Genomic DNA, 72,089 nt, shown 5'->3' with positions numbered 1-72,089 from the left:
GTTAATGCTCCTTCCACCTAAAGAGCAAGAGTCCAGCAGCACCAATAACACTAACAAAATTGTGATAGAGTATGAGCTTTAGTGAGCCACAGCTTACGAAAGCTTATTCCCCACCACAAATTTTGTTAGTTTTATAGGTGTTACTGGACTCTTGCTCTTTTCTACTGCTACAGACAGACTAACACAGCTACCCATCTTGATCTCCTTCCAGCAAGTTTCACTCCACCTTCTAAATCGAATCTAGCTTTCTTTATGATATGCTGTGCATAGAGATTGAACAGGTAGGGAGATAACGCATACTTGTCTGATACCTTTGCCAATTGGAAACTATTCTGTTTCCCCATATTCTGTCCTAATGGTAGCCTCTTCTCCCGAGTACAGGTTATGCATCAAAACAACCAGATGTTGCACCTCCGTTTCTTTTAACAGCTTCCATAACTTTTCATGATCCTCACAGTCAAAAACTTTGCTGTAATCTAGAAAACACAGGCTGATTGTCTTCTGAAATTCCCTGGTATGTTCCATTAGCCATTGTAAATTTGCAATGACCCACAGATGGGAAAAACTCAGTCTACATTCCAATTCCAAAAAAGAGAATGCCAAAGAGTGCAGCAATTATTGGACTATCGTATTAATTTCCTATGCAAGCAAAGTGATGTTCAAAATTCTACAGCAAAGATTCTTACCATACATGGAATGAGAAATGCCAGACGTTCAAGCTGCATTGAGAAAAGGAAGAGGCAGACTTTGCAAATTTACAGTGGTTGACAGGAAGAAATTTGATTCATTTGAAATGTGGTGCTGGAGGAGAGTTTTGCGGATACCATGGACAGCCAAAAAGACAAATAACTGGGTACTGGATCAAATCAAACCTGAATTCTCCCTAGAAGCTACAATGACAAGATTAAGGCTATCGTACTTTGGTCCTATTCTATGTGTCACATAGCTTTGGACATTCCTTTTGCATCTATTCACATTAGCAACTGTGCATCCTTTTGGCTTTAATCCAGTCTCATCATTAATCTTGGGGTCCTGTCTTCCAGCACTGTATCTTCTTTAATTTTGGATTGTTTCATCATAGGGTTTTCAAGGTAAGAGATTATCAGAAGTGATTGCCTTCCTCTGTGCAGTACTAACCTGGGTTAGCTGAAGTGACACTGCCATTGTCTGTGAAAGATCCTCTGCCAGTGTCACCTTCCACTACTGCTGCTGCCCAGTAGCTAGCCTTCAAGAATTCCCCCACTCCCATCTCCATTGGAACAGTCAGTTCTCTTCTGCTGATATGACCGTTGATTCCTGCATCTTACCCTGATGTCTCAGCTTTGACCATTCTGCCTTGAGTGACTCTTCCAGGAGTTTAAACTCTTGACCAAGCCTAAGTTCCTGATGGTGTTACTCTCAGTTTCACAGATACACTCAAAGCACCTCACCACGTTAAGGTGCGTATCCAAGAGGATATTGTGGGAAGGGGAAAGAGCTAGGAATTGTTCGATCAAGAATTGCTTGGTGATTCAAGTTAAAACTGAAAGAGGATGACTTGTCTTAAGCCACTGAGTAAGTCTCATGGATACATAAAGATTTAAATGAGCATATCTAGTAGCAAAACTGATGCTGTTATCTACTATACCACATACAAAAAATCAATATAAAGCAGATGGATAATATACTAGGTCACATAGGCTAATGTCTGAAACCTCCCCCCCCCCATGCAAATAGAAAAAATCATGTAAAGGGGCCACCTATAACTATCACAAAGAGTTGGCTAGACCTGAAGAATCTCTTCACAGAAAAATGTTACTTTGCAGGGGTGAAATCTAATTTGGGAGGTAATCCTGGTAATCCTTCCAAAATTACTAGTGATGTCTACACTGAAGGGGGGGAAAAAGCGTGACAGAATTTGGACACACTTTTGGGTTGATATAGCAACCTAAAATGGCAGACAAAACCTTTTAGGAGGCAGCAGCGATGACAGCAAGCAGGTGGAGGAAGCATGAGCGGGACTGAGCAAGGAGAAGCCAGTCACTGAGCAAGGAGAAGCCAGTTTGGGTGACAGTCATAAACATATTTATAGAATATAAGGTGACTAGACATGGGCATGAATGCGAAAACAACCCTGAACACGCTGTTCGTGATTCGTTGCCATCCATGAACAACAAACAATGAACTTTGACGAACATGATGCTATCATGAACATGTTTGTTGTTCATTGTTCGTGAGGGCCTGCAGCCCCACCCGCAGCCTCAACCCCCCACTTAGCCCCCCTCCCCTGTAATCCACTTACCCGGCCCTTTAAAGATCCCTTTAAACTATCAGCTGGCAGGCAGCAGGGGTTTTTCCCCCCTGCTGCCTGCCAGCTGATAGTTTAAAGGGACCTGTTCTGCCACTTGCAAGCAGCAGGGCCCTTTAAACACCCCCAGACTACAGACTCCTGCCCCACCCCAGCACTGCTGGGCTTCTTCTGCCCGGTGCGAGCGGGGCAGGGAGATTCTCACTGTCCCTCTTGCATCGGGCAGATCCGGCGCCACAGGGCTGCCCGGTGCTTCTTGCACCAGGCAGAGCTGGTGCTGCGGGGCTGCTTCTGCCCGGTGCCAGAGGGGCGGGGAGATTCTCCCCGTCCCAGTCGCACCTGGCAGAGCTGGCGCCGTGGGACTGTTTCTACCCTGTGCAAGCGAGGCAGAAGCAGCCCGGCAGTGCTGGCTCTCCCAGTACTGAGAGGGATGAAGAGATTCTCACCCCTCCCACCGGGGAGAGCGAGTGCGCTGGGCTGCTTCTGCCTGTTGTCAGAGGGTTGAGGAGAATCTCGTAGTTCCTCTGACACCAGGCAGAAGAAGCCCAGCAGCGGTGGCTCTCCCAGTGGGAGGGGGGAGAATCTTCCTGTCCCTCTCAGCACCGGGAGAGCCGGCACCGCTGGGCCACGGCAACCTGGTGCGAGAGGGGCGGGGAGATTCTCCCAATCCCTCTTGCACCAGGAGAGGGGGCAGCCAGCACTCAGCCACTCATTGGGGAAGCCCCCAATGAGCAGCTGATTCAGGGGTTTAAATGCCCATTTCCATGCAGCTGAGCAGCAGCATGGAAACAGGCATTTAAACTCCGAAGCTTCCCAAAGCTATACAAATAGCTTCATGAATCTTTGATTCTGGGTTTCCAGGGCAACAGCAGGAGTTCAGACAATCCCTGCCTGAGTTGCCGTGGGAATTGATTGCAGGTGCCAGACTATCTGGCTTGACGAACAGCAATGAATGAGGCTTGCAATGACCACCTGTTTGTTTGGAATGGGACTTCATGAACAGCCTGTTTGCGAACAGCCAAACAGGCTGTTCGTAGGCTTTTTTGCGTTCGTATTGCTGTTCATGCCCATGTCTAAAGGTGAGAAGGGCATACAGTGAAGAGATATTCCACATGTATAGACCTAAATAAATACAGTACATACACATACACAAATGCAATCTCATAAGTAAATATGAGACATAACATAACATTATGCAATATAACAAATTGCCAAATTTTCTTATTTTCTATTTTCTGTTCCCAGGTCAGATAATGCAAATGGGGTGCAGAGACCCACCTGCCTGACGAGAAGCCAGTCACGTAGTTTGTTTCATGTCCAGAACTTTTTCAACAGTGTAAAAAGTATTATTCAACTAAACCCCAACCAAGGGAATCTTCACAAGACACACCAGCATGTTCTTCAAAGACAAAAGCTCAAATGACGGCCATATTGGAGATTTGTTTTGTTGCGCTTACCGGTTTGTCTTCCACCATTGGCAGCTGTCACTTTAAGACTCTCATTCCAACATTTCTGCAAGAGAAAGAAGAACTTATCTATGGACTATTAACTTTCTATGGACTGTTGACTTTTTATAATGGCCATATATATTTGCTTATGAGATTCCATTTGCATGTATTACATTTGATGTATTCATTGTATTTATTGGACTCATTGGAATGATATGTATAGGTACTATATTTATGGAGTTCTATACATGTGGAATATCTATTCACTATATGCACTTGTCACTTTATATTGTATAAATATGTTACAACTGGTTCATCTATATTTTGAGACCCTACATACACTATATCTCTGGTTGGTGGGGTCCTTCCGCTTTTTTGTGCTAGGCTTCTCCCCAGAGGAGCCTCTCCTTTTGCTTGTAAGTCAGTGATTGGGAGCAGGAACGGGATGTCCCCTGCTAGTACTTGCATAATATAAGTGTAGTGTGGTGGATAAAATATGGGATGAGGAGCAGAGAGATTGTGATTCATCTTCATTCCAAGAATAAAGTGCTCATAACATATCTATAAATATATATATTCAACAAAATATATATTCAATAAAAAATAAATATATATAATAAATATGCAAGCAGATATGTTAGATTGAGTCCAGTTTTAAATCAATAAGCAGGGGCACCCCCGCTCCCTGCTTGACGAGCTGCCAGCGAACTTGGCTCATTCTGCAATTTTACTTTCTCAAGTAAAATCTTACTTTCTCTTATATGACCCAAAGCATGACCCCAACTACAGGAGATCTGAACATCAATCCAGCATATAGCTGCAAGCCAAATGTTAAATGATGGAATATGGCTGTAATGATCCGACCTGTGAAAGAGAAAAGCACTACAGGATTATTGATTTAAAACTGGACTCCATCTGACTTACCTGCTTGTTTTCCACTGATGACATCTACTTCTCTAAGATTCGCATCCTGGCTTACCTACAAGAGAGATGAAATATCATTTAAGACATTTCTAATAGAGGTTCGTTGATTTGCAGCCATGTATTGTGATTAGTTGACTATATATATTGTATCAAAAGTAATTGAATATACCTTAGATGTATTTATTGTATTTATTGATGTATTTATTGATGATGTATTTATAGATATGTTGTGACTTGTGAGCACTTTATTCTTGGAATATAGGATTGGATATTCCATGTTTGCACTTGACACTTTATTATTTGGATGATCATCTAAAATTGTTATATATTGGATATTGAGAATTGATACAATTTGTTTATGAGATATTGAAGGGTTATATATTGCTATACTGTTGATGATACCTTTGGTTGGGGGATTTCCCTCATCTATCTAGTTCAGCTTTACCTGGAGGTGCCTCTACTTTTCTAGCTTCCAAGTTCTGACAAGATTGGGCTAGTCTGGACCATCCAGGTCAGGTCCAAGTGCACTTAACACAACTGAAATAGCTGTCTTTGGGGATCTGCTAGATGATGTGCTGAATTACTCTAAAGACAGAGCCTACCTTGCTGTGCTTCTTATGCATACCAGAATGTTTTGAGCTATAACATGCTGAATCATCAGGGCAAAGAAGTTCAGACTGAAGGCAAGTTTTCCTTTGTTGTTGTTCCTCTGATGAATGGAATGACCATATCAGTGTGTGGAGGGGATGATGATGATGATGATGATGATGATGATGATGTGTGAACAATGAAATACAGTGGTTTTTTCTTTCTAATTTGCAGCAACTAGAAAACTATTCTTAAGAAATTACCTACCTACCAACATGTCTTCTGAAAACAGAAGAATTGACAAAAGTGTAGAAGGTAAAACTACACAGTAATCTTTGAGTCTGCAATGAAGAATCCCGCCTGTGCCTTTAGTATCTGCATGGATAATAAAGGAGAGAAGATTCGAGGGCTTTGTTTCTGGGAAAAGAGGTAGTGGAACTCAGTGGGGTAGTTTGGTTGCCAGCACCTGGGGCAACTCCCAGCAGGAGGTAGTGTCCCTGGCACCGCATGTGTGCTCCCGAGACCACAGGATGATGTCACTTTCAGGACCATGATCTGAGTCCACTGGATAGCATGACAATGATATTAGGCTCAGCATGTTGTGAAACAGTTGGGTGCCTTGGGCTGCATGTGACAAGGAAATGGGAGGAAACGAGGGGGTGGGGCTGCCAGAAACATGATTACTTTTGAGAGGTGCCGGAACTGCATTCCACCACATTCCCATTGAAAAAAAGTCCTGGAAGATTCTATACTGCCTGAACCTTTTCTTTCCATGCAGATATTAAAGATATACAAACATATTTCCACCCCAAACCTAATCAAATCTTCTAGTATAGATAATGTCAGTGGGGCATTTGCCTTCCAAGTTCAGGGACTGGCAATTCTTTTCATCATGCATGTGTTTTCTAACTAATGTCTACCATATGACCCAAAACCAAAGCTCTTTTCAGAATTAGAATTTGTACACAGGGTAAACACATGGGTGTTTGTTCTCCAGATCATATTGGTAAGTCAACTGGCCTCAGTATGGTTGGGCAAGAAAACATGAAGGGCCTTATTCAAGTGTAGTATAAGTTGTCACTGTTAATTTTCAACCACAGCTTTTTTGTGCATGATTTTGTTTTCCAAAGATTTAAAGCCATGATTGTTTTGATATTTGTAGCTTGAAACAGCAAAGAATGTACTTGTTTTGTGGCCCAAAAGCTTCATAAGGTCACACACACACACACACACACACACACACACACACACACACACACACACACTCATCAGCTTACTATTTGTAAGCAGATATCTAGTATAGGACAGAAATGTGAACAATGGGCACAAATGGGCACAAACAGCAATACGAATGAAAAAACCTCACGAACAGCCCATTTGTCTGTTCGCAAACGGGCCGTTCGTGAGTCCCCATTCCAAACGAACAGGTGGTCGTCGCAAGCCTCGTTCATTGCGTTCGGCCGCTGTTCGGGAAGCCAGAAACTCAGGCGCCTTAAATCAATTCCCCTGGCAACGGCAAGGACTGAACTCTGTCTGAACTCCTTCTGGCTTTCCTTTTGGCTTTAACCCTTCAGCGTCCAGCAGGTGGGGTGTTTAAAGGGCCCTGCCCCTTGCACGTGGCAGGAAAGGGCCCTTTAAACTATCAACTGGCAGGTGGCAAGGGGGAATCCCCCCCTGCCAGCTGATAGTTTAAAGGGATCTTTAAAGGGCCATGAACACGAACACCAAACATGTTCGTTAAGGGGACATGTTCTGTTCTGTTCGTTGTTTGTTGTTCGTGGATGGCAACGAACATGGTTTTCGGAATTTTTTCCCATTTGTGCCCATGTCTAATATGAATATGTGCATTGACTTGGACCCATTCATGGCTCTCTCCGGGCAATCAGAAACCCTGCATGCACTTAGGATCTCTGCACATGTTCAAATTATGGGGCAAAACTTACTGCCATAGTTGCACTCCCCAGCCACATTCATTTTACCCCCTTAAACATCTGAAGAGATCAAGGTGGGTAGCCATGTTAATCTGTCTGTTGCTGTGGGAAAGAACAAGAGTCCAGTAGCACCTATAAGACTAACAAAATTAGTGGTAGGGTATGAGCTTTCATAAGCCACAGCTCACTTCTTCAGATTCTGAAGATAATTTATGCTAAATACATGGGAGCTTCAGAGGATCAGCCAACCCCCCATCCAGATAGATCTACAATGGCACATTTGAGCCATTGCACCTACTCCTATAACAACAGCCTAACTGACAGAAATTAAGCAGATGAAGCTTTCCAGGTCATTTAATTTTCATCCAGAGCTAAAGAGGGAAACCTCCTAATAAGCAGTAGTATTCAGGGAGCCAAAAGTTCAAGGAGGTAAATAATGGTATTATAATAAAACACCCTATAACACGTATCGACTTCCAATTTTAGTCATGCATTACAATCAATACGCATAGAGTACAATTGTTGCATACATATAATTACAAAGTCCAGTCCCAAAATATGTTTCTGTGTATTTGTTCTTTCTGTTTTATAGGTTGCCTTACATAGAGCATACAGAGTCATATGGCAAGAAATTTGAAAACACCGCTTGTCTTCCTCCGATGAGATGAGACAGAGGCTGCACTTCAAAGAAGTTGGCTATGAGCTTTGCCGGCCCTGGTTATTTCGGCTCGTTTCGAGTCTAGTCTTCCTCTGGCCAATATTTCTACAATTCACAACAATATGTTTACTCAAAGGCATTCCCATACTTTACAATAAAAAGGGAAAGTTAAGAACTTACAATTCCTTCCAGTAAACCTTTTTCCAAATTCCATCTCCAGTGCAATCATTGTAGGTTGGGTGCGACGCTCAGATTGCTATGCAGTATTTAACAGTATGTTCATTAACCTGCTCATATTCTTAAAGTGCACTCACATTCAAAGAGTTGCACTCCATGTTTAAAGAGATGTTACCTTACAATAAATGGTAAGTTACCACAATAACACAATGCATACTTAATTACCAGATTCTTACACAATATCTACTAATTAATACCCAATCAAAATAATTTTCAATAGTTACTTTTTAATACGTCATTATCAAAGGAGTGTTACAATCCTTCATACAAGATAATAAATAATGCAATTAATACATACATTAAAATTCATTATAAAATAAATAATCACTTCAATAAATACCAAATGAATACACTTACCCACTATGGACTGAACAATGAAATTGACTTTTCAACCTTTTTATGAACACCAGTCTAACAGATTATATGTATTGATACCAGTAGAAATATTTTTCTATAAGATGATATATTTTTCTATTGCAATATTTAATAAAAGATGATTTGGTATTTATTGAAGTGATTATTTATTGACTCCTCCATACACTCTCCAAGGTTATAAAGAATACCAAGATAAGTTATTTCATATATTGATGTTTTCTTCTTTTGAACTACTGTATATGAAATGATGATTTAAAATTATGGATTAGGTCAGTTACATGTTAACATTTTTTGTCTATGTGCTACCAAAGAGTGGAAGATAGTAACCATAATTTACAAACCAAGAGAGTGGTCCTTTATTACTAAAAAAAATGAAGTTATTAGCCTATGCAATAAGATTGATATTTGGTGTAGGAGGTACTCTTACGCAACCTGATTAACTATGAAAATGGCACATTTTACTGCTGTCCCAAAAGCTTGGAACTTAACAATATTATATGGGATGTTCCTAGCATTCAAAGAATTTCAAATATATTATTTCAAAAACCCAACAGCCTTGTAAGACAGGTCAGTTCTGTTATCCCCACACTAGAGATAGGCTGATGCTGAGAGAAATCTAAAAAGCCTAGAATACAATCCATGTAATACTATTTATTATGTCCAGCCTAATGATACATATGATGCACAACAGTATGGAAGCTTTCAAGGTCACCAGAACTCTTCATCAAGCTGAGAAACTGATTTGCCAAAGGTCACCTAACAAATGCATCGTTACACTACTAGGCTACAATCTAATGTTATGAGGGAGATTTCATGGACAGCAGCTAGTTTAGGATTAGGAATTCTCCAAGTACAATACTTACATTCTCCTCCCTCCCCAAACTGAGAGTAGTTTAAGTATGAAAATGAGTACAGGTCCCATACATGTGGGACTCTCCTGATAATATGTTTTAACAAGTCTTGGACTGGGAGGGAGAGATGGCCAGTGTCAGGCAAAAAGGTCAGTGCTTAAAGATATATAAATAGATTGACATAATTAAAGGCATTTCTCGCTTTTCTGTATGCTGCAGCATAATGTGTTGCAAATGAATTGTGCAAGACGAATTGGGCCTCATTTTGTGCAGTGCATTTCTCAAGGACCTCTCCCCAGGATTTATTTTTAGCAGGAGGGAAGCACGCGGTAATTAGCTGTTCCATCTCCATTTTCTCAGTCTTTGGTTGATGTAAAAATGTCTTGTTGAAAGAAAGGTGTAATTTTAATGTTTAAATAGAAAAGGACTTGAAAACTATAAGCAGTGTGTGCAGCTGCACTCAGTGATCACTTGAAAAATTGTGATCTCGCAGATTTTTTCCACTTAAAGACTGAACCATTTACAAAATATGAACAGAGTAAACACCCTAATTACTTTAAATGATTACAGCCCAGAATTCAAAGAATAAAAGATCTATTTTGCATGTGAAATGAAACTTAGTTCTTTCGATGGTTGATTCAAACATTAACAGTAGCCCTTCCAGATGTTCCAAGGGTCTTGAATGACTGTATGTGAGGGACAGATCATGACAGAAAACTTTGCCCCCAACCTATGTGCATTCCTTGGAATATTTGTACAGAGTATATGAGAGTAGTAGTGCAGCTAGGATATTTCAGATACTGGACTTAATGATATTATTCCCCATCCCCTACCTTTAGATGGCATCTTCAAACACAAACCATAGAATGAACAATACACAGGCTTCTCTTATCCCATCCCACTATCTCCACAGATAAGCAAACATGATATAACCTGATTAGCTGCCTATTTACTGACAAGTAAGTCTCACATTCTTAAAAGGAATTGCTAACTTCAGCCTGAATTTGGGGCCCCCTGTTAAGCTCATGAGCAAAGGCCCTGGACTTCTGCTCCAAAGTCCATAGTGCCACTATATGTGTATAGGGCTCTTCACAGTTAGAAGCCCTGAAAAAGTAGGATTCCCAGTCTATCTGGTATATTTTTGTCTGCTGTTCCTCCTAAAGTGTATATAATTCTCCTCACTTCCCATTTATCCTCTCAACAGCCCTGTGAGGTAAATTAGGCTAAAAGTCACTGCTCTCACGTCACATGGTGGGCTTTATGACTGAGCAGGGATTCCAACCTAGATTTATTATTCTTCACATGAACAAACATATGAAACATTACCTCAGACAGTAAGCAGTGAATAATACTCTTTCCCCTAAAATAATATGAGGGAAATTATTTAGAATTAGCAATGTTTCCTCTTAACCTGGAGGAACAGAAAACACTCACTTATTTTTTATCTGAAACAGGAATAAGATGATATCTAGATCAGGAATGACCAACCTTTTATCATTAGGCCCTATTCCTGTGTTTTTAAGACCAGCCTGACCCACAGACAATGAGTGGGGGAAGCTATTCCAGTCAGAGATGAGTGGTGGGAAATGCATCTTCTAAATGTCAAAGCAGGAACAAAAAGTGAAAAAAGTGCCAATCCTCTTAAGATGTGTAGAACTGATGAGCGTAACTGACCGAAGCTATGCAATTTTCATAAGCCATCATGAGTAAGAGTTGAAGGCAGATTATAAACATCTCTGAGGAAAACCGCCAGAATTGGTGATGTCTATCTGTGATGACCTGAAATGTTGACAAGAAAAGAAAGCTGTTGGTAGGAAGAGATTCAGATGGACTGCAGTGAGCAATCAAGGGCAGCAAATACTACTTCACTTACACTGGCTATATGAGGATGAATCTTGAAAAGTGTAATGCGATATTAAGGAAGCAGCAGCTGGTGGCAGCCTACAGAGTATTTCTGGGAGCTTATGTACTGCAGGAATGTTTAACAGCCCACAGACACACACCTCAAGTGTATTACATAGCTAACAGCTTTCACCCACTCACAGAGCTCAATAAAAGGACAGAAGGACCACGCCCTAAAGCTTCTTAATACTGGTAGTGTAATTAGGAATGGAAAAACTGGTTCAGATTTAGACATCATATTTAGAGCTTATTTTATTATACAACATTTCTCAAATTTTTGTCCTCCATAATGTTATGTAAGGATTTGAAGAAAGCAGGAAATCGGAATATATGAATCATATAATTAGAGTGTCAGTTTGAGGAAACCTATGTTCAAATCCCCAACAGTTCTTTGGGAAGGCCAGTCTCACACTTCAAGAATTATGTAAAAGACTACCTATTAATTTCTTATAGAAATTATGAATTTTTCAGCCTTGATGAGCCTGTGAGTATTTTAAGAAAGTAGCTGCTGTTGGTGTAGGGGCCATATGGCAGGCAACCACCTGCACCCCACCTCCCGGTCCCCAGGCTCCCTCTGCTGCTCAGTGGAGCAACAGGAACAAAAATGGGGTGGGACTGTCATCTTGTGATGCTGTGCTGTCACTTCAGATACATCCTCAGAAGTATTGCACAACACAGATTTTTGCAGTTGTCTCCTCTCCAGTGCTCCTGAGAAATGCTCCAGCAGAAAGCTGATCCTGCCATTGGTGGCAAGATAAGCTTTCTACTTAGCTGTTTGGTTTCAGATTCCAAAGAAATTAAAGGATTTGTTCCCTAAACAATCAAGGGAGAGGTTGCTAAGCACAGAGACATAAGAAAGTCTATGAATATGGCTAAGCCAATAGCACATGGCTGGGATGCACTTTGCTATTCAATCATGGTAGGGAGTGATATGAAGCTCTCTTGGCTTGTTTTTCTGTTACATTCAAGACATCTTCAATTTGCCTCCAAGGCTCCATGAGTAAGGGGGTTCTGGGAAACACACTGGTGAGCACTATGGCATCTATGGGTATCGCACGAGGGTTTATAGTAAAAAGTCCAGTAGCACCTTTAAGACTAACCAATTTTATTGCAGCATAAGCTTTCAAGAACCACAGCTCTCTTCATCAGATGCATGCATCTGATGAAGAGAGCTGTGGTCCTCGAAAGCTTACAATAAAGTCGGTTAGTCTTAAAGGTGCTACTGGACTCTAGTCTTAACTATTTTGCTACTACAGACTAAGACAGCTTACACCTCTGGATCTTTAAGGGTTTTAGACGGTGAAAGTTTACAGTGAGCTCATACCATTCAGTAAAATTACCTTTGTTAAGTATTGTTGTATAAACTAGGTATTTATCAAGATATTATCACATACTTTTTAGAAGGGTTGCACATACTGACCCCAATCACTCTTCTGTATATCTGGGAAAATGTAAGTCATGAATCACCCTTTCAGAAGGTTCCACAGAAAAACCACTACGATAAATCAAGCATTCCCAGCTGCAGATGTTCTGCAAGACTTTTGGAGTTTATGAAGAATGATTGCTGGAAAGAGATTGCTGAATTCTGAAAGGACTACACTAGATAGGGTTGCCATGGGCAACACTCCCCTGGCCAGGAGAGTGGGCATGGCAGGGGGTGGGTGGCAGGTGGGGGTGGGGTTCCCCTGCCCCTGGCAGGAGGGTGGCAAGCCTAACATTTGATGAGGAGCTGTGGGACCTGTGAATGGATTTCCAAAGCATTCTTAGAAGGAAAATAGCAGCCAACTCTGATTCAGAGGGGGCCATGCTGCAGGACAGACACTTTTAACTGGCCTCCAGTGGTTTCACCAATCAAAAGCACACACAGCTCAAGGGAAAAAATGCAAGCATCCTCTCTTTGGGCACCTCTAGATGATACTTTTGCACAAGTGTGCTCTCACAAGTGTGCTGTCATTTTAATGTACTCCCTGCAGTCACACAGCAGCTGCAAGGAACTGCTTTTTTTTAAAAAAAGGAGAATCCAAATCCCCCAACCCCACCTGCTGCCCCCATTACCACTCACTTGACCAGTAAGAGGGAAAGGTGTGGGGAGGCATGTGGGAGCATGCCACAAAATGGCACATGTGTGCTCCCTGGAGCTTTGGATGATGACATCACTTCCAGTTCAAACTGGAAGTGACGGGGTCTCAGAGGAAACAAAGCAAAAATGCTGTGTTTGGGGCTATTGAGGCCCCATCGCTTTCAGTTTGAACCAGAATGGGCACACAAGGACAACCAGCACACCTGCCTACCTGGCACCCCCTCCCCAGTTTAAAGATAGCGGGTCAGCCAACCTCTTCTCCCAGTCAGTTTTGAGAGGGCTTCTGACCAACAAGCAGCTGCAAACTTGTGTGATAGCTGCTTGAGACACTTGATGCAAGCTGAACATATCTCTGATCAGTTCACAGTCTAACTGTGAATGTTGAACTGAGTATGTTTGACTGGCAAACAGGTTTGCTGTGAAATGCATAATCGCTATCCATAACACTGCACAGGAAGAAAGAGTAAACCCCCTCTATCTGCCCACTGTTGGCCTAAATCTAAACTGAGGCCTCATTCATTGATGTTCTTCTTTTAAAATGTTGGTGAAATGGGTGTCAAGGATCTCATCTGGAATAGTTCCACTCAAAGATTTAAGTTTGTTGCACCAATGAATCATCTGTTTCCACATACAGGTACAGCAGAACTGAAACAAGGGTTCCACTCTTTATTTAATATAGCACCGGATTCCTTTTAAAAATCTGGCAATATCTCTCTCACAGGTACAAACCTACTGTACTGTCTATTCAGAAGTAAATCCCCTTCAACAAAGGCCTCCTTCAATAAAGGTCTGCCTCTCCGGCATCCCCCCTTTTGCTTTTAGCCCAATTCAGCACTTCTTGCTCTCCTGGCTGCCTGTTTCACTAATGAAACTTTTTAATAACTTCGTAGTAAGCCCATATTTAGAGGTGGGCACGATCCAAAAAAAATTACTGATCAAGCTGATCGTGGATCCACGCCAGTGACGACCCCAAATCACCGATCCACACCGATCATCTCCTGTTTCCAATCTGTGGATCGGATCGGGGAGTGGGAAGGTGGGTGGTGGCGGTGACCGCCTGGCCCGGCGGGCACGGGGAGGGGATGTTCACATACAAACACACACACACACACACTTAGAGCAGAGGGGGGGAGTTTTTAACCCAGCGACAAGCCGCCTCCCCTCAGGGAGGGGACGTTCACACACACACACACACACTTAGAGCAGGGGGGGAGTTTTTAACCCGGCGACGAGCCACCTCCCCTCAGGGAGGGGACGTTCACACACACACACACACACACACACACACACACACTTAGAGCAGGGGGGAGAGTTTTTAACCCATCCCTGCCTCTCCAAATAGAGAGAGAGAGAGACACCCTGTCAACATGTTTCAGCCAGCTTTTAAAAAAAAGCAGGGACAGAATCCTCCATTCCTCCCCACCCAATTTTAAAAGCAAGCAGCCAGTCTTCCAAAAGCATATTTTAAAAATACTCACAGAGCCGTGAATGAGGTTTTCCCACAAAATACAGTGTTTTAAAAGCAGGTTAAAAACAGAGAGTGACAGACAGAAAAACAGCCGTTCCTCCTACAAAGCCCTGTTTTTTTAAAAAGCAAAAAACGTTTGGAACACCCCCTTCCCCCTCCCTCCCCTGGGTCTCTTCTCCCAACTGGTGGTGAGTGTGTTGCTGCTCCGTGGTTGGAAGGAAGCCCTGATGATCAAGGAAAGCTGGGCTTCCATTCGGGTTTCCAGGGCGACAGAAGGAGGGCAAACACAGCTCAGGCATTCCCCTGGCTCCGTTGCCCCGGGAATAGATTACTGGCACCTGATTGTCTGCATCCCTGATCAGATCCCGATGGCCTGAATCAAGCCCCGATGAAGCCCCCCCCTGAACGCTGAATCGGTCACCATGGACGGCACCAATCCGCTGGGTCCCGATCGCGCAAACGCCATTATCACGGGTATTTTTCTATTGTAATGCTGATCGTGCCCATCTCTACCCATATTAGTACTCCTGTTTTCATTGCTTATATGTAATAATGCTGTTACAAAATAACAAACAAAAAATGGGGGATTAGTGACCTGGCTTTTTATGAAGTAAAATAAATGCAGCTCTTAACTACTACCACCTGCCCTAATCCATCCCACCAAACTGATAATCATGAAAACCATACAAGAGAAATGGGCAGCAGGAAGGAAACAGGAAGTAACTGATTAGGATAGCATGAGAAGGATTTTAAAAGGAAGCAGCCATGGGAAAGTCAAGAGTACTTTGACATAAGAACCAGATGTAGAATTTTAATTTTTTTTAAAAAAATTGCCACCAATTAGGTCTGAATGACCAAAGAAAATACTGAAATACAGGCCTGAACATGATGTGTCTGGATGGAGCATAAAAAATGAACAAGTGAATCGTAGCAATTCCAAACTAAATGTCTCATGAAGAACCAGCCCTAGTTTGGCCCAATCTTGGATCTCCAGTGTGACCCCCTAACTAAAGTGAAGCTGTCCCATGCTTAACTTGCTAACATTCTGCCAGGGTAAGCCACACCACATATTGTTCTAATCTTTTAAACCAACCAATCAGTTTTCTATAACTTTTTTTCCCCTGACAGGACAAGAAGGAACATGTATGTTTTGTTTTTGCCAGCTGCAGCTGTCAAAACAGCTTTTGATTTTTAAGTTTAATTAGTCCTTCTGTGTGTTCCATTCAAAGGCCTAGTTCCCACAAGCAACAGATGCAGCAGCAAAACTATTCCTGAACTGCACCATTTTGAGCACTGATGCGGGATTCATTGAGGTGTCTGCTTTCCCACAAGATAAAAATTCCTTGCACATATAGAATGAGCATATCAGAGGGAAGAGCGGGGTAAGTCTTCTTCTCTCCAACACCTCATCTTGTATGTATGTTCAATCATGTAATTTCCCCCACTGCTGTCTTCAAAGATACAGTCCAAAAATAGTTTTGTTATGTCATTGGTAACTTGTGTGAATGAGGCCAAATGTGGAAGCATTGATTAAGGGAAATGTTTTAGCTTCTCGCAAGCTATGCTTGCCAAGCTCAACCAACAGTCACATGAACAAGATAGTAGGAAATTAAGGTCACCAGGATCAATATTAAAACAGTGGGGGCATCTGTTGCTATTTCAGCCATATTTGCAACTCACCGCACTTTCAGTTGTCAGATCAATCTACTTTCTACATATCCTTCAATAGCCCAAGACAGAGGCAGTGGCTGCTGCTGCTGCTACCGTAGGGATCTGGTAATTGACTCTACAGAAAATAGAATGAGGCACCTAATTCACTTTGTGCAGACTACTAGAAGTCCAAGACAGAATAGTGACTTACAGCAGAACTGTGAAGCAGCCAGATGTATACTAAAATTCATTCACTTGTTGGCAGATAAGAACTCCCAATTCCTTATTAATAACTCCATGTGGATCTGTCAGTACCTTTAGCTTTAACTAAGTTAAACATTCTTGGCTACAAAAGAATATAAGGTTTTTATTTTCTATAGCCATACTTTTACACCCTTTAAACCAGGGGTGGTTTCTGAAGCCATGTGGTTGTGCTTTTCCACAAGCAGTAATTTGTTAAAGTAAAGCTTTAGTCATCACAGTGAAACCATGGTGGCTTAACACTACGAGGGGCCTTTCATCTTGTTTCGGAGTTTTTCTAAACAGAATGCTATATCATCATCCTACTTGGAAGATGTTCAAAATGGTAGCCTTTACACGAGTAATGGAATGAGATTTTTTAAAATAAAGAACTCTTGCACATTCCCTTATACCAAATTAAACCAGTATTGTCTGATTTGGCTAGAGGGAGCTCTCAGGCAGGGAAGGATTTTAAAAAAAATTTAAACATTTCTGCCTCATTTTTCTTCCAAACCAGGACTCAAACTAAACACAAAAATACAATTTAAACAAAGAAGTAGAAAAAATGCAATACTGCAAAATGTTGAGCTGGTTCAGAACTGCAATCCAAGACTTAGGACTGTTACACAATAGCCAAGAGCACTTTGGCTCACACCGTTAGCCACACTCAGAGCCAAGCTACAAGTGACGAATGACACTTGCCTGGCAAATGAACAGACTCATGTGTATTCCTCCCTGTTCACTTGCCATTCACTTGTGCTCCACAGTGGAAAGCAAGTGAATGGCAAGTGAACAGGGAGAAGTACACATGAGTCTGTTCACTTGCCAAGCAAGTGTCATTCGTCACTTGTAGCTTGGCTCTCAGGCTAAAAAAGCCTGTAACAAAGTGAGAGAACAGAGGTTCAGCTGGCAGAGCTGATCCACCCCTTTCCCAGTGCCTCTTGATTGGAGATGCTCCACGTGCTTGAGCCACAACCCCTCTTTCTAGTACCACTGACATCAACCATGTCACTAAATGATGTCACTGAAGAAAAAATAAAGCTAATTTGTGCCCCAACAACTGGTTCTCAACAGCAAATTGAAGTCTCTGAACATGAAGGTTCCATTTAGCTACCATGGCTAATAACCATTGCTACCCTCCTATGAATTTGTCTACTCTTCATTTACAGCAAACTAAGCCAGCAGCCCTATAACCATATGCCGGACCATCAAACTCCTTAAATTAATTATGCATAGTGTAAAGCAGGGTGTGTTTTTGTTTTGTAAATCCATACGTTACTGACAATCTATTTCATTGGCTTTTCCTGAGTTCTGGTATAAGTGAGGGAGAACAATGTCTACCTACTTTCCATAGTATGCATAATTTCGTAAACCTCCATCATGTCTCCTTTAGAGGGAATGTTGAATCAGTTAGCGTAGTTCCTTCTTTTGTGGTGGTTGGTATGTCAGTAAAAATGCATGTCCTGCAAATTATTGTGGAAAAGAGAATAATGTTGCCAAAGTATGAAGGCTGGAAGAAAGGACAAAAGAATCCCAACAAGAAAATCACATAAGCAGGGAAGATTAGGTTTGGGGCTAAAAACAAAATATACTCAAAAAAGGGGCAGATAGCAACCTTAAAGAAGAAACACAATTACTTGAAGATTCAGGAACAATTATTAACATTCTTCATGAACTGAATTACGGAAGACTGTGAAGCACTTGAACACATATCCACTGTAATGCTAGAAGAAGATACATATTAAAGAAGAAGTCACTATTACATTTGGTGTAGTGGTTAGCATGTCAGACTAGGATCTGGGAGACCCGGGTTTGAACTCCCAATGTTATGGAGGTAGGGTTGCCAGGTCCCCTTACCCTCCTGGCGGGAGAGGTGGGGGACCTGGCACTCAACCTTCTGGAGTTCCTCCAAGTGCTCCAAGATAAAATGGAAGAGATGAGAATGACATATGTAGTTTCAGGTCCCCACAGGGGAGAAAGGCAGAGCACAAGCGAAAATAAAACAATAAAACACGTACGTACGTACGTACGTACGTACGTACGTACATACATACATACATACATACATACATACATACATACATACATACATACATAAAGGAGCGTTGTAAACTTCTATGCAGCTGAATGGAATTCAGACCCACATTTAGGGGGTCTGAACACACTTGGTTTGTTTTCATGTTGTTGGTTTTGTTATATTGTTTTGATTTATCAGCTGCCTCAAGTGGATCTCTGGACCTACATTTTCTAAATAAATAAATAAACATTGCAGAAGAATTTTGCAAAGAATACGAACAGAGATTTCCAGTGAGTAACATCCAAGATGTAAAAATTAAAACCCACATTGCTGCAAAGTTAAGATAGTCTTATAGTCACATAGATCATTATTGTTCCAGATTAAGAAAAAGGTGGTTACTGAACTTCATAAAGTTGCCTAAATGTTAAAGTCTCTCTACAGACATGCATGGATTGTCCCTGAGAGGGACATATCACACCAACAAAAGAGATAACTTGATGCTGGTCCACAGAGGTGCACAGGTGTTTTCCAAACAGTCCCAATGCAGAATAGCATCAGCTGGACCTTGAATCTACTTACAGGTTTATTATGATGTTTTATTGTATTTATTTATGTTACTTATAGACCACCTTTCTCACTAAGACTCAAGGCAGATTACATAGTGTGTATTAGTACAGTCAATTTCAAGAACATTTCAACAAAGTAATAGGGTCTATGAATGCAAATTTGCAAAGATTTATACCAGCAGAAATCTGAGTTGAAGAAATGCTGAAACAGAGCGCTAGCAATTCTAAGACCGACGTATAAAACAACATAGAAATTAGCCAGCAGGATCATTCTTCAAGCAACATGTAAGTACATGGTAGTAATGTCTATGGTGCCTATCTCTTTACTGATGCCTAGAAAGGAAGTTCTCACTGACAGGAAGTAAGGAGAAGAGGAAGAGGCAATGGTAAGCAAGGAGAGATGAGTGCACAGTTTGTTTAATAACAGTGTTAAGGACTGAAGTAATAAAATGGTTTTCACATACAGTGCAATCCTACACATTGTCACGCTCTTCTAAGTCCATCAGTGTCAATGAACTTAGAAAAGTATAACCAGGAGTGGATTGGGAGGTTCGCATGGCCCTGGAACAAGCCAAGCGGCTCCTGTAACCCGTTAAAGCAGCACTGCAGGACTACTTAGCATAGCAACAACAACAATTGACGTTGGAAAACCTGTTGCTACCTCTGGCAAACTGACAGCAGAGCAGCAGGAGACAATTGGTGAGCTGACACCAGTTAGCATTGCTGATGAAGGATCTGAAATGGAAATACTACTACTATGTACTTCCACAGAATTTTTGTGAGGATATACAACTAGGACCAGCAAGTTTAAAACTAAAACTTTGAATACCCATTTGCCTCATATTGCTACTAATCTGTGCTTTTAGAAAGAAGACATTCCAATGATTGTTATCAACACCAGCTCCTTCTGGAGAAAACCTCCTTGTTGATGTTGGATGGAAAATAATTGGACATTTACAAGAGCTCAGCAAATTCCCTCCACCTGATACAAAGGTGAAACTATGTAGCAATTATGTGAAAAGCTGTATTAAGCTTCTTATATACTCATTTAATTAAGATTAATGAAAGGCTGTTAATTAAGTGGCCCCAGAGAAATAGAAAACTTGACTGGGGATTAAACACATACACAGTAATTATTTCAGTGTTGTTTTTCCAGAGAGTTTAAGAAGAAAAAAAGTCTGCTGTTTACTTACCTTATTATACTGGTAGCTATAGAGATACGGACCAGTCATATGATTCAGCATGCTTCTGATATCATCAGTGTTTCCTTATTACTTTTTTCTGTTCCCATAGCCTTATTATATGACACACCCTAAACAGATCTAGTAACTGCTGCAGTTTCCTGATTCCAGGCAAGATTTTTTGTTATTCCATTTGGATGTACAGCAAGTCTAATGACTTGACAAACCCAAGGGAAAGAATGTGGGTTGGTTGCTTTTCAATAAGACAGTAGCAAGAGTGATGAAAGTAAGTTCCTTTGGATGAGTTATACCACTATAATTCAGCACCAACGAATAGCAGAGCTACCAGGACAGCAGTTCCAAAAATACTGTCTGTCTGTAGGGCTGCCAGTTGTGCCTATAACAAGAGCTACATAGCCGATTTTAGTAGACATTGTGAGCATTCCTCAGTAGATCTACTTAGAAGTAAGTCCCGATTTATTCAGTGGGGTCTACTCCCAGAGCTGTTTTTAGGATTGCAGTCTTTGTCTGTTAATCATACTATTTGCAATTGCTAAGTTCTGCAGACTAAATAGGTCTTAATGTCACAAGAGCTCAGCAGATGCCCATTTTTCACTAAGTATTTATCAACACTACCTGCCAGATTATCATCCATTAAAAAAGCAAATATTAATAAGGTTTCAGATCATTATGTGATTTCATTTACAAGCCTATTATCTATTACATTCTTTGCTGCCCCTCCTCCAAGGAACTCAGATTATGTTTATCCCTGCACATTTTATCTTCATAATAACCCTGTGAAATAGGTTAAACTGGAAGAATGTGACTGGCCTAAGGTCACCCAGTGAACTTTCTGGCCAAGTGGGGGTGTAACCCTTGCAATGGAACCAGCATTTATGTGCAGGCATGCCTCCTGTAGTTCTGTGGGTGCTAGACTAGCTGATCTTCAAATTGGTGAACTTCCTTGCTGGCAAGGTTTCTGCTGGCAAAATCTCCATTCTAAAACACCTCTGAGCCATATATTTGTTAACATACTTCAAGACTAGGATTGTCTTCCAGTATCTGTTTTTCTTCAGCATGATAAAGAAAATGGAGTATATTCCACAGAGTATATCTCAAGGAGGGAACTTCTTCTGTTACTTTTATCTGTAGTAAGCAATTTATTGCTGATTGAAGGTACTTTTATAGGTATTTCAGTTTGGGGGAGACTATGAACATTTCTGGAGGAATCCTTCTGAGTCCCAAGGAGTAGCCCCTGGAAACAATCTCCAGTACCCACTAATCTAAGGTAGAATGTGTCTACTTGTGGCTCAAGTGGCAGAGTATTCCCCCCAACTAGAAGACAGTGGACATTATTCAGCATTGTGTTGGAAGTTGTTACCCCCTAGGCCTCTGTTTGGAGCAGGCAGGCTGGGGCTGGCCCATAGATTTTTGTTTGAAGAAGTCTTTCTTTGGACCAGGTTGGTCAATTGGGACCTGAGGGAACAGAAAAACCTAAGAAAGACTTGGTGTGGAGCAAGGGAATCAGTATCATGGCCCACTCACAGAATGCTAGCGGCTTTTCTTCTTCATTCCACGTCTCCAATTTCAAGGTGATAGCAGGCTGTTAGGCTTCCATTTTTTCAGCGTCTTTTATGAGAACACAATTTCTTGCACTTTTCTGCGTCCCCGAAAAGGTGCCAGAAAAACAGAAGCCCGACAGCCTGCTACTGCTTTGAAATCAGAGGTGTGTGGAGTGAAGAAGAAAAGCTGCTAGCATTCCATGAGTGGGCTATCCTTTTAAGGACATGTGGAAATGGCCCCTGCCTTGGCTGAAAGCTCTTCATCCTCCTTTTCTGAATGAATTAGGGAAATCCATAAGTCTGCCTCCCATCTCTTCTGAGGGATATTACTGTCCCAGTGGGGCATTTCATAAGGCTTCCCTTGGGGAGGGGTGCCAAATGCAGGCAAGGGTTGATTCTCCTCTTCAAAGGCTGGCTGAGGCTGAGAAGTGGAAGTGTAGGCTTAAGTGGCAACTCACTCTTACTCAGAGTTCCTAGGGGACGACTGACCTGCTGAAATAGTGAAGGTATGTCACTTTGGGCTGCTTGGTTGCTGGCATGGTCTCTTAGCAATCACAATGCTGCTCAATCAACTAGAACTGCAGAAAGAGGAACATCATGTGCTAAGCCCCTCTCCCATTTTCTGGATCCTGGTCTTTGGTAAAAACCTTCCTCAGCCATTGTAGGAGGCTGAGAACTTCTGCCTTCTCCAGAGATTGAATATTGGTTGAATATTTGTATAGCTCTTTTGAGCATTTAAATCCCTTCCGGTACATCAGCAGTTCTTAATACGACCCTGGTAAAACAGGCACATCTCTGTATTGCAGATGGGATGAAGCAGAGAGACAACAGCTTTCTTTAGGCCAATGAGCTGAGTCCATGACCAAGGTGGAGGCATCTGAATGGAGGATTTTCTATCCCACATTTTCTGTCTCATGCAACACCAGCTCTTCAGAGCAGTCTAGAGACCAGGGAAAGTCCCAGTGGACTGAGTGGGAGGGAGCCCTGTGAATCTCCACCTCTGACCTTTTTATTTATTCGATATTGGTATGTTTCAAATGTCACACAGTGAGTCTAAGAAGTTCTGTGGTAATTAAATGAGGCAGGGCCTTTTACAGGGCTTGACTTCCTATACCATGGAACAGCAGGAGTGACAAAATGATTCACTTAGTAGGACGGTAAGGGAAACTGCTGCAGAAAGCAGATTTGTCTGTTCGGTTTTGGCCTGTGTGTGTACATACCACCACCACCACCACCCCACACACACACCCCTGCATTTGTTACACTTAAGTTACACTTAAAAATGCAGAGAACTAATCATGTGATACTCCTGTTTGTATCAGAATTTTCAAAGAATCAAGGACAGAATGGAAGAGGAAGGATGAAGAGGATACATAATGTTGAACAATTGTTTAAGAGGAAAAAACAACAAAATGGTACAGGTGCAGAGGAGGAGAGTGGTGATAGGAAGAATTACATTCAACTTTAGGTAGACATGCAGATCTGAAATTGCTGGTGGAGCAGGGAGAGTGATAGCAGGGTTTGCACATCACTGACATCCTCAACAAGCCACCTACAACATCAACAGTTCTGTGGCTGGATGGCATAAGAACTAAGTGTGACAGAAGTTCCAGTCAAACATTCCATCTGACTCTTCCTAGGGTTGCCAACCCTTCAGAGACAAAATTCTAATATCTGTGCCTAGTGGAGTCAAGAAGATTAGGGTCGCCAGCCTCCCTATCAAATGTACTCATGTCAAGATGTACATGGCCTCCCTAGTCAAGATGTACCCAGCTGAGTCAAGGGAAAAGATCCTGGAAGTAAAGAAATGGAATCCAGTGAATCAAGGAACAAAGCATGGTACACCATGAACTTCTGAGCCCATAACAATGCAGGGAAACATCAGCCCATGGTGACCAAAATGATGACTGTAACTTAAAAATGATAATGCAAATGAGCCCATTTCACTAAGAATTAGGTCAAGATGTCAAGGAGCTCTTTCCTGTTTCCAGTTGCTGTTTCCTCATACTGGAACCTCAAATAGTAAACCTATTAACTCCCTTTCCATCTAGTAGGAGCCCATCCCCAAATGTGTTTTTTTCTGCTAAATCAAGTCCAGATATAGCTCCATGCAGCAGTGCAGTCCGCCATCTACAAAGCAATTATCTAGGTTCCCCCTACCCATTATTCCCAGTTTACTGCATTTGCAAGAAAAACTCTTGTTCCAGATTAGCTTTTTCTATAAATTGGCTGCCGTTATGCTGACTGAACATCCATGCAGCATCCGCTTCAGTGACCCAGTGGCATTGCTTTCTATAGCTACTAAAGGATATTGAGCAAATAGTAACTGTAAAATATGCTCCAGCTTTTTATTTCGTCTGCAGGACAAATATTTCAGCCACAGTTATATCTGGACAAAATGTGCAGAAGAATGTCTAATGGAGAAAGTCTTTCTCAAACTGATTTACCACAACCATCAAACATACCGCCACACAACCACAGCCAAATTTCTGGGGTAGTGTTTGTACCTTTCCATCTCACCATGGTTAAGTGCCAGTAAGAGAGAAAGGGGTAGAACCGGTGGCAGTTCAGTATATGCAATGACACATTACTGTAGCAAATAGATATTTCCCAAATCTATCTTTGCTGTGATAATGTTCATGCAGTGATGAGAAAGAATTTGTAAAAAGGCTGAGAATTCTCAGCCATTCAAGTGGAGTCTCTTAATCATTCCCATACTAACTAATTCTTCCCAGAGATTCCCCCTCCCCCTGGGAATTACGTATTTCCAATCTCAGCCTGGCATAGGTTAAAAGTGGCCTGGAGAAGGGGGACAGATTTGTAGAGAGATTGGATAGCCACAGTTCTCTCCTCAGATCCCACCTCCCATAAATATAGGAAACCCAGGTCTACAGCGGGAATTCTTCATTTTGCCTTGAGAAATCCAGGATTTGAGTTGGTTCTGACATGTGCATGTAGCAATAGATTCTCTTGGCAAGAGGGAAAGAAATTGACACGAATGCCCATTTTCAAAGTTCAAGAACCATTAGATAACTTGCTTTTTAGGTTTCTTGCCAACTTTGGGGTTGCCATTCAGTGACAAGAAGGATTGGGCAAGGGAAGTGTGGGTGAAACAAGCCATGTGGATTATCCATTGCTACTGTAGTGACAACAGAAGGAACACAGAAAATTGTCATCCTATGGATGCAGCCTCCAACCAAATGACCCTGGAGGAAGAGACCACAAAGAAGGCAATGAACAACCAGTCACAAAATCAATTCTTCCATGCCTCCCTAAGCAAATATGAACAAAACCAGAATATTTAAAGGCTGAGATCAAAAAGCAGCAGCCACATTAATAAATAGTGGATGCGTAGGTCCCACTAGAGTTGAGCGCACCATTTCTGTCAATCTCCATTTCCTAATGGTCTGCAGTCAAAGGAATTATTTTGCCAAAAGTATGCATACACAGGCAATTTACTTCTGCTTATGCAATGAGAATGGTATGAGCATGTGGAAAACCTACAGCCTTCTGAAGAGCTTGTCCAAATTCATACATAAAACAGATGACACAAATAAAGCCTGCCAACATCTCTCATTGATAATTGCTGCAAGAAAAAGACAAACATTCATTTCTGGCTGACACCCATCTGCCAATCTGTTATGTTCCTTTATTAGAGACAGAAATCTCTCTCAACATCCTACCCCCTCCTCACCCCACCCCAGCACAGAAAAGGGTGATTTTCTGCCATGCCGGCAGCCCTATTTCTAGCAATGACACATAATGTAGTCATTATAATTAATCCTGAATTCCATTAGTGCAACACTTTATTGGATTTTTCTGCTGATGGGATGCTAGTAAGAGCCAAGGAAGAAGATGAAGTTGCCCTACTTACATGGTTCTACAACTTATAGCAACAGCATTTGCCTCTGTAAATCTAGGTCTGCCAACCAGCCACAATTTTACTGGTCTAACCAGTAAACTTCAGAAACAGACAGAAAGGTTGGGTTTTTTTTACTGTGAACACCTCTCTTTTGCTAATAATCTAATTGATTCATTAAGCTTCTGCTGTACTATATACTATATGTGCACTCACACACAATGGGAGCACTAATTCAAATATATAATTTCAAACCCCTTAAAATCATGGTACCACTGAATCTAAAATATAAGTCAGCCCACCTCACAGGCTTGGAATAACAAATCAAAAAGTAAAAACATAAGCAAGATAAAAGTTAAACCTTTCCAATGTAACTTACTCATGAAACTTGAAAGTAGTCTAGATATAGAGTCCTATAATGTTTTTCAGAGAATCCTAAGTTTTGGACATTTGACATGGGAACTCCATAACTGGGTAGTGGCGTTTGCATTGAGAGGTATTGAACGAATTACAACTATATAAACATCAAAGAATTCACCCAAAGGCTCTTTTTCAGCAGTTCATTTGAGATTTGCATTAACATCCACTTTGATATTTATTTAGAAAATGTGTAAGCCACCTTTCCAGAGTAAAGTAAAACACGATAAATAATCAAAACTGCACAAAATCATCAACATTGACAAAATCATTAAAAACTCAGCCATAATAAACTCAGTCAAAGAGTTAAAAAGGAGAAAACATTTAGAAGTCTGAAGTCCTCAAACTAGAAGCAAAATTATAACAATAATTTAAAAAGATTGAACAGCTTTGGTAATAATATATTTTACCTCAATTGTGCAGGTGAGAGTATACAGAGCAGGGCTTTGAGGACCTTAACTGGTAGGCTGGACAATCTAATGCAGAGTCATTCGGTTAACAAGCTCTTTTGTTAGATGGCAACTTAATGGATTTTACATGGCCCTTATATGGCACTTTCTGTATTATAAGTTGGGGCCCACAAGGACTTGTGGGGCAGAGAAAATTCAGTTCTTTCCTCCTGCTGGCCCTGTTCCACACATCGGCTCTCCTTTCCCTCTCTTGCTTGCCCCACTGCAGCTCTTGCACTTGCTTCTTCCCTAAGAGCTTCGACTATCCTCCTCCTACATCACCGGCCCCTTCATCTTCTTGCTTTTGATTCACTTCCTTCATCTCTACTTCCTTCCCTCTCCCTTCCCAACTGTTGGTTCCTGCTTTTTCTCTGTCCCTTCTGCCCAGCTCTCCTTCTTCCCCTCCTCACTCCTCTTTTCTCCCTCCCCCACCCCATAGCATCAGGAAATATCTCAACCAGTGGTTGATAGAAGGCCCCTTTGTTGTTTGGGATCCCTAGCTCCCCCCCCCCAAAGCTATCAGGATCTAGGAAGACAATCTCATGAGATTTTAGCCACCATTTCAGGTTGCTGAGTCATCACCAAGGCCCCCAACTTTGCTTAGCTTGCTGAAGAGCTTAGGGACCTTTCCAAAGTACTAAGCAGACCCAGTGCTCACCCAGTGCTTGGGAAAGGGCCCTAAACCCTTTAGCAAATTCAACAGAAGAAAAAAACTGGTCTGAGAGCTCAGTTGGTGTTGATTGTGGTTGCCCCATGCACTATGTCTGAGAAATCACCTAGTATCCGCCTTGCTATATGCTGAGAACCTAGTCCTGCTCTCCAGAACTCAGATTGATTTAAAGTGCGCTATAAAAACATTCATTACAACGGCTGCTTCCACACACATTGGATAATCCACTTTCAATACTCTTTAGTGAACATTTGACACTGATTTTCCATGTGTGGAACAAAAAATCCACTTCCAAAGGGTTGCTAAAATGCATTGAAAGTGCATTATTCAACGTGTGTGGAAATGGCCTTATTGTAATATCAAATTCTTGGAGATAAATGAAAATAAATCTAAAATTATGTTGTTCTCAAAGTCAACAAAAGGATTAAACAAAAGTTGGAAAATTGGTGCATGCAGATTACAACTGGTCAACGAATTTAGATATCTAGGAATCATGTTCCAGTCAAATTTGTCTTGGTCCAAGCATATTCAATATCTTAAATAGAAAATCAGCTTAGCTCAACTGGCTTTAAGGAAGTTCTTCCCTATCCAAGGAGCTCAATATGTGCCAGCGTAACTTCTCCTTGTATGAGTTCTATGGGGCTTGCGAAGCAAACCTTCACACAAATTTAAGACTTTTTTAAAAAACCTTTTAACAATTAATACTACTATTTTTTTCTTTAACTAAACTCATAAGTGCAACCATACAGAAACAATGTCTTTGAAAAGGGTAAACCGTTCAACTTGTCTGATTCCACTAAGTGATAGTCCTTTTCACTATCTTTCCAATTAGAAGCAACTGTTGTCCCGGCTTCTGTCCTCTTCTTGGAGAATTAACAGTCCTGCAAAAATAATACAAACCCAGTATCACTAACCAAACACAATACACATAAACTTCTTTAAATCATATTGTTTACATAGAACATTTCTGATTACCTTATTCAAGGTGATAAGAGCACATTAATTGTTATCCAGCTCCCCAGCACCCAGCTTCTTCCTCAGCTGCCTGGCTCTAGCTACTGACTTGTCCTACTGGGCTAAACCAATTACCTCATAGGGGTGACACCAGCACTTTTGAAGGCATACAAAGCTCTTGTGATACCACACATATTGTACTGTTCCCAGATCTGGCTCCTGGGCCCAATAGAATAACTTGATAATCTTCAGCTAACCTTCTTTTGCAAAATACTTGCTTTACTGCCATGTATAGCTCCTGCAGTCATATGATTTGACTTGGGCTTCCAAAAATTTCAACACTGATCTTGAAAACCATAGTCAGCTTTAAATACTGACTGCAAAATTCTGAAGACCTCCCAGTTTTCATCAGATCAGCAGCCTATGACAGCTGTTGGTCAAAGCAGAACAGAACTGTGGATGTGGAAATAAACCAATTAGGTCCATGGAAAGCAAGAAATTTAACTGAAAGAAGATGACCATTACTTATAGAGAAGCTGCAGAAACAGGACTGGGACTTCCTTCAAAAGGAAGCTGCACGAAAATGCTCCCCGCTCCATACAGGAAGTAAGTATTCTACCCAGTTTGATCGGCCTCATTATTTTAATATGCTGGCAGTTCCAAAACTGATGTTGTCATACAAGATCGCATGTTACAATGCGTTGCCAATAGCCCAGATGAAGGGCCATTTCCTTAAGTCACCTTCAGATCTGTGCTTTTGTGACAGTCCTTCTGCAGTGTCCCATACTTTTTTCTACTGTGGCATAAAGCATGCCACAGCCAGAGATATTTTTTTTTTAGGAAATGGCTACTGAAGTACTCCACCATCTTTGACTCCTCAGGATTAAGATTACTTCTGAGTAGCCTCTGCAAGCGCTGCATTGTGGACATGGCAAACTTCTGTTTTACTGTGATTTTTTATTTTTATTTTGTTTTAATGTATGGCCTATGGGCTATTAAACTTCAATAAACTTGACAAGACTTGACTGTGATTGCCTAGACAACCCAAAATAGTGGCCCAGATCTCATGGGGAAGTCTAACAACATTTCACCCATCATTTATTCCTTTTTTCTTGTGATGTCTATTCAAACAATTTAAAGTTTTTCTATTTTATACATAGTTGGCTTTTTAAAGATTTCAAGATTTTTCTCAAACCCAGTGTAAGTAAACTGACAACCCAAACCCAAGTTTTGGTAGAAATGGCTGACCTCAGGTTTAAAATTGTAAGTGTTGCAGGCTCTGGCCTAGTTTAGCTATGTAGTGGCTGGGCTGATTAGTAACACCTGTGGAGCTGTCACTGAGTTCTCCAGTGACTGGACCTTGGGAGACTGTTCTCAAAGAGGCTTCATGTTCACCCCCTAGATTTTCATACAACTGAAATGCTAATTAACAGCTCAATTCTTTAAGCTGAGTCTGGAATTCTTGACTTGGGCATGGGTACACCCCAGAACAAACTCGGAGACTGGAAAGCCAAGGCCTTTGGGGAAGGAGAACTTTTGGTCTTACGAACTAAAGGGAACGCGTCCCATCTGCCTGATTGCTGAAGTGGCTGTGATCAGCACTCAGGATTAGGAGGAAGGGAGGCGGCCTTGACACAGTTTGCAGCATCCTGTCAAGGATTTAGCTAAGATTAGTGGTAGGAGGATGCTGTCAGAGGCTGGCAACATCATCTTCTACGGACTACAACCAAGATGCAAGTCAATCTCTAGAGATGTTTTACAGAAAATAAAAATACTCCCTAGTCTGTGAAACCTTGAACTACGACGTCTGGTTTACCTCATTAGAAATATGTTCAAGAGTAATAGCGCAGTCATACACAGTTACACTCTTTTACATTTATTTGTTAAGGGCCAACAATTACCCATTGAATGTGTGCTTACTGAAAGTGATGTATAGATATCATCAGTAAATGTAGCAAAAATATGTTCACTGGATACATACAGAAATTTAAAATACATTGTCTAAGAATACTTGGGGGGGGGGGGCGGGAAATAACCTTGAGAGCATTTTATAAAGTAAGAAGAAATTAATTGCAGAATGAGTCCTAAGTGGCACAGCTAGGTGCTATTAAAGATTTTAGTAGAAGGCAATTTCTTGAAAACATGAAAATGACAATTCAGGGGGCAGGGGGAAATTAGCTTCCTGAAACCTGGGTAACTGATACATGGACTCATATAAATGTTTATTTCCTAAATTGTTTCTTTAGAACTAAGTACACCTCACAATAACCCCTTGTAAACCCCCTGAGATCATCAAACTGAAACTCAAAAAGGATGTCTTTTCATTTCGTGTAATGTTCACTGCAGCTTTTTATTTCTCTGCCTTTTTCAATAGCATCTTTCAAGTTCTGGCGGTTTAACTGTTTGTATAGTAGTGGGGGGACAGAGTCCCGTGGCGCAGAGTGGTAAGCTGCAGTACTGCAGCCCAAGCTCTGCTCATGACATGAGTTCAATCCGGGAAGAAGCTGGGTTCAGGTAACCGGCTCAAGGTTGACTCAGCCTTCCATCCTTCCAAGGTCGGTAAAATGAGTACCCAGTTTCCTGGAGGTAAAGTGAAGGTGACTGGGGAAGGCAATGGCAAACCACCCATAACAAAAAGTCTGTCATGGGTCATACCTTCATAGTAGTGGGGGGAGTCTATTCAAATGACAAGTTTGGATCCTTCCCCACTCCCAAATCTAGATTGAACGCATCCATATATTGCAGCATTTATCAATCTGCCCACTGTTGTTGATTAGAAGCAAATGGTGGGCAACCATGATGGAGGGTGAAGAGGGGGAAACACACAGCCTCAGCACACTCAAACTAGCAGCTTGAATGAGACGCAAGCCAATGGCTAATGCTAAGGTTTCTTATCATCAGCTCCTGAAAATTCTTGTTTTCTTGTTATGAAATTGCCTTGTTGAATTAGACTGTCTGGAGAGCAGCATTACTTCTCTAACAGGCAGACATACCTGAGGTGCTCATATGCAGAAAGTGATAGCCTTTCCAGTTATTCATTCTCAACATCTGTCACATGTAGGTACTCTACACCCAAACACAGAGGTTATATTAGCTGGTAGGATTTACAGCCAACGGATTTCTTTCCTGCTAATAAGCCTAATTGGCAGCGCAATCCTAAGCAGGTCTTCTCAGAATTCTTCTGAAGTCTACTCAAGAGGCTTCTCCCCATTGTAAAGTGGTCTTAGGATTCTTCTGCTGAACCCTTAAAAAAGGGTTTATCATTGAAGAAGGAAGATTTGAAGAAAATTGCACATCCAGCACCTAACTTGTATATATGTATGTATATATATATATATATATATATATATATATATATATATATGTATATATATATATATATATATATATATATATATATATATATATATATATGCAGAAACAGGTTTAAAAATGCAAGACAAACGATACATTATTTTAAAACAGTGTTTTTGATTTTTTTATTTAAATATTAAATAAAACACAACTAATAATTTGGTGTACATCTCTCATTTAACATAATAAAATGATCTTCTGCCATGGTAAAAAATAAAAACTATACATCTTAATTAAACCAATCACAAAGCATCTTTAAATAATCTATTGCATTGCAATCTCCAGAAATAGCACTGTCAAAAAACTCTACCAAACACCCCCCTCCCCCAGCCCTGAAATGCTGAAAATGACCTTTTACTATTCCAGAATAGTTTCCAAGCATTTTCTATAACAATGGGAAAATGGAGGGGAAAGGGTTCTCCGAAAGTAAAGTGCTTTTCATCACTCAGAACAAGAAACAGACATTGTTTTTGTGGCCACTTGATCTATGACACTGAAAAGAATGAGATAGAAAAGGGGGAAAGGAAACAATTGATAAAAGTACGTGCTACTTTATGAAAATGAAGGCAACATTGCTGTTTTGTGATGATCTTGCCTCATTTGTTTTTTGTCACTCCTGCTAACAATATACCGAGACCAAAAGCCTCTAGTATTTCTTCTGCTCAAAAGGCACCAGCAGAAAGAATCATATAATTTCCCTTCACCTTGAAGAATCCACACCACATAGCAGCAGCATCAAGCTGAAGACACATCACTACTGATTCTGTACATAGATAGAGGTTGGAGAGCCACAGATAGAGCCACATAACATTCTCACCTATTCCACACATACCCCACCCCAGCCCACTCAACAGACAGTCTTTGGCTTATTTGCTTAAAAAATACCTTTTTAAACATATATAACACTGCAGGCTGCAAGAAGCAGTAGTAATGTGAAGGCACCCCTGTGTTACATTTAAAGAAATGGGTCCTTAAAGTGTTAGTCAAAATGAAGCTGGTTTTAGACATCAGAATGGTATTTTGGGGCCAAGCTGGCACACTACTTGCTCACCTGCTACAGAAATTTGACTTCCCTTCTCCTCCTTTGCCACTAGCTATTTGCTTCAAGGTCAAAGGAGTCAAGGCAGTCTCTCTCACCCCTGTGATGTCCAGGATGAGACAGTAAATGCCAAGACACTATCAAAGCTTATTTCAAAATGTAAGAAGTAGTGTATAGTGTCTTCCAATTCCTATACACATGCACACATGCATACACAAACACACCCCACACATAAAAATGCTAATTTTTTTTTAAAAAAAAACTTTTTAAAACCTATTAATATGCAAAACAACAAAACCTAGAACTTGTGCTGACTGTTTAACTAGCTTGTTCATAAAAGGACTACATCTGAAGAGTATCTCTTTGTGCTATTCTGTTCCTTTCAACTGTCAGTATAGTTGTCAAAACCTCTGAATATTGCACTTTCCCCTATGAGTCGGTTCAGTTTGGACCCTGATAATGAAATGCATTTTAAAAACCCTCATTAGCAGCGGCATTAAATGTGTACAGCACTGAAAAAACCCCATAGGCAACTTCAAAGCAATGCCAGGACTTTTGCAGGAAGGGAGGGTTTTCTCTTTAAAAAGTAATTTTTTAAAAAGCTCTTCCCATCATCACTGGAGTAATATGTGAGCAACTCCATGCTGATACACAAAATATTCCTATCATTTTTGAATAAAGGCAACATGAAAGCAATTTATAGCCTGATAACAGGGGACAAACATCCTAAGACGTAGCTATTACGTCTGAAATAAGAAACAAAAAGTTCACAGTTTTCTCTTAAGGTCCAAATGTTTGAGTAGGGGAGGGAAACAAAATAAACAGAAGAGGTATAGATTCCTTTAAAACAAGAATCAAAATCCTTTCTCCATTGTTCGTCTATCTCTGCATAATGTTACTTGCCACTTCTGCAGGGTTTTTTTGTTTTTTGTTTTAGAAAGAGGTAAGCATCTTCACAAATCCATAAAACAAATATTGTGAATAGGGTGGCTCTGGTCCCTTCTTTGAAAAAGCCTATCCCTGCAATGCCACCACCACTGACCACCTTTGAAGTCTTGCATAACAGCAAAGCTGTATTGGCCTGACTTTAATACAGTACCGGAAAAGTGTTCTCCCTAGCCCCACCCCACCCATCCCCGTTCCCTGTCATTATTTTCTTCAAAAGGTCTTTCTTTCTGTTTTTCATGATATTTGTTCAGTGCAAGGATTGTTGAAGCCAAAAGACATATATATTGCTTTTTTATCAGTTCTATAAAGTTAGGAGCTCTACTGAGCCAAATGGCCTCTTCACATACTTCAAACATGTTATTGCTTCTGAGAGTTATTTACTGTTGCAAAATACAGTCATTCGCCCTTTCTCAGATCTCAGTGAGAGTGGAATTCTGTCCCCAAAGAGCTGTATGAATTCAAAGAAAAGGAACACTTCTCATTTGACCAAAACAAATTTCCCCATCTGGTTGGAAGTAAGATCCTCCATTTCACAGTCCCCATGCTGCAAACTGACTGCTTCGTAGGTTGGAGATTGCACAGTGAAGCTATTCTGCTGCGAAAACATGGAGGCAATGGGGGATGCACTGTTGCTGATGTGCAGATGTGTGTCTAGAAGATGAGCAGCTGAAGACACTGGAGAGATGCCAACGCCAAGAAAGGGAGGTTGGAGAAACTGGGTGTTGCCAAAGGCCAACTCTAATGAGTTCTCACTTTGCAATTCAGATAGGAGCAGAGAATTGGTTGATTTACTGCCTTTTGTGTCAGACATGACTCTGGTGTGTGCTTGAGACACTTGAGAGGGCTGGTGACAGGTTGCCTGATGATGTTGTAACTGAAGCATCCTGAACAGAAGAGAGAAGAAATTATCCATTTTTAATAAGCCTCACATTTTTATTGCACATAACCCCAACCCTCATGCCAGGTAATGATTGCTAGCTATTAAAAGCAGACACCTCCACAAATCATGGCATTACATTAGGAATCTGATAATGAAAAAAGATTACATTTTCATTACAAAGCCATGGTATTCTGCATGTCTTGTGGGCTGCAACTGTAACCTTGTGCAAACATTCAAATTAGACAGTGAGAGAGGGTCATGCCAGCCCAGCCTATTCTCTGTCATACGCTGACCTCACTTTCTTTCATTTCACCTGTTATGCACAAGTGCAACTCAATGCTCGCATTGAGTTGCACAGCAAACACATATGGCTCGGTCTCCATGATCTATGCATCACAAAATAAAGGTGTACAGATGGCACAGATTAGGTCAATACACATCTATAGAGTCCAATGTGCAGAAACCATGAAAACAAATTTGGAAATGGTGGGAAGCTGTTTAGCTAGCTGGTGTGATTTCTATCCCGTATCACCCCATATTTCCTAAGACTATACATAAAACAAACAGCTCATCTGCAGTCAGCATGAACTGAAGACTGGTACTCTTTTCTATTGTTACAATAGCCATCAGTATAATGGACATGTGGTCTTATGTTCAGTGTTATGCTCTCACCTCTGCTGCTGGAGCACCTCTTCAAGCAAGTTCCTGCTCTCTCTGTTGCTGCTGCCACCACTATTTCCTCCACTACCATAAATGCAAGCATTCGGCTGAGAATGCTGGAAAGTGCTCATGCCGTTCCGGGCCATCCGAGCAGATGAGGACTGGCACACCTGTCGAGCAAGCCCTTTGATTTTATTCAGACCCAGAAAACCTTTGGCTCTAGCATTCTTCCGCAGCTGCTGTCTAAATGCTTTCAAGCCTACAAAGCAAAGAAAAAGGAAAATTATAAATCAATGTATATTACCTGTTAATATTTTCTTTGGCACAAAATGCCTTGCCTCTGAATTTCTACTATACCCTTCTCCCCTGAACCAAAGCCAATTTGCAACCTCGATCAAGGCTGCATAACCCTATTTGATCTCCTGTGCATGCTACCCACCCCACTGCCAAATTTAAAAGTCTTAATTTGCCAATAATAGAATTAAGAGGTTCCTAGTATTCTGGAGTTTTGTGTGTGTGTGTAGACACACACACACAAAAACCCACATGACACTGTGCTGTTTACATAGCAATGGAAGAATTACCTTGAGTTAATGAGGTATCAGATGCTCTCCTTCCTTCCTGGAAGGTGACAGGCAACAGAGAAGCTCCACCCATGCAGCCCTGAGCCTGCAATACTGGTGTGTCTGATTGAGAAGTCAGAAATGATGATGTGACTCTGGCTGTGCCTGGGTGACCAAGCATCATTTGATCTTCCAAACAATTGCCGAGAGTCACAGAGCTGTTGTTTGATGATGAAGTGAGGCAGCTGTCAGAACTTGTTCCTTCAGTGGGGCTTGCGGATGAAGAAATCACTATACCTAAGAGAATATACAAGAAGAGAACATTTATGAAATTACCCAGGAAGTTATCAAAATTGCTGGATACTGGTCACTCTACCTACAGAAAATCTGCCAGTAACCAAAAAGCCTCAGACAAACAGCAAAGCAACAACGTTAGCAACCAATGTCAAACACACCATCTGAAACTCACAGGGTTCAGTACGGGCAGCAAATTATGGCAGCCACATAATTCCAGAGACCTACAAGCACTGCAGTGTAATTTTATTGCTAAATCAAATGATATATACAATGAGGGATCACTACTCTGGAAAGTTCAACAGCAATAATTATGTTGATCTGAGTTCTTACAGGAAAGAGGTAAGGGAACTGTTAAGGCACCTATGCTATCAGAGTTTTAAAAACCAAACATAAATTAGAAAAGAACTTACTCTCTCCAGGAAAGAAAAGAAACCCATAGGGGTCTTCACAGCTATAAATGAAGTTGTACAGCTAACTCTTTGAAGGAAAAAAAGCTTCCCTGTAGTCCACCCAGCCCTAGTGCATGAGAGTCTGAAGGAAGAAAACAGCCTGGCAGCCAGGGATACAACCTGTCAGTCGGACTTTTTAAATGTAAGCCCTCCTGAGAGACTTGTATCATAGGGAAAGTGTACAATCTGCAAAGAATTTAGCATAACAATAAAACTATGGGACACTGTTGCAGAACAAGAAGGTAGAAGGCTTGCTAGTGTTTACTGCTTTATTTTAAAGGACCTTGTGAATTATCTGTGCTTTAGCCGGACAGCAAGGGACATTTCCAGTGCAGTCCTAAGTAGAGCTATACCCTTCGAAGGACTCAGAAAGGTGTTGCTCTCACTGGGATGGCACTGTAGGTCGCTACAGAAGAAAACAATTTTTTAAGAAAATGTTCACAATATGTCCCAGGTTTTAGGTGTTATATGCACTAGCCAGTAAGAATCTTGATGCTCTCACAGTCACCTTCACATCGCACACACAACCATAATGCATGCACTGAGGAAAAAGGAGAGCAGTGTCATGTTTTGTTAGTGACAAAATACTAGACTTAATGTGATGGTAAAATGCAATTTTCTTCTCAACCAATGAGCTATCTGGGAAATGCTGTTGGAGATCCAAACAACTATCACACGTGTTGTACATTAAAAACAATCTACAATGACCCATTGGAGCCTGCCAGCTGTATGACAGTTTTCAAGCTAAGAGTTTGAAGAATAAGTTCACAAAGCAGATAATCGGGAGAAAAGCACAAGATCCTAAAAGTGTAAATCCATGCAGAGTTACACTGATCTAGAGTCAATGTAACCAATGGACTTAGACTGGAGTAACTCTGCATAGGATTGCACTGTGAGAGTCAAGCAGCACACTGATACTGTTGTTTTAAAATCTGAAGAGGAAATGCTTTTATCACCCTCAATCCATATCCCACAGCCTTTCCTTCTTGCAGCACTTACATGGTGGAGAGCACTGATAAAAATGAGTTGTGACTTCAGCCAGCGTATGCCTTCGGCTAGTGTTGATAGGGAGGCGGACTGGGTTGAAGGCTTTAATTTCCTCCTCCAGTTCCTTGTCTTGCCTAACTTCCTCATTAATGGTGGTTTCCAGCAGGCTGTTTGGAGAGATTGAGCGATTCCTAAAGAGGCTGTTGAAGTTTGGATCCACAGGACAGAACACAGGCTGAAAGGTCAAAGATATAGGAAGTAATGGAGTGAACTCATTTGCTTCCTCCTCACACCCCCTTTTAATTTCAGAACAAGCCCTTCATTATCCAGCTCCGTTGCCCATCTATCTTCTCTATGACATATATCCCCAAGGAAGCTAATACAACTGTAAAACTGAGAAGAGACAGATATTTAAATTACTCTAGACTCCGTTGTCCCAAGACCACCAGCCTCCACTTTCCCCAATCAAATGAAAATCAAGATGCTAGGACCACCAACCTGTAATGGGTTATTTATGTCACAATCCAATTCTGCCTGCAACGGTGACGGAATCAAATTTTGAGGATGCTGGTAAAGGAGAGATGATCTCAATGTCTCACTGGCAAGACTATCCTGAGGCAACTAAAGACAAAAGGGATTCAAAAAGAGTAATTGCCAACTGCTATTTGGACAGAAACAAATACGTAATTTGAAATGCTATAACATATGGACCAACACGCAAGGATTAATTACAAAGACGCACACGGAGAGGGTTAGTTTACATTTCAGGAAGGTAAATAAAGAGGGATTGGACTTAGTTCATAGAGACAGAGGATGGGATACAGCTTAAGGGGACAGATGCTGAACAGATTTCTTACAGCGATTAACCCTTGCATACTTCTGTGAGGTTGTAGTATTTGGGGTTTAAACTTGCAGTAAACTAAGTTCCCTTCCAATACTGAAATCAGGCACAAGGGTTTACACACATAAATAGGCACATTCCCCATACACTGCTGAAAAAGTGCTTTCTGGCCAGCAGGCTGAAAATTGTAAAAAACAGACAGACAGAAGTTGGCATGACCTTATGAATGGCAACACAATATTACCTCAACGTTGCTGAAGTCTGTGCTCCGTGGCCTTTGCTGACGGCCATTTAGTGGACGATTTGACAACTGATTGCTTCTGTACTCTTTAAGGCGCTCCAAGAGAAGGTAATAAATTGCAGCAAAATGGTTGTAGCTGCTATTTTGAAGGGACTAGAGGAGACAGAACAAAGAGAGACAATTATAGCATACAGCCAGGTTCAAAAAGGATAGCTACCTCTTAACTAAAAGTTATAAACCTAGAAGCATTTACTTGAAAGTAAATTCTCCTGAAAATTAGTATGGATACTTCTGTATAATGCATTAAAACTTATGGTATAAAGAAGGGATTAATATGGAAAAATTCAGAAGGGAGAAAAGTCCAGTGTGATCCGGTTCTGAGCAGTTTAGATACTGTGGGCATCTAGGACAGAGAACACTGAAGCTTTTAGAACTAAGAATATTCTCATATCAAAGTAAAGTTGGTTAGTCTTAAAGGTGCTACTGGACTCTTTTCTACTCTCTTATCAAATACACTCTTTAGTTTTCAGCCATCTTTTCCAAATATAAAATACATTCTATCAAGTTACGTAGAAATATTTCAGTACCATTTCTACAAGTGCATGACATTTTTCTTGATTTGAAATCCAAACAGCAAATACACAGTTCTTTCCCACACAATACAGTCACTAAGCTTGTATAAGGGGCAAGCGTTTCTCAGTCTCTACACAACCAATCAGACTCACCTCAACTGTTCTCTGCCGATCAATTCCAAGACTGTGCATAATACCAAGGACTTGTTCATTGTAGTCTCCCAGGTTGGAGTTGTAGTTTTGTATAGAGAATGACAGAGACTGCTGCTGAAGAGAAGGATCTGCCTGCATCCACTTATGCTGTTTTATTTGAGCAACTGTGATTCGTTTTGTAGGGTCCACAACGAGCATCCGTCGAATGAGTGTTTCACAGTCTAGTGTTTGTTTTAGGAACAAGCACAAAAGACACACTTGACTACAGAGATAAGAAGCAAGAGATACCTTAGACTAATAGCCCCATAAAGAAAAACAAGGATTTTACAAATGTGCCACACTGACCAAACAGTTTAATCTTGTTTGAGTGCCTATCACCAGAACAGTGACAAAATAACCTGTTTCTACTTGAGAGCAAAAGCAAGAAAAAGCTGACTGAGGTGCTGCAATGTACTCAGTATTTCTGTCCTGGACAGTATACTCTCTTTTTAACAACTAAGACGAAATTTTGTAAATGTTTTAAATGTATACTATAGCTTTACTTTTTATTTTGCTTATTTTATTTCATTTATACCCCACCTTTCTCACCAATGGGACCCAATGTGGCTAATATCATTATCCTCTCCCCCACTTTTTCTCACAACAACCTTGTGAGACAGGTCAGGTTGAGAGTATGCGACTGGCCAGATGCCACCCAACAAGTTTCCATAGTAGAGCAGGAAATTGATCCCAGGTCTCCCAGGTCTTAGTTTGTCACTCTAGCCACTACACCACACTGGATCTGCTTTAAAGACCCTATCTCTCAAAAATAAAGTAAGAATCACTTCTATAACCAGTTGTATTTTTGTACACTTCTGCACCTTTCTGCATGAAAAAGAAAATGTGCCCCCATCTATTCAATGCCTAGAAAATACAGTTCACAACAACAAAAATCTAACAGGTAGGTAAAAAGAAAAAAGTTATGGGTATCTATCACCAGAAAGATGAGTAAAACACACCTTGAGACATAAAGTAGGGAATGCGGAATCGTCCCTCAAGCACTCTTTGCCTCAGAGTTGGTAAATTAGGTCCATCAAATGGCAGAGAGCCACAGACAAGAACATACAGCACCACACCAAGGCTCTGTCAATGGAAAGTACATGTAAGTAACTGAAACACAGCCAGTGCTACCTCTTAAGTACCATCCTTTGGGGAAATCTTTAGACTTATATTAGAGTAGTCCAGAGCTTAAAACCTACCCATATATCAAGATGAGGACCTTCATATTCCTTTCCTTCAAAAACTTCCGGAGCTGCATAGGGTGGGCTTCCACACCACGTGGAGAGAGGCTCGCCAGATTTGTAGAAATTTCCAAACCCAAAGTCTGTAAGGGAAGATAAACATCTGGAATTTAACACTGGTATCTGCTTTTTGAAAATGAATAATTAAAGAAAGCAAGGGCATTGCAGGGGATGCTACATGACGTCACATACTTGCTTCCACAAGCGTCTATTCTCTTAAATGTCATCATAAACCTAGAGCACTTCAAAAACATGAAGACTTTTTTCTACTAGGGCACCACACAAAAAATGAAGCAATGTTGTGTTTTGTAGCACCAGCACCTGCACAACCAACACTTACCTGCAAGCTTGATATTCATGTTAGCGTCTAATAGCAGATTCTCTGTCTTGAGGTCTCTGTGTACTATGTGATGACTGTGACAATATTCTACAGCTGAAAGGATCTGCCAGAACTTCTTTCGAGCTTCGCTCTCACTCAGGTGTCCATGAGAAGTCAAATGATCTGTCAGACACACAGGCAAAAGGTCCAAAATGAAATGCCTATGATGGACCTCAATTTCCTTCACCCTTATCTTGACTGAGTGGTAAATGACGCTTTGGTATAGTAATCATTTACTCCAACTTTAAGCATTAGTATGTAAATCTTCAGCTTTCTTATTCCTCTAAACAGTAACAACCTCCAGAACCCCCAGTATCCAAAACCTTAGCTAATGAATCAATTAATGCCACATCTTTTAGGGTATACCAGACAAATACCATGACTGTTGTGAAAATGCCATTTATCTGAATGTTTAAATACTTTAAATGGTAAGAATGTCACCGAGGGAATATCAACTGTTCACTGTGCATAATGAGAACTCACCAAACATTTCTCCATTTTTTGCAAACTCTGTCACAATGTAAAGCATATCTTTTGTCTCCATAACCTGAGAAGGGAGGGAGAAAGAGAAAAGAATGTATCAAACATACAGTTCTAAATTGTTTAAATACATTTTTGAATATAAGTACTTTTCTGTACTACATCAAAACATAGCAAATCATTATTCCTTCACCACAGAAGTTTATCCAGTAATTAAGAATTACTCAGAAAAACTGTATTTCCCCTCACAAGAGCTGTCAAAAATAGAAGACTGGCACAGCTATCCCTCTCGGTCTATGTACGAGAAACATTTAGCTATTTGTTCATACATTTTAATTTCTTATTTTTACTATATATTAAAAACTAGCTTATCACATTGGTGTACACACTTAGGTATGATTAACATGATTTATTGATTTCACTATTAACAAGTAAGATGAAAGTGAATTCAGAGCACAAGAAGCAGCAAGAAAAACCTACCAAAACATCCCATTTGCATTTGGAATTTTATAGGTTTATTTACTCAGCCTGTCAATCCATGATAGCTTTATGCCTATGCAAGGGCGTTTCTCAATATGCATAAATAACTGTGTTAATTTTTGACTCCAGCATTAATTTATTTCTAAATGCAACAGTGAAGACCTGAAACAACTACTGATGAAAGGAGAAAGTGCCAAAGCAGTATTACAGCTGAATATCAAGAAGACAGATGTAATGACTACTGAGGATTTACACAATTTTAAGGCTGACAATGAAAAAAATAAAACAGTTAAAGATTTTCAGTCCCTTGGCTCAATCATCAACCAAAAAGGAGAGTGCGCCCAAGAAATCAGGAGACTGAGACTCTGAAGAGCAGCCATGAAGGAACTAGAAAAAATCCTTAACTGTTAGGAAGCATCACTGAAGACTAAGATCAAGATAATCCAAACTATGGTATTTGTATGGTTGTGAAAGTTGGACAGTGAAGAAAACTGATCCATTTGAAATGTGGTGATGGAGGAGAATTTTACAGATACTATAGACAGCCCCCCCCAAAAGTAAGTGGATTCAAGTTAAGCCTGAATTCTCCCTAGAAGCTTAAATGAAACTGAGACTACTTTAGTCACATCATGACCAAAACTCACTGAAAAAAACAATAACGCTAGGAAAAGTGGAAGGCAGTAGGAAAAGAGAAAGCTCCAAAATGAGATTGCTTGCCTCTATAAAGGTAGCCACGGCCTCCAGTTTGCAAGATTTGAGCAAGTCTGTTAACAATGGGAAGTTTTGGAGGTCTTTCATTCATAAGGAACCATAATTTGGAAGAAATCTGACAGCAAAAAACACCATTTGCAAAAGACCTTTTATAACGTCTGACGAAATAGTTTTTTTTTAACTATCCTACAGATTCTGAGGGAGGGGCGATCACACAATTTATCACTACAGGTACCTGTCCTGCGTTTCAGCTTCAAATCACAAATACGAAACATCTACCATAAACAAATCCTCAAAAGCAACTATAGGTTTTGGCTTACAAAAAATATTAAGAACCAAAACAATGTCAGTGTTACTTCAGAAACTGAGGGTTTTAACATTCTGTAAGACAGTGTGTGTCTCAAAAGCAAGGAAGGGAGCTTTCATCCAACATATAAATGTAAAATAAATGACCAGAATAAATAAGGCATTTTAAATGTTCTTGGAAAGATTCCAGTTGAATTAAAATTAGACACTGCCGTTCAAATCGTCAACAACACCCTCCACCCTCAAACTGCCATTTCACCTAATTCCTACTGCTTAGATTCCTTCAAAAGGGAGCATCACACATAAACATTAATCAGCAAGAATATAAAATGTTAAGTTGAAAGAGCTGGAAGAAAATACTCCTCTTGATAAGTAGCATGATCCAATAAGAAAAATTTTAAGATTATTTCAGTCCACACTAATGAAATTAACAAAAATTGTGGATCCTTTAACACCACGCTAGCAAACTGATAAATGGACAGAAACTTGTATTGTTACAAATTCATCAAATGAGAATTTGATCTTTAAAAGTTATGCCTACACAAACAACTGGCTCTTATTTTAATTAAGCTTTGCCAAAAAAAGAAAAGCTAGTCAGGAAGCACATCTTATTTTGATGGTAACTGATACCTCACATTGAACTTTAGCTACTGTGACACATCACCTTTGCCTTAAACCCACACAATACTATTTAAGATGATTAAACAGAACTTCCACTGAACACTAATCAGATAAAACATTTAGCATTTGTTACCCTACTCAGTCGATGACTGAAATCTCATTTTCAGCACCTTAGATTAATTTTTGTTCTTCAAACTCTAAAACTCAAATTTAAAAGGAAACATCCAAGTGATAACCTGATCCTAATAATGTTTACTCAGCCGCAAGCCCAAATGATTTTAATGTGACTTATTTCAAGTCATCATAGTCAGAACTGTAACCTAAATGTTCTTATGTTAGTGTTGGAGTATAGAGATCTCCTAGTAATTCAAATCATATGTGTTATTAATAGAGATCTAATGTTTACTTTTAACTTCAAAATTTTGCATTATAATCAGCAAGGTATTTTCATAGACATAATCAGTGTAAAGGCATAAAAAAATAGCCGTAAATGGAAGTACACTTCCTATGCTTGATAATTTACACTCACATTCAAATTATTTGTAGCTATCTTAAATCAATTTTGTTTAAATTTAACAAACTTGTTAAACATGAAGAATTCAGGGCCTGATCTATTTCCATTTGTGCATTTTAAAGTAGTGTAATGATCATTCCTCTCCTGTTCCAACCATGTGTAGTGTAAGATCATTAAAAGCCAAAGCCATAAGGATAATTCTAATAGGCAGGTAGTGGTCAGAAGTGATCTCTTACCTGATACAGCTTAATAATATGGGGGTGATTCAAAAGCTTCATTATCTGAACCTCACGATAGATTTTCTCCAAATTGCTTGGATCTAACCGTGTTTTGTCTATAATTTTTATTGCAACCTGCAGATTCAAGAAAACAAACCCAGAACCCTTGTAAAATATGTTTTTATATTACTACACAATCGACCAAAACATGTTGAAATAACTCTTGTAAAAAATGCTATTTGGGAGGTTATTATACAAGCTGCACAAAATTCCTTGTTCAAAGACCACGTGCTACATAATATACACTAAGATTAACCCTCTCCCCAACGAACACCAATCTTAAAACTTTCTTGAGCATAAACGTCATTGGAACAAATAATTCCAATACATATGCAACACAACCATGAGGTCTTCATAGCAGTAAACTGCAGTAAGTTCAACTGGACTTGTTCCTTAGTGAACTGTGCTTAGGAGTACAGTTTTAGGATCAGGATGCTGGTTACTTTTCAAACATTCCATTTTATATTCCTGAAGTTGTACTACACTGCTTATTTCCAAAACTATCGGCTGTCCAAGAAAATCCTCTAAGATACATTTTAATGTTTTACTAATGTCATCAATAAAATGAAATCCACTCTGGTGGTGGATGTAATGGACTTAATATCCATCTCATCAGTGCTGCTGGCTTCTTTGAGTCTACTATTCCAAGTAGTCCCTCTTAATATGAATTATTGATTTCATCTTTGTACAAACCAAGAACTTCACAGAACAGCATCCCCAGCGCTCTACTCTTGATTTCCTAAACCAAGCAAAGCAGCAGACATCACACTCACCTGCGTTTTGGTCACTCTGTGCCGAGCCAGTTTCACTACCGCAAAATTGCCTTTTCCCAAGGTCCTCTCAATATCATAGAATCCAACTCGAAGAGGCCTTTGCTGGCTATGGTTTAAGGTGGGAACAGTAGTGTAATCTGACATGATCACCATGGTTAGATAATGGTTGTTGACAAAGACTACTCAGAAGTATTTATATAGGCATTCCTCTTCAAAGGCTGAAATTTTGCACCTGCGAGAAGACGGATAAAATTCCACTAAGATTTGTGGGAATTTGTGCCCTACAGAGTCTCTACCCAAACCAATCCAACTTTAGAAGTTGGTCCGCAAGAACTTGTCCAAGAAAATTATTGTTGTTCTTATTTTCATTTATAACCTCTCTCTCTCTCTCTCTCTCTTTGGGAAGGAAACTTTAAAACATGCCTCAGACCAAAAAAAAAAAAAAAAACCTTTCCCCCTGGCCCAATTAATTGACAAACGGGGTTCCAGTTACAAGCATAAAATTATTAGCAGGAACTACTCCGGAAAGTTCTTTCTTAACAGCCTCGGCGTGTCTGGGAAAAAGATATCGCTCCCCCAATTATAACCGGCCCCGTTTCCGAGCCCCCCATCCCTTGCTGCCACCATTCAAGTACCAGTTCCGTCGCTAAGGGAGCGCTCCGGAGAGAGCCGGACCCCCACTCGGGAAGGGTCCCTCCGAAGAGGGCCCCTCCGAAAGCACCGCAGGCTCCCGAGGGGTTTCCCCAGAAAGCTTAGCAGCAGCCAACGTCCCGCAAAAGAAGCCAGCGAGGACGGAAAGAATGCGCGCGCCGGTCCCCAAGGAGAGCGGCAGGCATTTCAGGCAGAACTACTCCCCGGAAAGCCTGCCCGGCCCCCGGCTCTGGCAGCGTCAGCCGCGCTCCAAGTTCCAGAAGTACCTCGCGCTGGGCTGGCTGGCCGGCCGCTGCCGCCTCCGCCTGCTAGGCTCGCGCTGCTGCTCCGGTGTGTGCAGCAGCCAGAGGAACACGCGGGAAGCCCTTCCGCCCACCCCGAAAGCCGAGACAGGCCCATTGACGTCACTTTGACGCCAGAGCGACGCGCGACCGAGCGCGAGGCTGAATGAGAAAGGGAGAGAGAGACATCGAGCCGTTGCCAAGAGACGGCCTGTTCTGACGCGCGCCTGGATGGGCCCGTCGCCCTGGAGATCGGGAGGGTGGGGTGACGTGAGAGCCAAGCAAAAGGGGAGAGGAGAAGCAGCCCCACCCGGGTGGCGCGCCATGTAACCCCTAGCTCTTAAGGTTCGGGGGGGGGGTGTCTCCTGCCGGATCCGCCAGGTCCCGCTTTCGCCCTCCGCGCCCCGGAGGTCGGGCGGTGTTTAACCCGATCGGACACTGGGAGGGAGGCCGGGCTGGAGTTGTTTCCGCGCCGCTGGTGGCACCGCTTGACCCGAGAGCCCCGAGAGGATTCCGCCTCCTGTGCATCGCGACTCAGACGGACGGTCACCCCATGTGCACCGAAAGAGGATTACGAAACTTCATGCAGCAGCCCGCGAGCACGGCTGAGAATAACTGCCGTTCGCGCGCGCTGGAATTCAGCCTGGCTCGGGTGCAGAGCCAGGGCGCTGCACTTCGGCCTCGGCGGGTGACATTGGGAGTTGGTGAAAGCAGCTGTGCTTGGCCAGGCCGTTCTCCAGACTGGGGGTCTCATGCCGAAGTCCAGGCGCCCGCGGCGAAGCAACTAAAAGCGCCCAGGATCGAATCGCGAGGGTGTGTGTGTGTGTGTGTGCCAATGCAATTAGCATATGTGCCACAGGAAAACCTAAGCATACCTGCCATGGTTTAAAATGATGAGGCCCCATCAAGTTTTGATAGAAATGAAAAGGGAATGTAACTCTTGAAAATTCCACATTTAAAAGCTGCAAAAAAAAAAAGCTGAGCATATCAGAGTTTCACTGGTAAAAGTGGGCTGTTGTCTGTTTTTAACATTTATCTTCTTGTTTCATGGGCTCCAAGGCAGATTTCTTTGGGTCCTTATCTAGGACTATAATAGAAAACGAATTCCACAGTACCTTAAGAAAAAGCAGCCAATTGGTAAAATATTCCAAGAGGGATTTATCTGAATGGAATCATGGAAAGCATAGCCCATGTTCAAAGTATAAAAGTGTGTGGGAGATACTCATTTTATGTACCATGCATGACCTTGATAGTGTGTCCTGAATTCAATTTCTAGGTCACCTTTCTATGGCTCCTGCAGCATATGCCGTTTAAACTTGCCAAGTTCTTGCTCAGATTCTGCTTAGATGAGTTTGGCAGCATGCTAGGAGTCCAAAGATCTACTAGTTTAATTTTTTGAGAGCGGAAAAGAATGCAGCAAACCTCCAATTTTGTGTGAAGATATCACCCCAGTGTATGACACGCACGATCTAGCCATTAATTTGGGATGGGGTAATGCCTCAAGCAGGAATTGTGGTTTGGTGGACATACATGTGCAATTCATTTGATTATATGGTTTGTGACCTTTAGTGCAACTCCAGTCCAGATGTTCTTTTTTGTTTCATTTGGAAATTTTCTTCTGCTTTTGAACTATTAGCATAATCAGCACATTATTTTTTTTAATGAGGGCAGAGGTGAAACATGCAAAAAAACACAACAAAAACCAGAAGCCTTTCAAAACATGTTTATCACCATATCTGACTGACTTGTCTGCAGATGACAAAAACAGCAAAATGAAGAGCTCAGTAGTTGTGCAGAAAAATATAACTTTGTGAAATTAACCAAAAGGGAAAAAAGCTCTCCCCAAACAAGTCAAAACAAATCAATAAATCCCAATGAAGGGGTATAAAGAAGTATGAAGGAATATACGTGAGGGTCAGCTGTTTCACAATCTGCATCCAGATCATGTTCGTTGCCACGTTACAGTGGTTAGTGTCAGGGTAGCATCTGGGAGACCGAGGTTTGAATTCGCACTTAGCCATGGAAAAGGACTTTGGGCCAGTCATTCTTTCTCAGACTAACCTACCTCATGAAATTAGTGTGAGAATAGAGGAGGAGAGAACAATGGTATAAGCTGCTTTGCATCCCATTGAGGAAAAAAGCAGAGTATAAATATCTAAATAAATACCAGATGAATTTCTCTCTTCCTGGAAGCTGGAACAGAAATTCATAAAGTGAGAGCATAGGCAGCAAACCTTGTGGCATGGTTGTAGCAGAAGTTTAAAGTTTAAGCCAGTTAGGTTCCTATACACAGATTTGCTCAGTGACCCGGTGCGTGCCTCTCCCTATTTTCATGAGGGAGGTGATGCTATGTACCTTTCTTGTGAAGAACAGTTAATATCTGTAAAGTGCTTAGAGAATCTAGTGTGAAATTCCAGGCTAACATTCCTTATTATTATGAAATAAAACTCACTGTACTCACCAAAGCACTTGGAGCCTAACAAAACAGCATGTACAAGTACAACTGCTGCATGTAAATAATTCCCTGGAAGCTATTAAGGAAGAAGGACATTGCCACAAGCTATGTTCCTTCCCCTTGAAGAACTGGTAAGACACACTGCCCTGTACCCCAGCCTGCCTGGAACAAGACTACTTCATTGTAGTCCCAAAGAAAAAGTATTTGGTACCAAAGGTTGAATTATTCTGACTAGTTTAGTACAACCTACATAAAGAGATTAGCCAAAAAAATAATCCCAAGTGGTATCTTATAGTTAGGAATTTCCCTGTGGCCACCTGAAATTCATACCAGTGGTTGTACTTTTCTGGGATTCTTTTTTCCTGTGTTCCTCGCCCTAGTCACTTAACTTACTTCTTTCTCTCTTTATAGCAGTTTCTCAGAAAGTTTAAAAGCTGTTATTCAACCATAGTAGACAGTATTTGGCTCCCAGTTATCCTGGCACATAAACCCCTCTCTATCACACCTGTGGATGCTAGGTGAGTGGAGGAAGCACAGGTCGGGGTTTAACTGGGAGAGGTCAGGTTTTCATCAAAAGTCTGTGAAGGTTTATAATATTCTGGTGGTATGCATATATGTACTAGCAACAAAAAATACTACGGGCTCTAGAAAGGGGTGGGCAGGCATTGTCGCCTCCTCCTCCACACCTGATCCTGGCTGGGTGAGGGGGAGCAGGCATTGCCACCTGCTTTGGACCTGATCCCAGCCAAGTGAAGGGGGGGGTGGATATTGCTGCCTGGTCCATGCCTGCTCCCGGCTGGGTGAAGAGGAATTGCTGCCTGCTCTGTGCCTGATCCCAGCTGCGTGAAGGAGTGGGCTGGCATTGCCTCCTGCTCCACGCCTGATCTCAGCTGGGTGAAGGGGAGGTGGGCATTGCCACCGGCTCCATACTTGATCCCAGCAGGTGAAGGGGGGCAGGCATTGCCACCTCCATGCCCAATCACTGCTGGGTAAAGGCAGGAGGGCATTGCCATCTCCTCCCCACCCCAATTGCCGCTGGGTGAAGGCAAGGGGCGGGCCGCATTGCCTGTGCTTCCTGCTGCAGAACCCTTTCTGGAGGCCTGGGCTTCCTCGCCTGGGCTTCCCGCCACAGCAGCACCCTCTGGAGGCATACCAGGATAAGAAGTGAGTCATCAATAATACGACTTGCCTTTTATATAATAGGATTTTTATTTAAAACATTTATATTCCACCTTTCCACCCCAAATAGGCCCCCCCATTTAGTTAAAACATTAAAATAACATTTAAAATGCACAAATAAATACAATAAAAGCATATTGATATATAATAACAACATTCAATTAATATACCGCCCTTCAGGATGACTTGACACCCACTCAGAGCAGTTTACAAAGTATGTTATTATTATCCCCACAACAACAATCACCCTGTGAGGTGGGTGGGGCTGAGAGAGCTCCTAGAAGCTGTGACTGACCCAAGGTCACCCAGTTGGCTTCAAGTGGAGGAGTGGGGAATCAAACCCAGTTCTCCAGATTAGAGTTCCACATTCTTAACCACTATACCAAACTGGCTAACTGTATCAACAAACACAAGATTTATATCTATGATGTATGACACTCTTGACATCCATAATGATTCTCTTGATAATGCAGTTTTCCAGCTTCCTGTCAAATATGAATGTAATTGAAATAGCGTGCACACTCATGCTCATGCTCTCTTGCTCTCGCTCGCATATGTATATTTGGAGCAGTTGCATGATGATATAGATCTGTCCCATTTTGAAATCTCTGTTCAATCTTTAGGAATGAATCAGCACAATTCTCTTCAATAATGCAAGTATTTTACCCAAGAGAGCGATCTCATTACATTGTTAGAACCAGTCAGCAATGATGAATCCTTTGCACCCCTCTGACTGTCTATCATTTCCCCTAATCTCTTTCCATCTCTCCATCATGTAATTAGCTTGATTATCTCTGCCTGCTATTGATCACCCCAGCAGATTTATTATTTATCTCCCACTCCCACCATTTCATGCCATGCAAACTATATAGTTTGTCATACCAGTAGTGATCAGGGGAACTCTAACCCCTTAGGAGTCTCCCCCACTCCCCCTATGGAGGAGATGAATGGAGGATCCTGTCGTTCCCCCTCCCAGTGAAAGTCCCATCCTGAAAACCACTGAGATATGCGACCAGGGAAGAGTATGGACAGATCTCCATCTGCCAAACCTTATTAGGACACAGAGCCAACTGTTAAACAGTCCAAATACATTTTTAATTGTTTGGGAATGCTTATTGCACTTCCTCATAACTGTTCAAAGTGGCAAACAATAAAAGCTAGATAAATTTATAATAAATTATTCCAAAAACAAATTAATCACAGCCTTAATCAAATATAGTTCTGTCATTTTAATTCTCAAGCACCAATCCCAATTTGTTACTTACTTTGTAAGCCGCTCTGAGTGGGTGTTAAGTCAACCTGAAGGGCAGTATATAAATCGAATGTTGTCGTTATGTGTGGATTGGGGGCATGCTACCTCTAGGAAATACACCCTACACATACTGTGCAGTGGCATCTAATGTATTCCCTATCACTGAATCCCCATGTTAGATGTGGCTTCACTTGTCATATACTTGTCTATGAAGAAGTTTGCAAAGTTGCAGGAGTGTTGTTAGAAGCCCTCTGTGAAGCAGCTGGACATCCTCTGGTCAATGCAGCAGCTCATCTTGTAGGGCTGGCTTGTGGTGTACACAATACTTAAAAATGGGAGGATTCTTGCCTTGCCCGTTTTGTAGAACTGCTTGCAAAGAGTCAAGATAGGAATCGAGAACAGACAGCATCTGGAACTGAGAACACCTAGGCCCTGACCACTGAACAAGTGTTTGAGAGAGTGGTGCCACCTAGATACTCTTTCATTTTTTATAACTCATACCCTTCCCCGTCACAGTTGCACACATATCCATATTCACCTGTTGGAAGAAGGAATGTATTGAGATGATACCCCTTCATGTATGGAATTGCACAGGAACCCTGTCTACTGTTTCATGTGCCTCTGTGAAGTCAGGCTCTGATCCAGCAAGAGGGGGCCCAGAAAGTCTGACCAGCAATAGCGATGATTGCGTGTCAGGGCTGGAACCCAAGTCTGAAAGATGTTAGGATACTAGTAGTGAAATCCTACACAGAGTTGCTCCAGTTTCCTGTTGAACTCAGAGCCAAGCTACAAGTGATGCCTGACACAGGTTGGACACTTGTCAGCTTCCCTCAAGTTTTGATGGGAAATGTAGGCATCCTGGTCTTGCAGCTGTAATGGAGAGCCAAGCCGTAAAACCAGGACGCCTACATTTCCCATCAAAACTTGAGGGAAGCTGACAAGTGTCCAACCTGTGTAAGGCGTCACTTGTAGCTTGGCTCTAAATGAACCTAGACTAGAGTAGTACACATGGACCTGCCCTATTCTTAGTCAGACCATCTGTCTATCATGGTCATTGTCTACTCTGACTGGCAGCAGTTCTCCAGGATCTCAGGTAAAGGTCTTTCACACCACTACTGCCTGATCTGTTAACTGGAGATGCGGAGGTTTGAACCTGGAACTTTCCGCAAGCAAAGCAGATGTGCTGTTGATATACACATTTTCAAGTAGGGTGCATTTTAGACTCACAGTCATGGAATTTTCCTTACAGGCTTTGTTGACTTTATCGTCTACCATAGAAACAAATTCTAGCAGACCTTCTCTTACATACCGCCCTTTTCCTATCCATTACATATAAAAAAGAAAGATTTCTATTGTAAGCATATGAGTAGTTGTCATGTTTTGAGCAGTGACCATGAAAGGATATTTGTGCATGTGAGCCCAGGTCTTCTTCCTTTTTATTTTATTAGCTGTGGTGTGGGGCTGAGTACTGAGAAGACTGCAATGGGCCAGGTAAGAATAATAGAGACAGGGCTGCCAGCATCCAAGTAGTAGCTGGAGATCCCCCAAAATTAGAACTGATCTCTAGCCCAAGGAATCAGTTCCTCTGGAGAAAATGGCTGCTTTGGTGGAGGCTATAGCATTATGCCCCACTGAGGTCACTCCCCCAAATCCCGCCCTGTCCGGACTTCATCCATGAAATCTCCAGGAATTTCACAACTCAAAGCTGGCAGCCCTGTATGGGCCAGGTCGCAAGATGCTAAAGCTGCTCATCCTATCTTTAAACAATCCTCCTCCCTCTTAGCAAATACAAATTCAAAAAAAAGGCCAGAAAAAAATTGAGGCAAAAACTGCCCATTGCTAATTTTCCTTTTGAAAAAATAGTCCCAAGAAAAATGCAAAACCAGATATGTGGTGAAAAGATGCAAAATCAGATTCTACAAGCCTCAAGGAAACTATCTCACATGGCAAAATGGTGTCAGGAATGTAGTGAAAAACAAAAACCAGGACATGCAAAGTCTCTACTGGCTATCCTAAATAAGAAAGACAATACCTTTCTTCACACGCCTTTAAGAAACTTTGATCTCATTGGGTAAATAGTAGAGCACTGTGGACACCAGAAAAATACCAGAAAAGGCAAAGCATTGCGAGAATTGTAGTGCCAAACAAGAAGACCAAGCTTCCTAAGTAGGAGCTGACATTGTTCATTTTATTATATTTATTTATTTCATTTATACCCCACTTTTCTCCCTGATGGGCACACAAAGCAGCTTACATCGTTCTCCTCTCCTCCATGTATTTTGACAGTGATATTTCATGGAGTGGCTGCTTTTTCAACACGAGTTTGCCTGTGTATAACTTTAACATCAAACATCAACATTGGCACAATTCAGTACAGTACTGGTTTTAATCAAGAGTGTGTGAAAAATAGTTGCATTTAGACTGAATTTGTTATTTATTTGCAATTAATTTGTTGTTATTTTAAAAATAGGAATTAGATCTTGTCGTATAAGGAAATCAGTTTTCAGGCAGATAGAAGACAGCATCTTGGTTCTACAGGTATTTAAAATTCTTACTTGCAGAGCGGGCACGGGGCATGTACATTGGCATGTATGGCTTTGGGGAGTTCCCCCCCCCCCAAAGTAGCATGCTTATGGACAAAGCAAAACCCTCCCCCACCCCTTTACATCAGGGTGCTTAGTAGATTTTGATATTTTTCTTCAAGCTTGGCTGACTTCCAGTATCATAGCCTGGCTGACAGAAAGTGTATTTCAAACAGCAAAGCACAGCAAGGTAAGCAATAAAAGAGTGGGGACAGTCCCAATTTCTGGCACACTCTGGGTAAAGATAGAGGGGCACACCTGTTTTGCTGGGCAAACATGAATGGGCAGACGTGCATACTGAAATGAATTGTTTATTATAGTTATTAACCAACAGAATAAAACATATCGTATTTATGTATTGTTTATTTATTAGATTTATTATCCACTCTCCTCATAAACAGGCTCAGAGTGGGTTGCAACATAAATAAATTACAGTAAAAACAGCATTAAAATCATAAAATACAATAACAATACATTTGGGTGGCAACCCAAGTTGCTCAAGTTGTAGTAAAAGTATTTATCCAAGAGACTGACACGTAGGACTTGTGCATATTGCCCCTCCCCTGCAGATGTCTTGTAGATCTTGGATCGTGAACCCGTGGTTCTCTCTCCCATATAGACAGATGATCTGACCCTTTGTTATCACTGATCTCTGTTGCACCTCCTGTGTCTGTGTGTGTGTGAGATTATATAAATTTGTTCATTACTATAGCAGGAGAAGCATTAATTGTCTACCTCTTTCCCACCCCAGTCTAAAGGTAAGCTATTATCATGGCAGGGGCCAGCCATAGCCTTTCCCCGTACTCCCCAAAGAATCCTGCCTGTCTGCCAGTGGGTAGAAATAAAGCATTGTACCCCCAACCTACAGAGAACAAAAATCAAAACATGCTCCCAAGCCTGAGATTGTGCAATGATTGATGTAGAGTAGAAAGGCTGTACACAAATGCTAACTGGGACAATCTTGTTGGGGGTGGGGAGATCAAGTTCAGGCATATATCTATTGAGTCACTCTTGCTATCCCTCCTACTGGCTAGGAAAGTGAAACCAGACAGTAAGGCACCACAATAATTATCAGATCAGAAGGTTTCTAACCTTTCCTGAATGTCAGGAATAATTCTGTTCAGTTTCAGTGCATTTCCAGGTTTAATAAAGGGTATAGTTCAAATCAGATTTGGGATGCATCCATACATTGTTGGTTATCGTTGGTTGTCCTGTCTGGACAAGACAGTCCAGGAGGTGAATTATTGCTATGATAGTGCAACAGCTAATGATGTGTGGATGTTACCTAGATTATGCACATCCCTAGTTTTAATCTCAGCCAGGTGAACACATTTTTTTTCAGAATCTGGCTCCAAACACTTGATCCTTGAACAACTGGATATTCTGATCCCATCACATCAGCTCAGCCAATGTCAGAGCTTCACTGCTACAAGCAAACTAACAACACACTGTTTTTCACAATGCTGTTATTACATTGAATGTTACATATGTATGCAGGTATACTCCCTCTCTCTCTCTTTCACAGACACATACACACACCTCTCTTTTTTGTGTTAGATTTAAATAGCTAAACATTGTCATTTAGTATTGTTCCAGGAAGAGCAGATTGAAATTCCTGTTTTATTTAAATTCTTGCCATTCATTGTCAAAGAAAATAGCACTGCAATTAACGTTGCTGCCTGGAAGAAAAGAAAATATTCCCTCATTGATATTAATTTCTTTATAGTTACAGACAACCTGGTTTATTAATGTAGGATTACTCAGTGACAGCTAGCATACACTACTTCATTTAAAAAAATATTAAGAGTGTTTCAGTCAAGACAAAGACAAAAATAAACTAAAAATAGAATAATTTTAAGTTTATCACAATTCTTTTTCGTCAAAGAAATATACAATTACTGGGACAGTTTCAGGGCTGGCAGATGGAGATGCTTTTGCTAACAAAAACCACTTAAGTGATGAAGTGATCTGAAGGAGACGAATTTGGAGCACATAGGTGGGAAGTTTTGAAAACATTTTAGGCAAAAGGTCTCCTTGACTCACCAGCTTCCACCTTTTGCAATGGAACAGGAGAATCATAACACCAAGCATGTGTGTTGTGTACAGATTTTTTAAAGATAGTATTCAGAAGAGGGTGAGAATGGAAAGAGCAGAAGAAGAGGATGACCAGGGCTGGATTAAAAGAAGAGAGAAGGATTGTTGTTGCTTATAGCGCAGTTCTAAGCAGAGTTACATCCTTCTAAACCCATTCAATAGGCTTAGAAGAGTATAAATCTGTTGAGGATTGCACTGTAATGCATCTATGATGTTTGCAGGCTATTTGATCAATCATTCAAGACAATTTACATTAAAAATAAAACCAATACAAACCAAATACAAAATGTGTGAGGCCACAAGACTGATTCTTAAAGCACAGACACGCAAGTGCTGATCTCTACCCCAAAAAGGTAATTCTTGCCCATCAAATATGAAAATAGGGAAGCAACATAGCATAGTTTCAGTGGGTGTGACTAAACAAGAAAAGCCTAGATTAGTAAAGTAACTTGTTCAACTTTCACAAAGTGAATTATGCAATTGTTCTACATTTATAAATGGTATCTTAAAAATTACTGTAAAAACTACAGGTTAGAGACAGGCATTGGTGCTTTTTAGACTGTATGCACTCCCAAAAGGCTTTTCATTGCCTATCCTGGAGAATCAACTTAGTTTTCACAGAGTTCCATCTTCCAAACTGCAGGAGATATGAAGAAAGATGAAACAATATTTCTATAAAAATACTTACTAGCTTGAATTTATATTAGGAAATGGAAAAGCAGAGTTAAGTTGCCATTGCACTGCTTAAAAATCACATATCATTAGGCATCCTAAGGATGCCAAGCATATTAGTCAGCACTATACAGATGGTCCACTGATAATGTGCTTCTTTTTTTTAATAAGTAGATGATCTATTATAGATGGTTTGGAGGAACGGGGAATTACGAAGACCAATGTTGGCATTACTAACTTGGCTACAGTTTATCTTCATTGAAAGAGAGAGAGAGAGAACATCAAAGACAAAGTATATAACAGCATGACGCAAGATCTCTAAAATTCATTACCTCAGTGTTGGAACAGAAGAGAAGTTTCACACTAGAGTCCTCTACATATTTGCTTTTGGCTACTTAAACTCACGGCCTTCGTCAGTTCTTTGGACGGAGCTGGAATTAACATCAATTACACCTACTTACACAGCTCGAGTTTTGCCAGTAATGTGCTACAGTCCAAATTGCAACGAAAAGGTACAAGACAGCACTGAAGAATTAAAAGTCGCTGGTAACTGTTAATCATTAGTGCAGTCAATAACATATAATTATTTGAAAAAGAGGGAAATCTCCAATAATTTATAACTGAAGGTGACAGAAAAGCTTTCTTCACAAGGTGCTCCCTCCTATATGTTCAGAATGAACCTACCCTATTCCTTAGCTATTCTGGTTCAGAACCTCAGAATGTTCTTTAAGTAATTGCTGTGCCTGGATTTTCAGACAGTATTGAAAAATGCTTTTTCATATAAATTACATGTGTTTCTAATTACTGCAAAAGAATTAATTTTTCTTCACTTACATGGAAAGATGGGTCTGTTGAAATTAAGTAATGGTTTCTGAAATCTCTGATGGAAAGGTTGGAACTAGAACAAGAGCGGACTGGCCATTTTAACTTACCAGGAAATGTCTTGGTTGGCCATTGCTTTAGAGGGCTGCTGGTGGCCAGCAGCAAGCACAACCCAGCTCTAGCAACTCTGCCAGAGCCTCAGAAGCCACTTGACTCAGACCCTTCATTGGCAATGTTAACTGGTGTCAGTTCACCAGTTGCTTTTTCCCTCATTGCTGCCAGTTTTTAAGTGGGAGCAATGAGTGAGCTAGTACCCATCATTGTACTCCTTAGCTCAGTGACCCCTGCAGCACTGGCTTGCAGCACCAGAGGTGCCACTCCCCTTAGCTTGCTCCAGAGCTACTTTCACTTCCCAGTCTGCTCCTGAACCTGAAAGACAGAACGATCTGTGCTCCTGTGATCCCACATTCCAAGCAAGTTTTCAGGGCCAGGATAACGTCATTAGTATGAGCCCTTTATTCCTCATCCTGAGCCATTGGAGTAATGGGTGGCCAATTTACTTTATTCATGGATTTGTTACATTTCTGCCATTTTAACTAACATGCATTTGTGGACTTAGTAGTAATCAGATCATAATAGATTAACAGTGTAATCATAAACAGAGTGATAGTCTTCTAAATCAATTAAAATTAATGGGATTCGAAGGGTATAAAAATGGCCCTGTCAGTAAATGGTAGGTAGGATGAAAATATACCCGTGAGACTTCCTTACTGTATTTCCTTTTAGCATTATATCATCCAAAAGCTATACACCTTTACATATTGTTACTACACATTCGTCATGATTCCTATTCTCAGACTTTACAAGAAGTACCAATCAAATAACTTCAATTATTAAAAACTATTATCACTACTACTACTACTACTACTACTACTACTACTACTACTACTACTACTACAAAATTTCACCTCACCAGCCAAACTGCGCACTGATGTAGGAACATGCAAGCTTTCAAATGTAAAGGAACTTCTTTGAAACTGATACAAAATGACAATATCTATTGAGCTGAACACATGATGTCACAAGAGCAAAAATAATTCTTTCTTATAATTTTGCCTATGATGTAAATGTAACAACCAAAGCTATACATAATAGTATAATCTAGTATCTGTGGTCATTTAGCAGCCAGTTGGGAGTGGATTCAACACCTTGATGTTAATATCGAGGCAACCACTAATTTTAGCAGTGTTCTTAATGCCCTTGTAGAAATTTTGCTGGTAGTGATCCAGAGGAGTTAGCCGTGTTAGTCTGTAGTAGCAAAACCAAAAAGAGTCCAGTAGCACCTTTAAGACTAACCAACTTTATTGTAGCATAAGCTTTCGAGAATCACAGTTCTCTTCGTCAGATGCATGGAGGGCAAGAATGCATGCCCTCCATGCATCTGACGAAGAGAACTGTGATTCTCGAAAGCTTATGCTACAATAAAGTTGGTTAGTCTTAAAGGTGCTACTGGACTCTTTTTGATTTTGCTGGTAGGGAGACTGCTATACTAGTGTCTATTTAGGATGTGTCTAGGCTGTGAGAATACTGGGTTGGGTGTGAAATGTGTAACTTTTTTCCTGTTTCCTTATATTATCTCTCTAGATTCTTCCAATTTAAGCATTACTTTGTTTATAAACATTCATCATGCAACAGTAAAATAGAACTTATCTTCAGTTTATTTTTTTTTAAACTGCTTTAATTTTCTGTTATTTATAGACTGTTCAAAGTATAAATGACAAAATGCCAAGTGCTAAATCAATTAATGAAATACCTCCTCTGCCACTATCTCCTTTACTAGAAATAAAAAAGAAATAAAAATTTTAACTCACAGTTGTAAGAAGTTGCATTCTTCAGGGGGAAACAGATATATCCATTGTCATCAGAGTAAGAAATAACAGATCTCAGTAAATGGATGAATAAATTACAAAAACAAGACTTTCTAGGAAGATTGATAAGTTAGGTACATTTATTGCTTCCAGTGTGGCAATACATAGAGTATGTGGAGAATGAACAATGTGGCATGACAAAACAAGAAATAATTATTATGACACACATTACTGACTTTCTTTGGCAAAACGTATTCTGTTCATTTTCCATCCTTCTGTTTTCATTTCATTGTTACCCTGTCCAGTGCATTGTAAATGGTTCCTCCCTGCGTCAAATATATTGTTGTAATCCCCACCTCAACCCCTCTCAGGAAACCTCTGTTCTTCCTCCTACATTGGAAGTACATCAGTGACATATTCAACTATATTCATCCAAACTCAAAGGAACAAAGGAATGTAAAGAGTGAGATTCTATAAAGTCTACTGGAAAACAGTTATAGTCACCTGGTGGTAGTTGCAATTTTTTTAAAAAAATCATATCAGCGTTGTCTAAAGTTCAAAAATATCTTACACACTCTGGGCTTGCTCTTTCTATTCACAGGTTCCTTGAGGATTAATTATATATGCAGAACATGAGAAGCTCAGCAAAATTTCTGAATGGAATTGAACCATCCTGCAATATATATAATCAAAGTGCAACCTATGATCTTGGAAGGGATATAGTTATTTAAGCATTTAAGTGTCTACAGACTTTTTACCATTCAAGATTCTGCCACTAGGAATAATTCATGCAATTTTGCAGTTCCAGGATTGTCCCACACACATAGTTAGGAGACAGATAATCTAAATGGTTTGTCAAAACCCAGATTATTTTGAACCACTGTTGCACACCTTCCTAACGTGGAATAAGTGCTGTGGGGCAATCTGACTTATTTATCAGTACTTTAGATGACACATTCCATATGTATGGTCTGATCTACCCTCTCCCCCCCCCCCCAGATTGGCAAGCTACATGCAGAATGGTATGTAAACTGGCCCTTAACTGGGATAACACTTATAAAACAACAGTGCAATCCTAAACAGATTTTATAATTTTTTAAGTCCACTGACTTCTTTTTTTTTTATAAATAATTTTATTGGATTAGATATCATTAAATTGTACATTACAATCAGTTTCCTTTAATTTTTCCAATTCTAACCCCCTCCCTTTCCCCCCCTTTTGTTGACTTCCAACAGTTTTCCAACCCCTTGTCCCTTTTCCCTTACTCATTTTAAATTTATTCTATCTGTCAAACATAATCTTTCACTTTCTTCTAAGCTTATCTATATAACACAGTGCTCCTGTCTTCCTATTTACTTTAACAACTAAATAATACATAACTAAATAATACATTCTTGGCATATTTTCTTTTGATAATAATCATTTAGCTAATTTTGGTACTCTATACTCTATCTTATAATCTCATCTTCAATATGGGGCAAACAATTTATCCCTCATTTAGCATATTTTTAGATACTTAAGTCCACTGACTTCAATAGACTAAGGATTTCAGAGTTCTTTTATAAGAGGGAACAATCCTGAAAACATTTCAGTAGATGTCTTCAGCCTCAGAAATCATACAGTACAATCTGGTGGGGGGAGCATACAGAGTGCCAGCAAGGAGCTATGCCAGCATATCTGTTGAAGATGTGCTGGTGCTACAAGGAGCTATGGCAGGGTCGTGCCCTGGCACTGCTGTCCTGGTGTTGAGCGCTGATATGGCCCTTACATGGCCTTCCAGCAGAGTGCTACTGGCACAACCCCCTGCACAGGGGAATGCCTGAAGGCGTGGCAGGAGTTAGTCAACTCCTTAAACCACTCCAGCCTGGGAAACCTCCCCCCTCCCCCGCCCAGCAACAGTGCAAAGTTACACCCACAAAACCTATGGTGCTAGGGTTACCAGCCTCCAGGTGGTGGCTGGAGCTCTCCCAGAATTACAACTGATCTCCAGCCCACAGAGATGGGTTCCCCTGGAGAAAATGGCTGCTTTGGAGGGTGGAGTCTATAGCATTATACCCTGCCGAGGCCTCACCCCTCCCCAAACGCCACCCTCTCCAGGCTCCACCTCCAAAATCTCTGGCAATTTCCCAACCCAGAGCTGGCACCCTATCTGGTGTAGCCCATAGGCAGCTATAGAGTCTGAAAAAATGATTAGGGTAGCACATTCCCTCTACCTTCTCATCCATATTGGCAGCCTTTGAGAGGGAGTGGCTGGAGACGGGGTGCAATTGGAGGGATGTTGTTGAGTCTGGGGGTCAGCCATGTTTGGATGGACTTGTAGCTGCTCAGGAAGTAGCTACTGGGTACCTCGAGTGGCTGGTTGAAGTCGGTGGAGAGATGGATAGGCAGCAGAAGTGCATAAAGGGGCACCTTCCAAACCAGTCAATGGGGATCTGTGGCCTTACACTAGCAGCCGTCTCTGCAGCCTATCCTCCCCCTTTTCCGGCAGTGGCAAGAGTCACCCCGGCATCTCCCAGAGCTGGCCTTTGCACTGTAGCTGTGGTGCTAAGAAGGCACCTGTGATGGTGACTGCCAGGCACCCATGACTGTTCTCGTGTTCCTTTTGCTCTCCCCATGCTACTTTCCTGGTGATCAGCCCCATTGCTTACTCTGTGTGGGCCTGTGTTAGATTGTTCCCAGTGGGCATAGTGGTGCTGGGTTTTTTGTGTTACTGCCTTTGCTCTGTTTGGCAGAGCTCCGTGTGTGTGATTTGGTGGTGCGTGGTTGCATCTTTCCCTGCCCTTCTGCTCCCATGCCCTGAAACCAGGTCCCCATGCCTGCTGCCCTGCGATTGGTCTGTCTGTCATGGCCACACAGTCATGCCCATATTGTAGGAATAAAGCACTATGGTCTCATTTGAACGTGCAGGGTGCTTGCAGAGTAAAGAGCTTGATATGTTGTATAGTTTGTTTGTCTGTAGCTCCTGAACTAGCCCCTCTCTGCTGTAAGTGAAGATTCTGTTCTGTCTGTGTCTGTTACAGAAAAACTCTCTCTCCCTCCTGTATAAGTGATGAATATGTGTCTCTCTGTCTGTTGTATATTTTATTGTAAAAAGTTCTTAAATGAAACTCTTCTTTAGCTAAACAAACTTATCTTACATTATATTTCTTCTCACTGGACTTCACTGTGTGCTCTGCTACACACATTCACATGTGTGGAAAGGTGGTATATCCTTCACCAGGTGAGTGATGGGATATGCCTCATATTGAGGGTCACAGAGATACCCCTCCCCCGCTCGCACATATGACATCTTGTGGGTGCTATGACAGAGTTTCTTCAGACACCAGCACACTTGTGGCCCATGGGGCCCCACAGCACTGGCATTTGCCAAGTCCCTGGCCTGTGTGGGTTTCCTTTAGGGGATGGAACAGAGGTTCCACTGTTGCCCCAGCAGCTGGCCACCTCCACCTCAGCAGCCCTCAGGATTACTCTATGTAATAATTAGTGCTAGAATAACTAATCATGTAAGAAGGAAATGCCTTGCTAAGGAAGAAACAGCCTGAGTTTTGCAAAGCGAAGTCCTGCTTCACCAATCTCTTGCAGTTCTTGGAAAGTGTCAGTAAGCATATAGATGGAGCGATCTGGTAGACATTACATGTCAGCTTCCAGAAAATGTTTGAAAACTCCCTCATCAAAAGTTCCTGAGTAAACTTAAGAAGTAGGCCCTCTTCTTGCTCAGTAACTAGTTAATGGACAGGAACCAGAGGGTCAGAATTAATGGACAGCACTCTCAGTGGAGAGACATGAGCAATGGCTATAACCTAATATACATTGAAGGAAAAAAAGAAACCTATAGACATATACACTGATGAGGTCTCAATTGACCACGACTTTTTGGGGTTTTAAAGGATGGTTCATGTTGATTCAGCGTAGAGCAGAATTGCAAAAGGCAGAATATGTTCTGGGGATTACTAGGAAGCAACAAAACATAAAATGGGCAAAATTGTAATGTCCTCCTGGAATAGAGCATAATATGTAAACAGTACATATTAACTGGTTGCTCTAGCTATAAAGACATATTGATAGAGCCTTTATCTATCTCACTTTTATCCCAACCTTCCTCCAAGGAGCACAGGATATGGCATATGCCTCTCCCCTCCTCCATTTTATCCTTGCAATAACCCTTTAAGGTTTGGTTGAGAGACAGAGAGTACAAATGTCCCAAGGTGCTTTATAATAAAGTGGGGATTTAAACCCGGGTCTTCCCATATCAGAATTCTAACCAAAATGCCACACCAATTATTTATACAATCTCACAGGGACACTATACATTTCTTGCATATTTGACTTGATATTTTTAACTTTTAGAAAAGTTTCTTAAATATTTAGCTTAATATTTTTACATTTTAGAAAATTATATACAATAAACTGCTTGTTTTTATATAACTTAATGAATATGAGTCCAAATGCAATCACTTTTACAGCCTGAAGCCATGTTAAGTTTTTAACATAGGTATGCTCTAGAATGAATAATAGAAGGTTCTTCTTTATTCCAGTGTTTCTTTCTGCTTTCTTCTACCTCTGTCCTTTGTAATATAATTGTTCTGCCCTACTCCAACCCATAAAAAGTACATAATTCAAAGGCTGGTAGAAGGTATCGGTCAAATCATTGTTCTCCACAAGACGGAAGGTCCATGTGCTCTGATTGCTATGTAGAGCCATAAATATTTATAATTAGAGTTCTCTGCAAAATGCAGCGATCAGATAATTACTAGGCATACAATAGGAGTAAAAGGTCACCTGGATCAGTGGATGACACCTGTGGTGACTTGCCATTTTCTAGCATCAAGCCATAATGTGCATGCATGAACTACTGTGCTATAAGGTGACATAGAGAAATGTTTCCTCCACTATCTTTTCCTTACCAGAAAAAAGGCTGTCATTTGTAAGAGTGCTATAAATTCAGTTTTAAGAGATTATATGATTGTATTAAATTCAGATTTCATATTAAAACATAGTTATTTTTAAAAGAGAAATTTACAGCTTCAATATTAAACAATTAAAAATCTGATTTTTTAAAATAAGGATTTTCATCGGTTCTGATTAGTTCTTGTCATTCCATTTCAAAATAGATATCATACAACTAGAAAAGGCACACAAAAGGGCAACCAAAATGATCAATGTGATTGAAGTATTCTTAAGAAGAAAGGCTAAAGCATTTGGGACATTTTAGCTTAGAAAAAGAAAAAGATGAGTGGATAGGCATGGTAGAAATTTTTAACATTGTATATGGTGTGGAAAAAGCAGATAGAGTGGGGTTGCCAGGTCCCTCTAGCAATCAGCAGGAGGTGGGAAGATGGCAGGGGGTGACAGGAACTTACCAGGGGCACGTTGTCATTATGCAATGACACCACTTCCAGCATAACCTGGAAGTGGCAGCATTGTGCCAGGGCTAATTCTTTAACAGTCAGCCAAAAACATGGCTTATGGAGCCAAAACCACTATGTTTTTGACCAGTTGTTAAAGAATTGGCCACAGTACAACACCATTGCTTCTGAGCCATGTTGGAAGCGATGCGATCAGCCAAGAACAATAAGTGCACCCTCCCATTTCTGCCACCTGTTTCTTTCCCCTGATCAGCTGACAATTGGTGGGCAGAGACATAAATTGCCAGGACACTGCCTGCCATAAGTAGTGCCTGGCAAGCAAGCCCCCCCACCCCCAGTACTATAATTTATGGCCACATAATGGAATTGTTTCGAGATTCAGACCATGGGGAAAAGATTTTCTTCATACAAGACATCATTAATTTAAGGAATTCACTGCTACAAATTGTGGTGGTGGCCATTGTTTAGATAGCTTTGGAAAAGGATTAGAAATTCATGGAGAATATGTCTAAGAGTTGTTAGCCACAACACCTAAATGGAACCTTCACATTCAAAGGCTTTTAAATACCACTTGCTGAGGAACAAACAGCAGGAGAGAGAACTTCCTGTCCTGTTTGTGGGTTTCTTGGGAGCATCTAACCGGTCACGACTGGAAAAAAGATGCTGGGCTAGGTGGGATTTTGCCACAATCCAGCAGGGCTCTTCTTGCACTTGTCTAAACCAGGCATTACTAGAGAAACAAGTCTGTTCCAAAGAAGCAATTCCCCACCCCTCTGCCCTGATATCATTTTATAAAGTTCTACTGTTTACTTCAATCATTGTCATAATCAGCCTCCCCGCAGCCACCACACATACACACCTGGACAAACATTCCTTCTGGGACCTGCAGCCTCACTCCACTCAGGGCCAAGCTACAAGTGACGAATGACACTTGAATGGCAAGTGGATTGAGTGGAGGGCAAGTGAACAGGGAGAAATACACTTGCCGTTCAAGTGTCATTCGTCACTTGTAGCTTGGCCCTCAGACTCATTCTCAATGGATGCACAGCTCAATGGGCTTCTAGGGTCATCCGGGCATCTAAAATTTTGTTCCCTTAGTTTTCCTCCCTTGTTAGTCCTGGTCCTGAATCCATATGGATTATATGGTTCATTTAGTTTAATTGGTGAACTAGCGCAAAGACAAGCAAGCATACTTGCCACTTATAGGGATTAAATGTACTAGAGAGATTCTCCGCTTATACAGACCTCTACTTAATTTGTCAAAAGAAAATGTCTTTCTGCAGGTCCTTTTAAGACTGGTCTAAGTTTTCCTTTTAAGACTAGACATGGGCACGAACCAAAAAAAACCAAACCAGGAGGTTCGTGGGGTTTCCACAAACCACGAACTGGCACGGAACTGGCCCAGTTACGAACCAGTTCGTGGTTTGTGGGGTTTAAATACCCCTTTCTGGCCACTTAGCAGTGGCAGGGAAAGGGGCCTTTTACAGTTTAAAGGGCCCTTTCCTGCCTTGCAAGCAGCATGTCCCTTTAAACTATCAGCTGGAAGGCAGCGAGGGGGGGATCACCCCAATTCCAACCTCAGCCCCACACTTACTTTCCCCTGTAGTGCGCAGTGTCTTCCCTCTCCTCCCACGAGGGGCAGGAAGGCCGTTTTCAGCCTCCTCCATCCCTCTGCGGGCCCACAGGGTGGAAGAGGAGGTCGAAAATGGCCTTCTCGCCCCTCAAATGGCCACCGCGCAGCCATTTGAGGGGCAGCAAGGCTGTTTTCGGCCTCCTCCATCCATCTGCGGGCCTCCTCTGTCCCTCTGCGGGCCTGCGCAGGGGTGGAGGAGGCCAAAAACGGCCTTGCTGCCCCTCACAGGAGGAGGGGAAGAAGGCCGTGGGCTGCAGGAGTCATCAAGGTAAGTGTGGGGCTGGGGCTGAGGCTGGGGGGCTCAGGTGGGGGGCTGGGGTTTGTGGGCCATTTAAAGGGCCCTGCTGCCTGCCAGCTGATAGTTTAAAGGGACCTGCCACTTGCAAGCTGCAGGAAAAGTTTTAATGGCCATTTAAACTGTCCCTTTCCCAATACAACCCAAACGAACCCAAACCAGTAACCAGTTCGTGGAAGTTAATAGAAAGGAGCCGTGGTTTGCGAACCCCGAACGAGCCGTGGTTTGCGAACCCCGAACTGGCCTGGTTCATGCCAATTTAGGTCGTAATTGGATTCGTGCCCATCTCTATTTAAGACTGGTCTAAGTTTTAGCTCCACTATGTGGAAACTACTTCATCACACACTGTAATTGCAATCTCATGTGGTTTATGTGGTAAATAGGCATGAGTTTATTTATTTGGAATATTTACGTGCCTTAGACTATCTTTCTAGTTCAAATTGTGATACCCAAGGCAGGTAATTATCCAAAAAAATACACCATCACAACATCAGTTAAAAATAACATTTTTTATAGGGAAAAACTGATATGGCCTTCAATGTCATTCAATGTCAGGCTAGCAAAGATATATGAAACTCAGAGTAGTAAGTGCTACTTACTGCTTGAAGATTTTTAGGCATATGAGCTACACAATTTAACAGTAAGAGCTGTGGCCTATAGGGAATCTGTCTCTCCAGTCTTACTGATGTAATTTCCACAACTTGTTTCCAATATTCTATTACTCATTTACATAGGTGGTAGCAATCTTTTAGGGCTTTAACTAGGGTTGCCAGTCATGGCCTGGAAACTAGCGGGAGGCGGGGGGGCAGCAATATTGTGACATCACTTACGGGGGAAAACCTCTCTAGGAACTGACAGAAACTCTATGGTAAAAACATAGTTTCTACTAATTCCTAGAAAGGACTGACATCTCTTGTGGGTTTTCCCCTGAACTGACATAACACCATCAGGTTGGCAACCACTTTTTAAAAATTATCTCCTACTGCTGCTCTGAGCAGTGGCAGGAAATGGGAGCTGGGAACTTGGCAACCCTAGCTTTGACAGTCAAAATCAGCATTTTGAACTAAGATGAGAAAAAAAAAAACTCGCAGCCAGTGAAGTTGGGATAACACTGGCTTAATATTTCATTGGATTGGGTTCTAGTCAGAACTCTACTTGCGTAACCAATAAAACTTTCTGGAACATCTTCAAAGGCAGCCCCATGCAGAGTGCTATGGATAAAATCTGTAGCTGTGCAGCGTGGATTTGATGTGAGGAACCGAACCATCAAAATGGTTTATCACATGAAAATGTTCACTATGGGAAGTAACGGACACTGCAATTCCAAGCAGAGTTCCTAAATACATTGAATCCACTGGATTTAAAAAGGTGTAGCTCTTTTAAGGTTATACTGTGAAAGCAGTTCAGTCCCTTATAGCACCTCTGTCTTTTATTTTGGTTTTACCTAGCCAAAGACTATAGGACAGAATGGCTACAAATCAACATAAAAGTAAAGGATAAGTGAAATACAGCTTTAAAAATCTTAATGATTCCTTTACTTCCTTATTGTCCTCTCAGCAGAATTCTCCATCAAAGCCCACACAGCTGCTGTGCCATTCATTTGGCCTGGAGCTAGGATAATTGCAGCACTTCTGCTTCAGAAATAATTGCAGCCTGTCCACTTCAAACCCCACTTTTCTGTTTGAAGGGGTGGTGCCAGTTTTCCTGTCCTTCACAGCTTGGAGACATTTGCGTAGTGCTTAACCTCTACATTTCAACAATGAGCAGAATTTGTCCTATAATTTGGAAGACAGCTTAGATCAAAGCATTTTATTGCTAGAGGCCGATTAAAAAAAACTTCAATATGTCATTGACTGCAAAAAATTTTGAAACCTGACCACCTAACTACCTGGGCTTAGATGTAAAAGTCCAGGTTCATATCCTGCTCAGCCCTAAGCTTCATTGCTCTTTATTCAGTTTGCTAACTAATTCACAACCTGACCCACTTTACAGGATTGTTGGGAGAAAATAAGAATTGTAAAGCACTTTCTACACCAGGAAGTAGAAAGTGAAGTGATTAATAATGCCTCCTGCTGCAGCATGTACTTGTAACTATGTTCCTTATAAGCACTTTTGCCAAGTGCACCTGGGCTCTATTTGTGGTTTGCATTATATAGGTTGATTGGAGGGGGAAGGAGCTGGCAAATAGTTTTATAATAACAGTTTGTAATAACCAGATACTTGTATGAAAAACAGGGAGGATAATCTTATATGTATTATTCACAGTTTATTACTTAAATTAAAAAAGGGAAAAAAGAAAAGTAGGGAAGATATGGAGGCTTGGTATTTTAGTATTGTTATGGTTACCAAGAGAGGAGATGGCCTTTTTTGGATGTACCAACTACATCCTTTTATATTGTACTTTTTATATTGGGAATAAAGTTGTAGTTTTAATTGTCTCTGGAAAATGTTAAGTAGTTTTCTCTTTTTTTCCTCTTTGCCCCCCCCCTTTTCCAGGCTGCCATTATTTCATTCTCCTGTAATGGTGTAATCCAATTTTATTGCCCAGTTTAGTGTATTTATTATAATGGTATTTATTGCATTGTTTTTATAATTCTGTAATTCACCTTGAAAGGCAGATAATAAATCAAATTAATAAATCAAATAAATAAATAAACCCATGCTGGAGAAGCCTGACATGCTTAAAACCACACATGCCTTAATAACTTCCAGATTGGATTGTGGTATCACACTCAATGTAGGGTTATTGCTGAAAATTTCTCAGAACCTTCAGCTGGTTCAAAATGCAGCCAGAGTTGTTCTTACGACATTACATGAATCTCAAGCCATTGCATGAATCTCATTGGCTCCCAGTTTGTTTCTTAGTCCAATGCAAATTATTAGTTTTGCCCTTTAAAGCCCTAAACAGTTTGGCACCAGGATATATGAAGGACTGGCTTCTCAACATGAGGCTATACAGATACTGAGGTCATCTACTGAGACATCATATTGTGTTTCACTGCAATTAGAGGTTTGTGACATGGCCCTTTTTTAATGGCAGCACCAAGACTGTGGTATTCCTTCTCCTGGAATCTGGCATTATCCCTCCACTTTTTTATGGAGACTTGTTGAAACCTATTTTAATGGCTTGCTCAGTGAATTTTATCTGGGATAAATGTGATTGGGAATTTGGTTTCATCTCCTTGGTTCTGATGTGTTTTTGCTGTGGACTTTTGTAATCATTCTCCTATGCTACATTTATCTTGTTTTTTCCTAACAGCTGGATGATCATTGCTTTCCTGGTGATTTGATAGGTTTTTACATTTTTCCCATTTGCTTTATTGATTATTATTTTACTGAGGATTTTTTTTATTATCCTGTAAACTGCTTCAGAGCTGGCATGGTTATACTGATAAACAGGGTATAAACAATAATTACAAATGAATCCATTTTCGTTAGGTTTTTTGTTTAGTTAAACAGGCATTCTTAAAGGGCAAAGATGACTAGAAGACACTTGCATAGGTGAGCACTCGTGTCTTTTGATGGCTGGTGGCTGGCTACAAGCTACAGAACTCATTTAATCAGGTTTTTAAAAGTTTTGAAGTTGTAACGTGTCCAAAAAGGGGGCTAGAATTGTGAACTTGTGAGCTCCAAGAGCATGCAATTTAGTACTGAAAATGCTGATATTGTTTTCAAGATTAGCACTGCTTGTGTGGGTGCCTGTCTGCTCTCCCAAATGCCTCCAATGTTTTATTTCCTCAAATAAGTCATACTCATGCACCCAAGTTCCCAGGAGTTATAAACAGGCTTAAGTAGAGAGTGTGAGTTTCCCTAGCAGTAGAACTGACTAGTCTGGCATGTTGGACCATCCAACTACTGGGTAAGATTTTCTGCTTAGTGAAAAACAATAAGATTTGGTTTAAATGATTTCATGCAAAAGCAAAATGTACTTGCACCATGACAATCTCTTTAAAAGTTCCAATGCTACAGCATCTGCATTTTCTTCCATCCTCCCCCAGCAAAAAAACACCTTAAATCAGCAATGCAGGACATTATAGCAAGTTTCTCAGCCACTTCAACAAAAAGGCTACAATATTTTTAAAAATTTTAGCTAGGTAGCTGTGTTGGTCTACAGTAGAACAGCAGGATTTGAACTCTGTAGCACTGTAAATCAATAGGATTTTCAGGGTATAAGCTTTTGAGAGTCAAAATCTTATACTCTGAAAATCTTGTTGATCTCTATGGTGCTAACATACTCAAATCCAACATTTTTAAAAAGACTGTGAACAACATTCTTAAATTATATGACATGACATGACATGACAGACATTACAGAAACATGCCCATTTGTATGCTGATACAGCCTGCTGCAGCAGTAACTCAGCTAGGAGCAAGATCCATTGATCAAACCAGTTTCCTGTTGTGAATGTTAAAATAACAAGTCTCACCTTTTGACTGTCAGAAGTGAAAATTCCAGGGTATTTCCAGACATCTGGTTTCCCCAATGATGAGAGTGCTGTTGTGATTGACAAGGACACTGTTTCAGCACAACCCACCACATCATGGCAAGTGAGGGCTCTGCAAGTGAACCCTGTCCTTTTTGCTGGTGGACCAACTGAAGAACCAGCCGCCACACAAAAAATTATAACATATTAGGGACAAGGCTTAATTGTCTAGAGCACATGCTTTATATGCAAGGTAACATGACACCTCTAGTTAAAGAAACCCAGCAGGTGCTGGGAAAGCCCTTTCTCTGTAAGAAGCACTGGATTGAGCTAGATGAACCAATAGTCTGAATTTAGCCTTCCTATTTACATGCCTGGGGCAGGGAATTCCCAGCCCCCAGGCTCATTTTCCTGCCATAAGGAACTGAGGAGCAGGAGGAAAAAATGGCTTCCACATAGTGACCCTCTAGGAATTTCCCCTAGTCTTTGTGGGAAAGACCACAGATACCTTGGGACAGCCTAAAGCATTGTCCAGAAGTGGCATCCTATCCCCCCACACGCTGCTTTCCTAGGCACCTGCCCACAAATCTCCCAGTATTTGCTGAGGCACTGTTGGAAACACTATCGGATTTGATGTAAGGTGACTTCGTGTGTCTCTGTGTGTGTTTCTGTCTGTATAATCAGCAAAAGCAGATTGAAAAGGTGAAAAAATTAAATTTCCATTAAGACCTGTCTGACATGCTGGCTTTCATAATATTGCAGGCTTGTAGCATCATCATAAGCACAGTTACAACTCTCCAAGCCCATTGGCTGTTGAGGATGGCACTATTGGTCACCTGCAACATTGAAGAATTACCTACCAATGATTAGTCATGGCTAGACATGGGCATGAACCAAAAAAAATAACGAACCTGTAGTTCGTGGTTCAGTGCCGCCGACAAACCCGAACCAGCGAACTGCAACAAACATTTCCCGCTGACGAACTGGTTCGAGGTTCGTGGGCGTCAGAACGGCCCCCATTGGACTTAGAGAGCCCATATTCACAGGGAGTGTTTAGCAGGCTCTCCTCCAGCCAGCACCCAAGTTTGGTCAAGATTGCAATAGGGATCTTGGAGTTATACCCTCTCCAATCCGAGGCCCCCAGGAAACTCCCACTCGATACAATTAGAGCAACACAGGAGATCTGTGGTTGGCCGTAAGAGCTGCCTATCAGGGTTTGCAGGGATGAGATTGGAGTGCCCATGGCTACAGAACACCCCCTCCCTCCTCCCTCCCCCAGGTGTCTTCTCCCAAGTTGTAACCACTTTGCAGCTCCATGGTTGGAAGGAAGACCTGCCGATCAAGGTAAGCTGGGCTTCGATTCGGGTTTCCAGGGCAACAGAAGGAGTGCAGAC

General features: G+C 41.2%; 1 protein-coding gene across 2 annotated transcripts; it reads right to left on the bottom strand.

Annotated features, from left to right (window-relative positions):
- Nucleotides 1–31,773: 31,773 nt before the first annotated feature.
- On the bottom strand, nucleotides 31,774–46,614 carry SIK1 (salt inducible kinase 1). Of its 2 annotated transcripts, none has more exons than XM_054973432.1 (14): nucleotides 46,038–46,614; nucleotides 45,121–45,352; nucleotides 44,306–44,422; nucleotides 41,441–41,504; nucleotides 40,919–41,080; nucleotides 40,537–40,661; nucleotides 40,297–40,420; nucleotides 39,299–39,519; nucleotides 38,577–38,726; nucleotides 37,990–38,112; nucleotides 37,504–37,726; nucleotides 35,780–36,055; nucleotides 35,208–35,454; nucleotides 31,774–34,539 (listed from the first exon to the last, which is right to left on the bottom strand). In XM_054973432.1, the coding sequence occupies exons 2-14, from the start codon at nucleotides 45,271–45,273 to the stop codon at nucleotides 34,134–34,136; spliced, it is 2,391 nt and encodes a 796-aa protein (XP_054829407.1). In that variant the 5' UTR covers nucleotides 45,274–45,352; nucleotides 46,038–46,614; the 3' UTR covers nucleotides 31,774–34,133. The 2 variants fall into 2 exon arrangements, with proteins under 2 accessions (XP_054829407.1, XP_054829408.1); XM_054973433.1 differs by lacking the exon at nucleotides 46,038–46,614 and adding an exon at nucleotides 45,756–46,023.
- Between the last annotated feature and the right edge of the window lie 25,475 nt (nucleotides 46,615–72,089).

This window comes from Eublepharis macularius, chromosome 3, assembly GCF_028583425.1.
Source record: "Eublepharis macularius isolate TG4126 chromosome 3, MPM_Emac_v1.0, whole genome shotgun sequence".
Classification (NCBI taxonomy): Eukaryota; Metazoa; Chordata; class Lepidosauria; order Squamata; family Eublepharidae; genus Eublepharis; species Eublepharis macularius.
This window is presented reverse-complemented; position numbering and strand designations above follow the sequence as displayed.

Bases quoted from the DNA above. Each gene is read 5' to 3' on its own strand.
- SIK1 (XM_054973432.1), bottom strand. From the start codon at position 45,273: ATGGTGATCATGTCAGATTACACTACTGTTCCCACCTTAAACCATAGC. The intron at 35,455-35,779 runs GTAATTCTTCCA...TTTGCTTTGTAG, and splicing joins TGATACCTCATTAACTCAAG to GCTTGAAAGCATTTAGACAG. The intron at 34,540-35,207 runs GTGAGAGCATAA...TCTTCTGTTCAG, and splicing joins GAGGTGCTCCAGCAGCAGAG to GATGCTTCAGTTACAACATC.